This window comes from Panthera leo, chromosome C1, assembly GCF_018350215.1.
Source record: "Panthera leo isolate Ple1 chromosome C1, P.leo_Ple1_pat1.1, whole genome shotgun sequence".
Taxonomy (NCBI): domain Eukaryota; kingdom Metazoa; phylum Chordata; class Mammalia; order Carnivora; family Felidae; genus Panthera; species Panthera leo.
In genome coordinates this window covers 36,570,979-36,623,970 of record NC_056686.1, presented here as the reverse complement: position 1 = coordinate 36,623,970, position 52,992 = coordinate 36,570,979, and the positions used below count along the sequence as shown (strand labels likewise).

The following is a 52,992-nucleotide window of genomic DNA, read 5'->3' as shown; positions in this document are numbered from 1 at the left end:
AGGCCTGGATCTTGGAATAGAATGGGGTATGTGCTGACATTAAGGAAGGCACAGAGGCTGCAGAGGCCAGGAGTCAAAGAGTAGGAGTCCAGTAGGCAACGCATTTCCAGGGAGGGGAGCAGCTTGGGTGAGAGCCTGGGGGGCAGACAGGTTGGTTTCACCACCTCTCTCTCTCAATGCTGGGGCCGTCAGGCACCCCCACTTGGGGTTCTATCCTCACTTTGTCCCTGTTGCTGGCCCCTCCTCCCTCTTCTCCTGATCACACTGTCAGATTCACCTCCACACAGGACAATGCCATAGCCAGCTCCCCGTTTCCTGCCAGAACTGTGCTCCCCACTCTGTCACTCCCTGAGCCCCAGATCTTTCTCCACCCAACAGTCCAGCCTTCCCCAGCCCTGGAGGACTAGGGTCCCTACACAGACTGGGGGAGGGGAAACGGCCTTTGAGGTCCTGGGGCTCCCCCCCGACGCTCCTCTCCCACCTCTCCAAGTTGCCTTTGCCTCCTCTGAGTCTCTGCGTGTTTCTCTAGACCTGTCTCTCCTTCCTGTCCCAGTTTCTATCTCTCCCCGTGTCTGCGGGTCTCTGGCCGTCTCTTTCTCCCAGTCTCTCTCCCCGTGGCTCTCTCCCTCCCGGTCTCGGGCTCCATCTCTCCCCGTCTATCCCTCCCGAGGCCGGGCGGGGGAAATCGCTCCGTAAATAGGCGGATGGCCCCGGGCGCTCCGGGCGCAGACACTCGTTTTTAGAGCCGGTAATTGACTCCTTTCAGTTGATAATTCATGGCTTGCATATGCGCTTTAATGCGGGCGCCCGGGGAGGCGCGGCGGGCGGGGCGGCCAGAGCGCGCGCGGCGGGCGGCGCAGCGGCCGGGGAGGGAGCCGGACTCTGTCGGCCGGGGTGCGCCAGAGGAGGGGGTCTCCGCCGGGGTCTGTCCGCCCCGGCCACCCGAGACCGCGCGGATGACGGAACTGGAGTGCCATGGGTAAGGTGGAGAGGCCCGGGTCGCCCCTGGGCCGGTGAGACGACGCGGGGCTGACTGCCATAGCCTTGGAAATGAAAAGAGGGGGAGGGGTTGGGGACACGCGGACACCCTTCCCCCGTGCAGCCACAGTGCAAACGGAGGCCCGGAAAGGGGATAGCTCTTACCTGTATCCCACAGCGCAGAAACAAGACCAGAATTCAAGGCACCCCCTTCCCAGAGTGTCCTAGTCAGGGGCCTCAGTGCCAGCCTTTGTAGACACCCCCTCCCACCAGAATTCTCCTACATAGAAGGTAAATTCCTCCCCCCCCCCCCCCCCCCCCCCCCCCCCCCCCCCCCCCCCCGAGTGACCCACCACCCTGTTGCTCTCAGGCTTCCCTAGGAGGAGCTGGCTCTTCCTGGTGAATTCTGGACCCTGACACCAGACCTGAGGTGGCCTCTCACCCCAGCAGGGGCTCCCGGGCTGGGGAGGGGACCCCAAGTCCTCTCCCACCCGGCCTTCACCCACTGTGGATCGGTCTCATCCTGCAGCTGTAATCATTTCCAACTCACAAAAGAAACTGAGGCTCAGAGAAGCTGGGAGGCTTGCCCAAGGCTGCAGAGGAGGCAGAGAAGAAGTTGGGCACATGTGCACCCAGATCAAGGATTCCACAGTGGGTGTAACAGGAGAGGGAAGGGGAGAAGGAAGGCAAGGTCCTGTCCCTGGACATCCCATCCGCACCAGACACAGCCTCAGCTGCTATGGCAAAATGTGCCGAGGAAGCCAATGACCTGCCCACAGTCACACAGACCAGGCAGCTGAAAATGGTGCTGGCAGGTAGTGAGAGGCTACAGGTCAGTGCTGGAGCTGGAGCTGGAACTGGGGAGGAAGGCAGTTGTTGACCCAGTTATCAGCTCGGGAGAAACAAGAGAAAGCCCAGCCTGGAGGGAAATCTGGCCTTAGGATGGGCTTCCCATTTATTTGGCCCTTTGTCCAGGTATCTGCCACTCTCTTTCCCCAGGCTAATATCAGACAAAAGTAGAATTCTGCCCCCTATCTCTTATAATCTACTAATGTGTAAACCAACTGGCTTATTCCTATGTCCCCCTATCTCAGTCTCCCCATCTCTAGTTTTCCCATCTGTGCAGTGGAGTTTACACTGGGAAAGTCCTGTTGACAGTGGATCTGAAAGCTGAAGGCCAACTACTGTCTGGGCTGTGTGAAGCTCAATGCTGCCCCCTGGTGCCCAAACTGTTGCAGCCAGTGGGAGTGAGAGAGGAGGCAGGAGGCACTTGAGGTAGAAAACCTCTCTGCTCTTCCACCCCCATTTTCTCCCAGCCTCTTAGGCCTCCCATCTATGGGGGAGAGAGAACAAAGAAGGAGCCCTGCTAGCCTTGTCTGAGGAGAAACCATGAGGTTTCTTCTCCAGCAGAGGGCTCAGATTCTGATAGAGCCTGGAGAGAGGTAGAGGCCACAGTGAGGTCAGCAATAGCCCTGTCTCACCTGCACCTGGACATCCCAAATGGTTCCTTCTGTGATAGGTAGAGTCAGGGATTCCCTTCTAGTGTGGTTCCTTCTTTTCTTTAGTTTGTTTTAAAGTATTTATTTTGGGGAGGGAGCACACATGTGGGGTGCCGGGTGGTGGGGGAGAGGGAGAGAGAGAGAATCCCAAGAAGGCTCTGCACTGCCAGTGTAAAGCCCGGTGCAGGGCTCAAATTCAGGAACTGTGAGATCACGACCTGGGCCAAAATCAAGAGTCGGATGCTTAACCAACTGAACCACCCAAGTGCCCCTGGTGTGATTCCTTCTTAGTTAAACTCGGGTCTTTTTCTGCCTGAAATTCCATCATTTGTGTCCAGAGGAGGCACTCAACAAATGTAGGATGGATTGATATAGGCAGATGGGTGGATGGATGAAATCTATTCCTCTGCATTGAGGTATTATCTTCAGAAAGTCTGTGCTATCAAGCACAGGAAGGAATGTGTCCATTAGCTTGCCTGGCTGACTGGAAGTAGGACTGTAAAGTGGAGTGAGATACAGAAAGGGTAAGTCTTAATGCAGGAGGACCTCAAGAGAGTTCAGATGAATGGAAGGTCATGGAGGGAGTTGGAGGGATCAAAGAAGACTTCCTGAAGGAGGTGGCATTTGATGCAGGGTTTGAAGGACAGAGAAGACAGTGAACGTGTTTGGGTGGTGGGAACAGGATGACAGAGGCACAGACGCAGAAATGTAAAACATGCTTGTGGTGGCAAGAAGGCTCCAGGTTGAGGGAAGGGAGGGAGGCTGTGCTGTGGTGGAGCCCTGGCAGAAGAAGCTGTGGAGGGTCTTGGGAGCTGCTGGCTGTCAAGCCAAGAAATTGCAGCTTTGCAGGCTAAGCACTGGACTGTGAGCCTGGGTCTGGGTCCCAACCTTGGGTCTGTTCTGACTGGGTTTCACTCCCTTGGTCCTACTCTTTGGAACTTTCTCTAGACAGCAATGGGAGCCATGGCAAGTTCTAGATCAGGGAAGTGCCTAGAAGTCACAACTCACAGAATAGTCAAGTTGACAGGTATACCATGGACCTCATCACATCTAACCCCTTCAATTTGTAGATGAGAAAACTGAAGTCCAGAAAGGAGAAGCAACTTGCCCAGCATCACACGGCAAGCCAGTGGCAAAACCAGGACTTGAACCCAGGTCACCAGCCTCTCTGTTTGGAGCTCCTTCCCCTCTGCTGCAGTCTGGGATATCATCTGGGGGACTGAGCTGGAGGAGAATAGCTGGAGACAGAAGGCCACCAGGAGGCTAGAGCCCCACCTAGACCAGAGATCACAAGGTCAAGCAGTCAGAAATGTTTATTGGGCCCTTTCACCCTGTGCCCCATCTTGGGCCAATGTGAGGAGTCCGTGTATTGAGTACCCACACAGAGGAATGACAAAGAAAAGGAATGTGGTGGGCCTCAGGGAGGAGGAGACATGAGGCAGATATGGTATTCATGAAAAGGGGCATCAGGAGCAGACTTGGATGAGGATGAAGAAGGCCTCCGGGAGAAGGAGTGGCCAGTCACTTGGGTCCACTGTGGTTCTTGGCCAAGGTCTCCACCTCTTTCATGAACCGGAGACACAGCTCCTCTTCCCATGGAAGAGCAATGCACTGCACAGCCACAGGAAGTCCCACAGATCCTTGTACCGCCTGCTCAGAGAGAGGGTCAGTGGACTTAGAGCCTGCTTTCTGCTCACAGGTCCCTCGCCCAGCCTTCCTTACCACCCATATGCATTAGTCCAAACATCTCATCACCAGTCTATATTAAGGCAGAGATGCCCTGGAGCTCAGAGTTCCAGGCTTCCTCAACTCTCAGGGAAACCTGGAAAACCTATTCTGACTGTATCGGTCTATAGTTCGCCAGGGCTAAGATGTAAAACTTGCTCCCCATGCACAGAACTGACTATAATCATAAAATATAAAACTGTTAATTAAAAAAAAATTTTTTTAAAGGGGCCACCTGGGTGGCTCAGTTGCTTAAACATCCAACTTCAGCTCAGGTGATGATCTTGTGGTTAGTGAGTTCAAGCCCCGCATCAGGCTCTGTGCTGACAGTTCAGAGCCTGGAGCCTGCTTCAGATTCTGTGTCTCTCTCTCTCTCCACCCCTCTCCCACTTGAATTCTCTCTCTCTCTCTCTCTCTCTCTCTCAAAAATAAACATTAAGTTTTTTTTAATAAAAAGATTTAAAAATTTTAAAAAAATACAAAACTGAGTATCCACCTAATGTTCTCAGCAAAGGAAAGAAGAATGTGCAAATCCCTGATCTAGAGCCTAGTCATACTTCTGCAGTGAAGGGGGTACTTGGGCCTCAAACACAGACTTAGGAACATGGGGACTGAGCCTAAGTCCTGCCATGAAATTCAAACATAGGAATTCAAACGTGTTTTCATTGTTTTATGAAAGCCCTTATTTGCCTTTGCTCTGGAGCCAGGTCAACTGGCTTCAAGTCCTGGCTCCTCCACTTCAGCTGTGTGTGGCACTGGTCAAGTCTCTTAACCTGTGTGTGCCTGCATTTCCTCATTTGTAAAACCTCACGGGACAGTTACGGGATTTAATGGTTTACTATATATACAGCACTTTTTAAACAGCTCCTGGAACAGAGTAAGAGCTCAAGACACATTAGGTAGTATCCCTATTGTTATTTTCTCAGAATTCAGGTCAGCAGTTCCACTGGGTAACTCTAGCAATAAAATCAATTTCCAAAAAAGTAAGTTGCTTAATGTCTGACTCAGACACATGCATACCTTTCAGAGTCAGTCTCTCTCTCCCTCTTTCTCCCTGTCACCCAAGACAGGCTTGTCATTTTAGACCGTGCATTAAATAGGCCCATGGAAATATTTCCTTCTGTGAAGCTACCTCGGAATCAGTGATATAGTAGCATGTATTGTACACATCCTGTATACAAAGACTTATGCTAATTGCTTCACTGTTTTTCAGTGGAAACTTTAGGACAACCCTGCAAAGCAGATATTTTAATTCCTATTTTCCTGGCAAAGAAACTGAGGCTCAGAGAGGAGCAGTGTCCAATCCAGTTACATACTAAGCTCCTCACCAGGGACATTTGCCCCCCTCTTCCTGCCTCTGGGATTGACTTTTCCTAGGGAAGTGTCAAGAAGACCAGTGGTTTTGTTAAGTATTCTCCCACGACAAGGACAGAGGCGGACTTGGAGATAAAACGGTGTGTCCTCCAAGATGAGATAACACTGTAGCAGAAGTGATAAAGGATAAACACTAGGAATGACTGGCCCCAACCTGCCCCAATTTGCCCGACTGGGATTGAGGCAAGAATCAGTCCTGGCTTGTGCCACTGGGGGAGAGGCATGGGGAGGGAAACTGACCCTCTGGAAATTTTTGTCGGTACTATCTCCGTAGTATCCCGTGTAGAAGGCCAGTTCCTCCTCGTCCTGCGGCGTCACAGTGGTGACCGGCACAACACCAGCAGGGAAGTTCAGGACGTTGTACAGGCCCGTGTAGGAGGCAATATCTGTAGGAAGGTCCAGGCAAGCCCAGAAAATCATCAGCCAACAAGACTGAGGTGGGGAAGAATCCTGGGTGAGCGCCCCCTCAGGGTCTTCCTTGGAACTGTAGCACTCTGGGCTTGCGCGGCGCTGGGAGTGCACCTGACAACTGCCTCTCGCTCACCCAGCGGTGGAGGGAAAGAGAGGATGGACGCTGCGGAGGCCTTACTCAGTGCCAGGCCCCGTGCTGGCCTCTTTCCACTGCTGATTCCTTGAGTCCTCTCCACCCCTGGGAAGTGGAGAGTACTCTTTCCTGTGTTCAAATGTGGAACCCGAGGGGGTAGACAGGTTAGGTGGTTTTCCACAGGCCACACAGCTGGTGGGTGACAGAGGAGTCAGCTCATGCCTGCAGTACACTGGGCTCCAAGATGGCCCAGGTGTGCAGGGCCACCCTGAGTTAAAAGGCAGCTCCCCTCTGCAACAGCCACCTGCATGTAGGGAGTGACTGTCAAAGAGGCAGCGGTGACAACAGAGGACATCAGGGCAGGGCCAGGTATGGGATGTGCCTTTGGGCAGCCACTGTGGGGGGACCCGGGGCAGAGCAGTCCAGGCTTGAGGTGGGTTTTCATTCTGCACTGAGAACACCTCTGAGACCTGTACCTGTGCTGGGCAGGGGCCCCAGCAGTGTCTCAGACACTGCCCTGTGCTGAGGCTGCATCTCAGGGGGGCTAGGCCAAAGGCACCTTTTGAAGTGAGGCAGCAGAAAGCATGTTACGAGTGAATGGATATGCTAAGTGAAAGAAGCCAGACAGAAAAGCCTTATTCCTTCGGATTCCATTTATGTGAAATCCTAGAAAAGGCAAAATTATAGTGACAGCGGATCAGTGGTTGCAGGATGTAAGGGTAGAGTGAACTGCAAAGGGACATCAGGGAAATTTGGTGGGTGATGAAAACATTCTATTTTTTTTTATTTTTTTTAATGTTTATTTATTTTTGAGAGAGACAGAGCACGGGCAGGGGAGGGGCAGAGAAAGAGGGAGATACAGAATCCAAAGCAGGCTCCAGGCTCTGAGCTGTCAACACAGAGCCCGACGCAGGGCTCGAACTCCCAAATGGCAAGATCACAACCTGAGCTGAAGTCGGACACTTAACTGACTGAGCCACCCAGGCGCCCCAAAATATACTTTTATCATGGTGGTGGTCATACAGCTATATTTATTTGTTAAAATTTATCAAATTACACTCTGAAAATCGGTGAGTTTCATTGCATGTAAATTGTATTTCAGGGGCGCCCGGATGGCTCAGTCAGTTGAGCGTCCGACCCTTGATTTCGGCTCAGGACACGATTTCATGTTTCAGTTCCTGAGATTGAGCCCCGAGTCGGGCTGACAGCATGCAGCCGGCTTGGGATTCTTGCTCTCCCTCTCTCTCTGACCTTCCATTGCTTGCACTCTCTCTCTCAAAATAAATAGATAAACTAAAAAAAAAATGTTTAAAAAAAAGTGAATGGGAGGGGCACCTGGGTGGCTCAGTGGGTTAAGCATCTGAACTCTTGGTTTTGGCTCAGGTCATGATCTCATGGTTTGTTCCTTAGTTTGAGCCCTTGTGTCTGGCTCTGCATTTGGCTCTGTGCTGATAGCACAGATTTTTCTCTCTCCCTTTCTGCCCCTCCCCCACATGCATGTGCTCACGCGCGCTCTCTCTCTCTCTCTCTCAAAAGGTAAAATAAATAAACTTTAAAAAAATGAAAAATACAAATAAATAAAAGGTAATGGGAAAAATTGGGAGTGTCTGCTAACAGGTACAGGGTTTCCTTTCAGGGTAATGGAAATGGAATTAGATAGTGGTGGTGTTTGCACCACACACTAAATATACTAAAAACCACTGAATTGTACACTGTAAAATAGTGAATTTTTGTCATCTGAATTTTATCTCAATTTAAGACGTTGCTTTAAATACTGAATGGTGACAGAGGTCAAGGCCTCAGAGGCTGTGGCAGGACTCTGAAGTCCTGGACTCTGGGTCTCAACTTCACTAAGACCTGGTGTCTTCTCACCTGTTCCTATCTCAGAATAGCATATATGGAAGGTGGGGTCCATAGCTGGCAGCAGCAGCACATCCAGGTCCAGGGACCTCCACTTGGCTATGAACTTTTGCTGATATTCCTGCAGGGATAGTGGGGTATGGGAGGGGCAAGACCAGCAGAGGTCACTATTTGCAGGACAAGGTCAGGGGCTGCCAGGCCAAGTCCTGTTAAAGATCAGGAAGAATCCCCAGGCTGTAAGATACAGACTAAGCTATCTGGAGAGGGTCAGGGCCTTCCCAGGGGCCGAGGTAAAGGGATGGCAAGGGGAATCTCAAGCTGCAGTCATTTGGGAACAACATATCATCCTGGCCCCCAAGGAAATGGACTAAATTAACCTCCTGGGTCACCAAGCCTCCCCTTTTGAGTTTAGCCGGGCCTCCCCTGCAGGCTGGGACAGAGCTCTACTCCCTGTCTGGCTACTCCTGTCACATCCCAGGCCTCTGCTGCCCCTGTTCCATCAGTCCCTTGTCTCTTCAGGCACACATCACCTGCACTGCTGCGTGCTGCTCCCACAGTTTCTTGGGAGTCCTGGGGGAATAAGGAAGATTCAGAATTCCAAAGGTCAGCATGGGGGGACCCCCTTTTATACAAAATGGGGACATTACAGCCAAGAGCTAGAGCCTAGTCTCAGTGCAGGCTACAAATCAGCTGATGGGCTGGGATGACCCTTGTCTTATTTGCTGACCAAAATACCTTGCCTACCCAACGTTCCCAAGAGTACACACCCTCTGGTTGATGCCCTCCCCCCGCCACCGTCACCAGCCGCAGAGACTTACAGCCTCCCCCCCAGAACCACGGGTTCTTCCCCTAACCTGTGAGGCCCCCCAGTCAGCCCTCAGGCTGACCATTTCCAACCTTAACCCCAACCCCAACCCCAGCCCAAACCCAACCTCAGATTAGGCCCAACTTTTACCCTAAGCTAATTCTAACCAGAACTCAGAGCTTAACTCCAAATCAAACCTCAGGCCCAAAGTAGCCCCAATCCCAACCCCACTCAAAAGTCTAAATTTAACTAGTGTCAGACATGACCCAAAAACCTAATTAGATCCCAACGTCTAAATAGCCCTCACCCTCAGTGGATGCCAACTCTAGCCACATGACCCTCACTCAACTCCCCTACCCCATGGAAGATGCTTGTGACCTTGACCTGAGGAGACTAGCACTCACCCCACTCCACGAATCTCTTCACAAGTCTGGCTAGCTCGGGGTTCCTAGAGGAAGAAACCCATTCAGAAACCACAGGGCAACACCAGCCTGCCCAGGATGGGGGTCCAAGAAGAGCAACTCTGCTCAGCACACTGTCATGGAAGCTTCTACTCCTCCACAAGCCCTGAGCCCCCTCTTGGCCCCCACCCTTCCTCTTTTTGAGATGCACTCCTCTCTCTGAAAGCACCCTTCTCTTTTGGTCCCCATCAGCCCTTTTGGTTCCTTTTCTCTAAGCCCCCACTACTCTTTGGGCCCCATCCTCCTCTCTGAGTCCTTCTCCTCCCTGGGCTCCTCCCCTCCTGAATGCCTCCCCACCTTGGTCCCATACTCACTGTGTACTTCAGGATCCAGGCCAAGAAACACTTGAGTAGGTCTGGCAGGCGGAGCCAGTTGATCATTCCCTTTATGCAGGGGTCCACAATGTCCCCCTCACTGAGGAACCACAGACACATATCTAGTCAGTTACAGCCTTTCAGCCATTGACTGGCTCCCGTACCCACCCAACTCCCATTCCAGAGGCAGGCCATGGAAGGAGGTCAGACCCAAAGAAACTCTTCTGTTTCCACCACCACCACCCTGGAACCATGCATGGTGAAGATGGAGCCCAAACAGCTGACTTGCCATTTAAGGTCACACAATTAACCAGAGGCACCCCACCAACCCAGGCCTGCAGTCCCCTTCCTAAGGCACAGGTTGCTGCCAGCCCCACCCCCAACTCTGTTTTCACCATGCCCCATGTCAGAATCCTGACAAACATACAGCTTCTCCAGAAGGGTGGCCCCTCCATCAGCAAACAGACCCCCCTCGAACAGGTGTTTGACAGCATACTTTATATGGGGGATGGAGAAGGGGATGACCTGAGAGACAGAGGCTGAGTCAGGGCCTGGGGCTCCTCCCACCCAGCCTGGTATTCTCTTTGCATCCTTCAGGATTTAAAGAGAGGATGCCAAATCGCCGCTCATCTCCATCCACTCCAACCCCTCTGCTGCCATGCCCAGCCCTTCACCCTACACAGAGATGCCATGGCATTCAGGCAGCCGTGCCTGCTTCACTGGGATCCTGCCCCATGCTGAGTGCTTTACATATGTGAGCTCATTTAATCTGCACATCTGCCCTATGTGGTAGAAAACTGAGGCTCCAGGTGGTTAAGAGACTGGCCCAAGACCACATAGTACACATGTGGCCAACCAGCAGTTCTCAAAGGGGAGACAGGACCAGGATAAGACATTGGAGGGAGGCAGGGGCTGGGGAGGGAAATGATTTTGAGGACATAGTTCTCCTTACAGCCATTTGATGGAGAAACCAAATCTATAGGAATTACAGGAATGAATCCCTGGTCCCCACCACTGAAGGGGGAGGATGCAAAATCTTGATGCCTTCCTCACAGGGTGGGGCCCACCCTGCCCCCACCTGCACCCATCAGTCTTCTCCAGGAAGCCTAGGGGAAACACAGTGATGTTAGCAGCTCAAACTCAGATATAACTTCCTTTCTCTCCAAGAATGGCCCAGCCCAGTCTCCTCGCCAGTCTGGCTTCCCTCCCCATCCAGGGGTAAGCAAGCCTACCTGATGTCCCGCATCCTGGAGCAGCCTGGAGGTGAGCCTCACAGCCCTGGCCATGCTAGGAGATGGCTGGGTGAAGCCATCTGTTTCACAGAAGCCAATTCGAAGGCGCTGGTTACTGGAGTATACCTGGGGGCAACAGGGGCTGGGTGGGGCTCTCAGGAGAGACTACACCTCTTTAAGACTTAAGACTTGTAGGCTGGGACCTTGGAACACAGCTGTTTTCAACCCAGGGGAAATCTACAGAGGCTCCCCAAGAGCTCCCTGGAGACTCTCTACATACTTTGCAGGCTCTAGGTCCTCTGGAGAAACTCCTGGAAGAACAAATGGATGACGACATGATGATTGGGTGGATGGAGTGGATAGGTAGATAGATGGTAGATAGATTCATGAATGAGTGGGAGGGTGTATGTATGAGATGGTGAATGGGTGGGTGGGCAGAGGGTTGAATGGATAGATGGGTGGGTGGGAGAATGGATGATTGGAATTGAGTGGGTGGGCAGTTAAGTAAGTAGATGAATAGACACAAAGATCTTTAAGCTAAAAAAAACAGCCAGGAGACAATGGAGATGGAAAGATCACTAGAGACAAATAATAGATGACAGAAAATGATCACAGGTTAATTATACTAGGATGTGAGTAGGGAATCAGATGAGTAGACATTGAATGAATGGTAGACAGAGATTCTCCCTATGGAGAGGGTTCTGGAGCAGACAGGGCTGGGGTCAAAGCTTACCTCTTCCAGTTACTGTCTATGCGATCATAGGCAAGTTATTTCATTTCCCCTCAGTTTCCTCGCCCATAAATTGAGAAGCACAATGCTCATTCTATATAGTGAATATTAGGATGAACTACAAAGAGCCTGAACATAGTAGGTACCAATAAATTTTGTTGAATGAACTACTGAATAAATGAAGGCTGCCAGCCTGGAGAAATCTTCAGGTGCAACCTCTTTATTATACCACTGAGGAGACTGGGGCCCAGAGAAGAGATGTGACTTGGCTAAGGTTACCTAGGGGACTAACAGCCTTGTTTAACCAGATACCAGACTCTCTAAACCATATCTGCTGAGTGTATGTCTGTGTGTGTTGGGTATGTGATGATGAAGTCCCTCTCTGGGGGCAGTATTGGCTATGACTCCAAGTAGCTGAGAGGCCAAAGCAGCTGGTGTCGAGCAGGGGTAGGATGTAAACATGACTGAGCATAGAGGCTTCTTGGTCACTGTACCATGGGCTGGGAAAGGAGGTCTCCACAGAAGATGGTCAGATGGTAGACAGGTCAATGAGGAATGGGGGAGGGGAGAGGTGGCCTGTTCCCCAACCCAGCTCACCTCCTCCCTGAAGGGCATAAAAGGCACAGTAGGGTCCAGTCGGTGCATGTCTTCACTTAGCAGGGCTCGCAGACACAGGGCCAGGCTCTCCACATCCCGGGCCATGGGGCCAGCCACTGTAGTCACTGAACACAGAAGAGGCAGATTGCTCTCACCCTTTCTGCTCTGGGGACCCCCACTGCCTGGCCTCAGAGGGTGGAGCTCAGGACCGTGATCAGTGTTAAAGGGCCCTGGGGCCAACCTGGGCCAGGGGTTGAGGACAGGTAGCGTTGGCACACCAGCCAAAGTAGCTCTGATGCCTGAAAGAAGAATCTCATCTGGGGCCAAACATCTAAAGACCAGTAGGAGATATTAAAGCTAGATAGTAGGAAGCACTTCTCATTGGACTAGGGGAGGCCTGGTGGGATCCATTCTTTATCATTAAGTGGGGCTAATCTGTCTCAGATAGGGGCTGAGTGAAATGTCCTTGGGAGGAAGGCTGGCAAGTTTATCTTTGGGTATGGACACAAGCACAGACAGGAGCTTACCTGATTTCTTGCCTTTGACAGCACTGGAAACTCCAGAGAAGCTGCAAAACCCCCACCCAGAGCCCACCTCAGCACTTGAAGGGAAGGGCCTGAGTGCCCAGGCCTTAGCACCCAGCCAAGCACTCCCCCAGGGCCCAACACCCAGGAAGATGAGCTGCTTCAACCCTCCCATGACCCTGCTGCCCACAGCATTAAGTCTGATCTTTTTGACTGACTTCGAGGCTCTGGAGTATCAACTCACAGCTTCCCCATTCTTGCCCTTCGACAAACACATATTACTCCAGGCAAAGTAGGCTGTTCACAGTTTACAGCCTTCTAGGTTCTACACCATCCCTGCATGTCCATCCTTTAAAACCAAGCTCAGATTCTGCCTCCTCCAGGAAGCCTTCCTTTCCCTTGCCCTGCCTCTGAAAATTTAAAGTCTAGGCTTTCAATAAATCTCTGCTGAAGAAAATGTCAGCTTCATCTTGTGAGTTCTGACAAGCTTTGACACTCTCTTAGAGCTCCAATCACTTTCTGACTAATCCATCTGCATATTTAAGAGCACAGCAGTGGGAGGGGGGGGGGACAGGGACTGGGTCTGAGAGTGTTCTGTGTCCCCAGTACAGGGGCCACCACAGTGTAGGTTCTCATGGTGGGGCTGAGATACGTAGATGAATGAACAGAGGCAGATATGGATGGATAAACAGATAGCTAGATGAGTGGATAGATGGGGAGATAAATGGATGGATGGATGGATGGATGAACAAAGGGAAGGAAGGATGTATATATGATTTTCAAGGGCTGAGATAGGTGTCCTTTTGCTTACTGATATAGCCCAAATAATTAGTACAGTGTCAGTGACGGAAGAAACACTCAATATATTTGTTAGATAAATTAAATGGTGGGTGAATAGTGAAGTTGATTGATGGGATGATGACTGCATAGGTGGATGAATGGACAAAGGATGGATAGATGGAAAAACAGTTGGATCAATGAATGACTAAGGGAACAGGGAGGTAGATGGATAGATGTAAAGATGAATGAATTAATGAACAAATGAATTAATGAGTGAGTGGAAGGTCTATTCTGCCACCTGTACCAAACATGGTGTGTTTATCTGGGGCTGAAGCAGGAGTTATTTGAAGCCCTCCTGTCTTTAGCCACTTTCACTAGTACTGAGCTAAGTGAATAAGAGTGAGGGGCCTGCTTGGCACTACTCCCCCCACACCTCTGTTCCCCTACACTGAGCTGAGTCTACCCCTCCCCCCCCGCCCCCAGCACCAAGTACCTGAGGCGGTATCCTGTGGTCCTGAGGCCACAGATACCACAAAAGCTGGCTGGTATGCGGATGCTGCCAGCAGTGTCAGTACCCATGCCCAGGATGGAACCTCCTTTTGCCAGCAGGGCTCCCTCACCCCCTGAGGAGCCCCCTGGTGTCTTCTTTAAGTTCAGAGGGTTCAGAGTCTGTCCATAGATGGGGTTGCTGCAATAAAAACTGAGGGAAGCAGAAGAAAAGGGGCTGGGAGGTGAAAGTTTAACTGGGGAGACACCCCCCCCCCATGTAGAGACTGATCCCCCCAGGAATCAACCCCAGGGCTTCTTTGGCTCCCAAACTCCTCCCTGGGGCTGAGTCTCCCAGTCTCCCTTACAGCTGAGGTGAGGGCCTACTGCCACAGGAAAGACCAAGAGTGGACACCAACCACAACTCCTAACTTAAGGACAGGAGCCCACAGCCCTGCTGTCAGAATTGGGAGCAGGTTCCTCACAAAAGTAGGTACACTAAGTGCTGAGGGAGAGGAGAGAGAACAGGGAATAAGAAAAACAATTAGAGCGAGAAACGGGGATAAACACAGAGATGAAACTCTTCAGAACCGCAGAGTCTGAGGGCCTGTAGAGACTATGGAGTCCACCCAGACATTATAAGATGAGGAAGCTGAGGCTCAGAGGACAGAAAAGACTTGCCCAAGAACCTTGATCCTCGAGATCTGCTTGACTGGCCCCCACCTCACCTTCTTCTCTGAATTGGGATTTTGTGTTGCTGTCAGTCCTGAGCCCAGCCCCAAACCCAGCCCCTGCCTACACACTTCAGAGACCTGTACATTGTCTGGGGGATGTTGGTCTTAACAAAGGGAATAGCTCCTTGAGCCTTGAACACTTGCACAATGACCCCATCCTTGGCCGCTGGCTTCTCCAGGAACTGGGTCAGACCACATGTAGAATCATGGCCCTGCAAGAAAGTGACATTAACTCCGGCCCATAGGGGCCAGGATGAAACCATCCAATGGACAGATTCTCCTCCTTACTCTGCTCCCACTCACACACGTTGTCATGGCCTCAGACATGCACGCTGTACCCTTAGGGGAGCTCACAAGTGGCAGAAGAATATGGTGGGCAAGAGCTGGGTTCAGATCCTAACTGGCCACTTTCTAGTTCTGCATCCTTGATTAAGTAGCTTGCCCAATGTCACACAGTCAGATGCTCACAGGCTCAGTGGCATACAGGCACACACACAGACATGTACACATGTGAACGTACACCTCCCGGCTCACCTTGCAGTCATAGGGGTCCTTGAGGCTGACAGGGACCCCATAAAGAAGGCCTCTCTCAGTCTTCTTAAGCTTCTTCAATGCCTGTAGTTGCTCCTCACACTCACCCAGGAAATCCGTCAGGCAATTCACCTCCTGGTGTACCTTCAGTGCCTGAGCAACATTGAGGGAGACCAGACAAGGGGCTCAGGGTGAGGCCAGGGATGGGGCACTTAGTCACCCCAGCCCCTCCCACCACCCCAACTCAGAGCAGGATAGAAATGACAGATGACAGTGGCATGCACGCCTTCCCAAGCTAGCTGCAGCACCACGATGTTACACCGGACATCCACCTCCTCTGAGTAGGACAACAACAGGTGCTAGCCCCCACCCCACTCCTGACCCAGACCCCCACCTCCTCTAAGTAGCTACACAGGACGCTCTCCACACTGAGTTCTTCATCCTGCAGCTTCTGGACCAGTGTCTCCAGGGGCAGCTCCAGGATGGGCTTGGGGTCCAGGGATGGCTCCTGTGGAGATGGGAGGACAGAGGTCAATGACTGATCCACTCCAGTGCACTCCTACACACTCAGCATCACATCCCCACACTCCACTGGATACACAGTTGCACACACAGCCATGTGTTCAGCACATGATCCTGTGCTTCTCCTTTAGCATGAAGAACATTTCCTGATCTGTCTCCAGGTTGGCATGAAAGCCCTACAGGGCACAGATGTTTCCTCTGCCTCTGCCTCTCCAGTGCCCATCTTGAGGCCTGGCACAGAGGAGAGCCTGCCCCCTCATCTTGCTACCCAAAAAGGGCACAAGTGCAGTGAGAGTGACTCTATATGCACGTTTTGGAACTCAGGGGTTATGGAACTGAGGCTCATCTCTGTATGGTTTGCCTTCATGGGGCACCCTGGCATCCCACCTTTCCTTCCTATCCAGCCCTCCCACTTCTGGTGATCTGACCTGGGAAAGGGCAAGATCCAGCATGAGTGTCAGGAGATCTGGCACCCAGCCTTGACCACACACAGGACTGGTCATCTGGGTAACCCAGGGTTGATCCCTTCCCCTCCCACGACCCAGGTCTCTCCAAAAAAGAAAAGACTAGAAGCCAATCATGATTTACCCAGCTACTCCCCTCAGAGTATGAGGGGAGGAGTGACACCAGCCCCTCAGGACTCTTATCAGAGGCAAGTGTGATAAGACAAGGACCTAGAGCACAGCAGGCACTCAAGAAGGTGAAATAGTCTTCATTTGTCCTCCTGGCCCCCAGCTGAGACCCTGATGCCTACAAGCTGGAGTGGGGGCTGGGTGGGAAGACAGCACAGTGGGCCTTTCTTGGTCCTGGAGAGGGGAGGTGGCAGACAAGGGGATTTCCCCGGAGGTTAGTGCTCAAGTCTTCTTGGTTGTTAAATCTCTTGGTTTCTTCTTAGTCCCCATCTTACTCTCCTCAGTAGCATCTGACTCTTAGGCACTTGCCTTCTGGAAATTCTCTGTGCCCTCAACTCTCCTGGCTTCCTCCTGCCCCTGGGTGGCTCCTTCTCAGTCCCCTCTGCCCCTCTTCCCTCCTGTAAATAAATGTTGGTGCTCCTCAGGACTTGGCCTCCTCTCTCCCTACCTACCCACCCTCCCTGGGTGACTTCAGCAGCCAGATGTGTCCCAAGGATGCCCCGATTACCCTGTGACTACAGCCCAGTCCTATTTCCTGCCATGCCTCAGACCCATTTACTGATCCACATATCCATAGGCACCCCAGGATTCATTGTTTTAAGACCAAATCTGTTCATCATGAAATTCCCAAGTGATGATGCTCATGTCAGAGCAATAGTCCTCAGAATCATCCCGGGTCACTCCCTTACATCCCAGTTCTGATGATAGTCATAATAGCTAATTTCAATCACATGGAAGATGTGTTATTACACTTAATATGTTCTAGGCCAAATTCCAAGCATTTTACATATAATAGCTCATGTCGCTCCTTATAACAACCCAAGGAGGGAGGGCATATTATTTTTTCATTTTACAGTAGAAAAGACACTGAGGCACAGAGCTACTTGCCAAGGACACATAAGCCATAAGTGGCAGAGCCTGGATCCACACCAGTCTGGCCCCAGTGACCATTCTCTTACCCACAAGTACTGCCGATAGGTGGTTCTGCCTCCTTCATATCTTCCACCTCTGACTCACCAGACTCCTTGCTTAGAACTTTCTCTGTCTCTCAGTTTTCTCAACAGCCTCCTCACTGGCCTCCCTGACTCTAGTCTTTACCCCTGCAGCTCAACCACTTCACTACAGCCTAGGTGATCCTTTTCAGATGCTGTAACACCATATTTCCCAATTGCCCTCAGTATAAAGTTGTAAAACCATTCTCCTCAGTACGGTTTACAGGGCTTTCACCATAAATGTATAATGTGTGTTACAAACCAAGATTCACATGTACTGACTGCTTACTGTGTGGCTGGCAACCATGTTAAGCACTTTGCTTGCACCATTTCATTAAATCCTCACAAAATCCCTTGGATAGGTGCTTTCATTATCAATATTTCTACTTCACCAACAAGGGCAACACAGAGAGGTTAATTCTGTGGCCCAAAGTCATAAAAGTGGAGAGACTTAAGGTCTACACCACCCCTAATGGCTCCTGGGGAGGGAAGCTTTTATGATGAAGCACCTCCTGGGTGCCAGGCACTGTACGAGGCCCTTTCGCTGCCTGGATCCCTGTAGGCCCATTTCACCAGCCTCCTGTTTCCCTGCCCTACTTCTGTATTCTGCTGCTCTAGCCACACTGCCCATTCCCTCCACTCACTGTGCCATTTTGTCATCTTGTGCCTCAGCTTGGAATTCCCTGCCTGCATGCCACAAAGACCTTCAGAAGGGCCCAGACCTGGATGCCTCTAGAATAGGGTGGGCATTTGGCTAGAATGCACCTCTACAGCCGCACTGTGGCTGAAATACTGAAATCCTCCTGAGTCACTTAGCAAAAAGCCACTCCCATGAGTACTCCACCACTCCCAGCTGCCCTAGCCCCTGCCATGGGATTCTACCTTCTCTTCACAGTACAGCAGGTAAAAGGTTAATGCCCAGCCCAGCAGTGACCCTCTAGGCATAGTCTCTGATTCCCTCAAGGACTGTGCTCATCCCTTGCCCTGCGGCCCCCAGCCCTAAGGAGCCCCAGTAGGGCCCACCAAGGACCATCGCAGCACACACTGACCCACAGGCACCCACCAAAACTGCATGCCCATCCTGACTCCTACATATCTACCTGGAGAGGTGGCCCCCTTGGTGGCACCCTGGTCGGCAAGTGCCCGATGTCCATCTGGACCCATGAGGCTAGTGCTCCCCTGCAGTTGTCCCCACATGGCCACTTGTAAAAATGGCAGCCTCTCAGGGAGCTGGGGAGAGGTGCGAAGAGCAGGCAGAGGGCACTAATGGGGGCCACTGGAGGTGACTGCTGGGACTGCTCTTCTGCCAGTATGGCAGACGCTCCAATGACTTGGTGGGATGGGCGGGGCTCTCAAGGGTCCAGCAACATGTTCACCAACTTGGTTGAGTGCCACTTCCACCTAACAGAACAAATTCACTGAAACTCACTAAACGCCCACTCAGCAAGGACATTAGTTTTATTATTACTCAAGTGAGAGCTTTCATTTATATGGTGCTTGTTAGGGGTGCCTGAGTGGCTCAGTCGGTTAAGCCTCCAGCTTCAGCTCAGGTCATGATCTCACAGTTCGTAAGTTCAAGCCCCACATCAGGCTCTCTGCTGTCAGCTCAGACCCCCCTTCGGATCCTCTCCCTCTTTCTCTGCCCCTCCTGGGCTCTTGTGTGAGTTTTCTCTCTCTAAAAACCTGTGTGCCAGGTGCCACTGTAAACACTTATGAACTTGCTTGAGTACTATAACTATAATCATCACCCCATTGTGGAGATGAGTATGTTAAGGCACAGAGGAATTATTTGAAGTGTACACATCGGGGGCACCTGGGTGGCTAAGTCTGACTATGGCCCAGGTCATGATCACACAGCTTGTGAGTTCGAGCCATGTGTTGGGCTCTGTGCTGACAGTTCAGAGCCTGGAGCCTACTTCGGATTGTGTCTCCCTCTCTCTCTGCCCCTCCCCTGCTTGTGCTCTGTCTCTCTCTCTCCCAAAACTGAATAAACATTAAAATTGTTTTTTTAATGTACGCGTCAAAGTCAGGATTCAAACACAGACTGTCCGCCCTCTCTTAACTACCACACTCCTAATTATACTGTTACACAACTTTTCATGAGGCCTGTGAGATTAGTCATTGAAGTTTATTATGACATTCTAATAACAATATTTACAACTTAGTTGGCAACAGAAATGCTTGATTTTAAAGAATCTCAGAATTAGAACAGCTAGACAACAGGCACCTGGGTGGCTCAGTCAGTCGAGCATCCTACTCTTGATTTTGGCCTCAGGTCATGATCCCAGGCTCATGGGATAGAGCCACACATTGGGCTCTGAGCTAGACAATTTTGAGTGTAATTGCTACTGGTTTGGCAGAAGCTGAGCAAGGACTCAACCCAAGGAACATTGTTGATGTTGATGGATAGTCTCTGCTTAAGGAGACTACAAATCACCTAACGACTCTCAGTTTATTGGGAGAGCTTTGAAAGATAGGGACATCTTCCAAAGATGATAGCTACATCAAAAGATCCCCACAAGTTCTCTAAAAATTAATAATTTACTTGGAAATTATTAGGATAATTTGATGAAAGAACTGAGTCTTAACTTATATCATTTTCAAGTTGTTATAACATATGCTTTAGTTTAGAACAAATCCCCCTCTTGTCAGGTCACACAGCTCCATGGACATCTGGCCTTCTCCACACTTAACTGCTGCTGCCTCCTATTGTGGTTTGAAAATCAAAGAAAATATAAAGTTGTTAGTAAATTGATATAGTATTAATATTTCCAAATGGTTGTTAAGTATGTTTAATATCATAAAAACCCTCAGCCCTTAGGGTGGCTAATTTCCCCCTGAGGTGACCAGAACTTCCTAGCCAGCAGCCAGCAGCCATGGGCAGCTTGTCTACTCCAGCTGACTAGGAGTATTTTTTCTCTGTGGTCTACACGAACACTGTCTTCTCTCAGGCTTTTCTCTCTCCGGTACTGCCTTTTCTCGTCCTTCCTGCTTTTGGAAAACTCCTACACATTCTGTAAGGCTCAGCTCCAACACCACCTCTCTGGGAAGCCTTCCCCACCCAGCCGTGTCCAGATGGTGCAAAGCCCTTCCTGCCGAGTCCCACAGCTCCACAGGCATCTGGCCTTCACCACACTCAGACCAGGAGCATCCTTAAGGCAAGTCTAAGTCAGATGTCAAATTCATCTTTGTTATGAATCTGTCCCCAGGGTCCAGCAAAAGGCAAGACCCAGAGGAGCCCTCTGTAAAATTTTGCTAAGCTGAACTGAATTGCATTAGTTTGAACCCCGCCAGGGTGCGACCTATTATGTTTCAGCCTCCCACCTCCCTGGGACATAAAGCTGGATGCCTGAGGCCTTGAGGGTATCCCTGGGTTTGCTTTGCTGGGGAGAGAATAAGGTACTGTGAGCCAAGAGGCCTGTAGCCTTGGGGGGAAGCTGGAGACACCATGGGTGATCTCACCCCACACCCCTTCCACTCCTCCAGCCAACCAGACACACACACCCCCGGGTACCTGGCCCAGTAGCCCCATATCCCAGATGCCCACCTGTATACCAACCAGATGCCCAGACGCACACAGAACCAGGTGTCCTCACACATCATACACCCATGTACATGCCCAACCAAACATTCAAAACCAAACCAGCCACACATATCTAGATGTATATGCTCCAACCAGTAACACGACTCATACACACCAAGCCAGGCACATACAGCACAACCAAACACAAGGAGCAACACAGCCAAGCATACACTTGACCAGTACACAATAAAACCACAGCAGGAGACACACATAAGCAGGCTCTGGTATGTGCAATAAAGGAACCCAAACCCACCACCACACACTGATGGTACACGCACACACACACACACACACACACACACACAGGAATCCTCTCCATCATGCTGATTCACCACAGCAACCCCATTAGCCCAGATTTCCTCCTCATCAACCAGGGAGGGGCAGCTGCTCTCTGGGGGCAGATTGATTTATCCAACTAATTAGCCCCAATTAATATTAATACACATTCTCAGGAACTGCAGCAGCTCGGGCAGAGAAGCTGCCCCTTGGGGCCATCAATCACCATCTAGGGGACGGCAGAGGACACTCAGGAACTCCAGAGCATGGGGACGGCACCTCAGGCACTATCCACAACCCCCACTCCCGGGGATCCCAGAGAGTCAGCCACCATCAACCAAAGTTGAGGACCCTAAGATACCACCCCTTGTAGGGCAGTTGGGGAGCCCAGAAAGGGGCTGTCACATCCTCCAGGCCCCACAGCAGAGCCCAGGAACAGTGCAAGGTCAGCAGCCTCTCCTTCCCACCCTGCTCTCTTCTGCCCTAGGCAGGTTCTGCTGCAACACCCATAGCTCAGTCCCTTCACCTAGCCGCAACGACTGCACCAGTGCCTTGAAATGTCACCACCTAAGCTGTCAAAAGCCCCTTTTAAGACACATAGCTTTGGGGCAACTGGGTGGCTCAGTTAGGCATCCAACTCTTGGTTTCAGCTCAGGTCATGATCTCACAGTTCTGTGAGTTCGAGCCCTGCACCAGGCTCTGTGCTGGCAGTGCGGAGCCTGCTTGGGATTCTCTCTCTTTCCCTTGCTCTCTGCCCCTCCCCCACTCATGCTGTCTGTCTCTTTCTCAAAAAAAACAAACAAAGAAATAGACTGTAAAAAAAAAAAAAAAAAGACACATGGCTTCCTGGGAGGATCCCATCTCCAATGACCACCTTGCGCTTTGCATCTATCAGGTGCTCTCAAACATCTGCAGAACTCAGTGGGGTGGGGATGGGAGAGAGACTATGTAGACCAGGGTTCCTGTGTCAGTGGGGCTTGGGGGTACTCAGGGGCTGGAAGAGACCTGAAGGAGACCTCCTGCCTCCAACTGCTTCCATCAGTTTATCTTATTTCAACAAATAGCTCAAGAGAACACCCACCATGTTACTGAGTCTTGTGTGGGCACTGGGAGAACAATGAAAACACACTGTCCCCAACCTCAGTGGGCTCAAAGGACATGGATAGAGTAGGAACTGACAGCAGTACAAAAAGCCAGCATGGGAAGAGCTAGGGGTGGGGGACTGTCCTCCCTCCCCCATTGCCCCAGGCTCCTTGTCTTCTGAAAGAGACAGAGTAAGGGTCCGGAGGTGGAATCCACCTATTGGGATGGAGGGCTGGGGGCCTCATGTATAGATATCCACCCACCTGCTGCCGGAGACGCTTTGCCAGTGCTTCCATCTGCTGCAAAGCTACCACTCTACGCCTCTGTGCCCTGGGGATCTTGTTCCTTGCTGGAGTATGCTGCCAGAAGAACAGAGCAGCCCCCAGCAGGGCCAGCAGGAGCAGCACCAGCATGGAGTATAACAGCCAAGCTACCCCGGGCATCGTGGAACCTGTGTGGATACAGCAACTGCCTCCTCAAGAACACCAGCTGCTTATTCTCCAGCTAAATGCTAGAGCGCCCTCCCACATCTGAGGCCACAGGGGGCAGGGGGCAGGGGCCACACCAGGCCCTACAGGTGGTAGAATCCAAACTCCTCCCACCTAGTTCTTACACCACCTTTTGTCCTGGGGACAAGAGCCCTTGTGCCTCAGGCAACGCAGAGGAATAGGCCTTGGTAGAGACAAGCCTGGAGAGGAGCCCAAGCCTGCAGGTCGGCAGGTGACCAGACTCTGGTCAGATGTCCTCACATCCTTCTCCCCCATCCCACCTCTCAAACATGGCACCAAAACCATCGTCTAACCCAGGCCAGTTCTTAATGGAGTTGCCCCTGAGATTTCCTGCTGCTTCCAGGATAACCGCCAACCCCCCTTAAAGTGGTTTACAGGCTACATAGAAGTGGACTGAGCAGGTTCACTCTGGAGGGTGTCTGGGGAGCAGGCGGAGAAGAAAGGAGGAACCCTGGGGGAGCAGGCAGGGCTCCAAAGGCATCAGCCTGAGGGGAGATGGTGCAAGGAAGTGAGGACAGAGGCAGGCAGGTGTAGCCTCACCTCTGCCTCTGTTCCCCTAGCTGGGCTCTTACTGCTGACTCCAACACAAGGCCACATTCCTTGTGATTCCAGCCTCCCCAGGCAAATGGTTCTCCCTCCTGGACTCATCTCCCATCTTCTCTTTGTTCCAGGAGCTCCCTACAGGCAAAGGAAGCAGTGGAGAGGAGGACTGAGAGGCAAGGAGGTGCAAACGATGGGAAGATATGGGGCCCCAGAGCAGGAAGGATTGGTTTGGGAGCCCTTTGGCTCTTCTTGGATGTTTTGGCCCAGTCTTGTCTCAGAGGGGAGACAGGAGCAATCCATCACAACTGAGGCTGCCAGTCCTTGGGATTAGGAGAATGATAGCTCCACCCACAAGACCAGGAAGTTAGAAGCAGAATTGGCAGTGGGGGGGGGGGGGGTAGGGGGAGAGCAGAGGGGGTGCATGGGTGGCTCAGTATGTTGAGCAACCAACTTTGGCTCAGGTCCTGATCCCCAGCCCCATGTGAGGCTCCCTCCAACACCAGGCATCACACTTGCTCTGCTGTGATGTGTCAGGCTCGCTGCTGTCTGCGTGGAGCCCGCTTCAGGATCCTCTGTCCCCCTTCTCTGCCCCTCTCTCTCAAAAATAAACATTAAAAAAACAAAAAAGGATTGGCAGGAAGGAGATGGGTTTGTGGTTAGTAATGTTGAGTCTGAGCACCTGGGGGCTGCCCAGAGCCAGATGTGCAGTTTGCAACTGACCTGTCACAACCCAAAAGGTAACCCCAAGGTCATCTGCCCTCTGACACTCTGCGTCTGCTCCAACAGGTCTCTGGAACTAGCCCCGCTCATTGGCAAACTCCCCGTGTCCTTCCTCCTTTTTTCTGACCATTTCCTTCCCCCATAACCAGGCCTCCCTCACTGAACCCTGGCTCTGCAGATGGCTCAGCTCCCCCAGGCCATCTGACACCTGCACCCCTTTACAGCACCCTGAACCTTGCTACATCACACTTTCTAAACTTGTACCCCTTCATTAGCATATCACCCCATTTTATTTCTTCATTGCACTTACCATTAGCTGAAATTATCTTGTTTACTTATTCCTTGCCTTCCTCCATAGAAAGTAAGTTCCATGAAAGCAAGGACCTTGTCAGCCCTTTTCAAAGTGCCTGGCACAGGGTAGGTGCTTTGTAATACTTCTTAAATGGACAAATGATGGCCAGGTTGAGCCCTCCATTCCCACCTTTATCTCTATGTGTCTCTGCTGGCTCCTTCCTAGCAGAATTTAACATGCTTAAGTCTCTCCCATCTTTAAAAAAAAAAAGATTCTCTCTGATTTATAGCCTTCACAGCTGCTGCTCTTATGTCTTTCCTCCCCTTCCCACCTAAGCTTCTCAAGTCCTCTGCACCTTGCTGCCTTTACTTCACCATTTGTTCTCCTGTGCCCAACCCATCTTGGCTTATGCCCAAATCATCTTAACCATCTCTTTGATGTTGAATCAGCAGCATTTGAAGTCCTCAGCCCCATACTTCTTGAAATACGGTCATTCTTTGGCTTGTGTGACAATGCAGTTCTTGGCTTAAATGTCAATTCCTGCAGGAAGCATTCATACAGGTGCGTGTGCACACACACACACACAGGCCAGAGCAGGTCCCACTTGGTTTACTCTCATAAAATAAATAATAAGAGGGGCACCTGGGTGGCTCAGCCCGTTAAGCGTCTGACTTCAGCTCAAGTCATGATCTCACGGTTTGTGAGTTCGAGCCCTGTGTTGAGCTCTGTGCTGACAGCCTGGGGCCTGCCTCAGATTCTGTGTCTCCCACTCTCTCCCTCAAAAATAAACATTAAAATGGGGCGCCTGGGTGGCTTAGCCAGTTAAGTGTCCAACTTCAGCTCAGGTCATGGTCGCAGTTCATGAGTTCAAGCCCCGTGTTGAGCTCTGTGCTAACAGCTCGGAGCCTGGGGCCTCCTTCAGATTCTGTGTCTCCCTCTCTCTCTGCCCCTCCCCTGCTCATGCTCTCTCTCTCTCTCTCTCTCTCTCTCTCTCAAATAAACATTTTTTTAAATAAACACTAAAAAGTTTCTAAATAAATAATAAAGCATTGATTCTGCATTATTGCACTTCTAACAAGAGTTTTTGTGTAATTATGCATTTGATGTCTCTTTGCTGGTAGAACAAAAGCTCCATGCAGGCAGTGACCATTTCTGATTGTTTACCCAGAGTATACTGTGGGAAGCATCCAAAATGTTTAGTGGGTGGAGGGAAGGATGAAGGGGTAGGCCGATGGGGGAAGTGAATGGAGGAGGATTTGCAGAAAGCCACATGTGGAATATAGACTGGGAGTTATTTGTCTTAATGAGCACTAATGAAGGTCATGGTGGTGGATAAGATGAACGTGAAGGGAGAAAGCCTGAGGGCAGGGACTGGCTGGGAGGTTTCCTGTTGGGGACAAGAGAAGGAAGTAGTCAGGTGGGCAAAATGGGTTCACTAACAATGAGTCATCCAAACCTCCATTCAACAAGCCTTTACCAGGTACCTGCTGAGTACCAGGCACCATGGTGGGTGCTGGACACACAAGAGCAAACCCCACATGCCCTGACCCCGAGCGACCTAAGACACACAGGTCACCACTCCCAAACTTATGTGTGGGAAACTGGGGGAAGGAGCAGGGGGCAGTCCAGGCTGGCTGGAAGGCTCAGGACTTGATTATGTGGCTGTCTCTTAAGGGTGCAGCAGGTCGGATTGCCCTGGCAAGTGGCCTGCAGTGATATACCCCAGAGTCCTTCCTCAGCCCTGATCTGATCAATATATTTATTGGTGACTTAGAAGTCAAGGAGGTCTTGTGCTCAGACTTGTGGATGGGCAAGTTGAGAGAGCAGAAGGAGTGACCAACAGAATCCCAAAGGCTCTCAGGGCACCTGGGTGGCTCAGCTGGTTAAGCTTCTGACTCTTGATTTCATCTCAGGTCATGATCTCGCAGTTCCTGCGTTCAAGCCCCATGCCAGTGCAGAGCCTCTCTCCCCCACACTCTGACCTTTCCCCCGCCTCAAAATAAATAAACTTAAAAAAAGAAAATCCCAAAGGCTCTCAATAGGCTGGAGCCCTGGGATGACCTAAAAGATGATGCCTTAACAGGGACAAATAGCAGGTATACTAAGTGTTCTAAACTCCAATATCACAACCCCAGGGAGAGGAAGGGAAGGTGGAAAGGGACATGACAGACCTCCTGTCAATCTACCTTAGCAGAGGAGCACAGCGCATGGACCTTGCTTCTGTCTCCAGTGTTTGTGGTCACCTAGCCCAGAACTTGCCACCCTGAGGGTGTGTTGTCCATGTTCTTGGAATTGTGTTACAAAAGCAGAAAGTACATGAAGTTTGGAGTTGGCATGTGGCTTCAAGTCTCTCTAAGTCTTTGGCCCTGGACAAAGTAGCAACCCTTTCTAAACTTGTTACTCCACCTATAAAATGGAAGTAAGAATTCCCATCTTTTTCCAATGGGATAATGGGTTATCAACTCCACAGCCTAACAGATGTTGGAATCTATTAAGACATGGAGTGCTTCGGAGTATGAACAGGAGCACAAAGAAGCCCTTCCCACTCAGCCTGCCAGTTGTAAAGTCTACCCTCACCTCAGATAAGTGGGAGACCTGTAGGTGGAAATGTGAAGTAGAGCATTCCAGGAACAGCAAGTACAGTGAGCAAAAGGGGTGGAGGTGGAGGTGTGCACAGTGTCCCAAGCACCACCTGAGGCCTACATGGTTAGGATGTGGATGGGAAGGAGACTTGCCAGGTCAGGCAAGACCATATAGGTCACGGCCAGAAGTCTGACTGAACACAAGTGATACTAAAGGTTTCAGACATAATAAGATTTGTGTTTAGAAAGGTCACCCAGGAGCATCTGGGTGGCACAGTTGGTTAAGCGTCCAACTCTTGATCTCGGCTCAGGTCATGATCTCCCTGTTCATGAGTTCGAGCCCCATATTGGGCTCTGCACTGATGGTGTGGAGCCTGCTTGGGATTCTGTCTCTCCTCTCTGACCATCCCCTGCCTTTGTTCTCTCTTTCTTTCTCTCTAAAGAAATAAACTTAAAAAAAAAGTTTTTTAAAAAGAAAGAAAGAAAGAAAGAAAGAAAGAAAGAAAGAAAGAAAGAAAGGTCACCCAACTGCCATATGAAGGACAATTGGAGAAGACCAGTCTGAGGCAGGGAGCACCAGGCAAGAAGCATAGTAGTGGACCTGGGGAGAGGGGAGAAGGCTGAGAACAGACAGTAGCCATGTGGTGCCCAGGGTCTTGAGGCTGCTGGACTGGTGGTCAGATAGGAAGGAGGAGGTGGCTGGCTTATGCTGTCACTCCTCCATGCCTCAGCATCATGGGGCATCAGAAAGAGCTCTCTGCCAAGGCTCTGACACAGAGTAACCCAGGTTTTGATGCTAATTCCCTTACTTCTAGCTGTAGACCTTTCTGTAAAAGGGGACAAAGATGCCCACCACAGGGTTAATAGGAAGATTAAATGACATGATGACTATAAAGTGCCCAGAAAGTAGATGGTTCATAGTAGGTATATGGTAAGTATCATTCAGACTGCCCTTCTCTCTTTTTCCTGATCAAAAGTCACCATAGCACTCCATGCATTAAATATTCAGGGTCTTCACCACCACACCCATCTGCCTCTCTTCCTCCCTTCTTTCAACAAACACCCTCCAGAATGTGAGCTCTAGGAGGACAAGAATCTAGTCTGTCTCACTAGTCCCTGCAGTGCCAGCACCCAGTACACTGCTCGGTCCCTAGGAGACGCTCACTTGATAGTCACTGAATTAAGCACCTTATAAGTGCCACTCCACATGCCAAGAAGATAATGGTGAGCAAGACAACGTGCAGCTCTCAGGAAGCTTGTTTGAGTGGAGGAGACAAAAAACCACCATATAATTCCAGATAGCATCAGTGCTACAAAGTACAAAGGGTAACACATTAGACAGGGTCAGACAAGCTGTTTTACAAGTGGGTGATCAGGGAAGTGACCCTGGAGCTGAGTGTTCCAAGCAGGGGAAACTAGTCAGCATAACACAGAGGCTCTGCAACAGGAACCAGCTGGAGATGATCAAGAAACAGAAAGGTGCTCGTGACTGGAGCACAATGGATGAGAGAAAGAGCCACCGGAGATGAGGCTAGAGAGGTAAGCAAGGGCCCTATCCCACAGAGCCTTGTAAGACAAAACGAGGAGACTGGATTTCATTCTGATTCTGGGTGTGATGGGAAGCCATGAGAAGGCTTGAAGCAAGTGACTCAATCGGATTTACACTTTCAAAGCATTCCCGCTGGTGATTGCATGGAAAGTGGACTGGGGACCAGGTGCAGATGGAAGCAGGGAAGCCCCATTCGGTTACTGCACTGCCAGATGGGAGGCAGGTGGCATGGACTAGAGAGCTAGTGTAGCAGTGAAGATGGAACACAGTGGCTACTCACTGGCCCCGGGCACCACCTTCCCCACTCCTTGGCAGCATTTACCCCTTGTCTAACCTTTCTCTGAGCCCTAATCACCCAGGAGCGGATGTTTGAGTTAATGTCCAACCCCCAGAGTTAATGTCCAACCCCCAGAGTTAATGTCCCACAAGCCCGGGAGCCTCTTGAGGATGGAAGTCAAGCTTGGTAGAGCTCCAACACCACTGAGCACAGGCTGGGAAGGTCCACACTGGGGCTCAAAGGGTGAATCAACGAAGCAGTGAAGGATAGAAGGACAGGTGCCTCCTCCCTGCAGCCTCAGGTCTAAAAGCACAAGGATATCAGTAACCAAAGAGAAAAGTGGGGCAAGAGGAGAAAAGTGGAGGCAGGTGGTTTTATGGAACGATATGAGACAAACTGACACTGCAGTTACACGGAATTGGGGGGAAATGCAGCACTACCTAACTGTCTCGACCTAGCTGTCTATGTGGGTTGGGACCTCTGGACATTCACTGGCTGCGGTGACCACCTCCCCCACCCCTCAGCAGCATTTGACCCTTGTCTAACCTTTCCCCAGGCAGTGATCACCCAGGTTGCTGATGTGTTTGTGTTAATGTCCAACCACCCCCAGAAGCCCTGGAGCCTCTGGAGGATGGGAGTCAAGCTTGAACTGAGCACAGGGCTAGGCAGGGCCACCCACACTGGCCTCCAAGGGCAAATCAATGAAGCAGTGAAGGCAAGGACAGGCACCCTCGCCCTGTGGCCTTGTGTCTAAAAGCACAAGTTTATCAGTAACCAAAGAGAAATGGGGCAGGAAGAAGCCAAGGGAGGGGTACAGGCCAGGGCACAGATGATTCTATGGAATGATATGAGGCAAAATGACACAGCAGTTACAAGGAATCTGGGCAAAGTGCAGCAAGTATCTGGCTGTCCCAATCTGGATGTCCATGTGATTTTGGTCTTGAAGTGTGAGGCCTCAGGCGGAGCAGGGATACCACTGTCAGACAGTGGAGGTGCCCCTGGCCATGTAACCTGGAAGGCAAAGTCCCTCCAAAGAAGTAGGAAAATCAGGGTGGAGAAGGAAGCCTTGGGAAGGCAGCTTACCCTGAAAAGAATCTGAAGTGGGCCAGATAGGGTTAGGACCCGCCTGGCCTGAGGGCTTAGGCTCAGAAACATCTTCTGCAGTAAGTAGGGGAGTTAGAGCTGGGGCCAGGGAAGAGTGAGCTCTGCTTAGCGGGGCCAGGAAGTCCCCAGACTAGTCATAGACTAGTTGCCCACCCGCCAGGCAACGCAGTCCTGTAAAAGGTGGGCTGGCAGATTGGGCAGAGGTGAGACTGAGCTGAGACAGCTCACTTCTAACCCAACTGTCAATTCCCAAACCACATCTCTGCCTACCCCTAGGCCACAGCCCTAGCTCAGGCCTCAGGCTCCCTTCCTCAGATTAGGATCATGAAGCAGCCTCCTTATCCCTCTCTAGGCTCTGTCCCCCAAGTCTGTGCTCTTTGCTGCATCTGTGTGATCCTTTAAGAGCTCCCCATTGCCCTTGAGACAGAAGTCAAATTCCTGAACTAACCCCCAAAGTCCACCTTGATCTGGCCCCCACCTGTATCTCTGCTGCCTCTCCTGTACCCATTCAATACCTCCATCTACCAAACTCATCGTGGTCTTTTGGGTGTGTGGCTCCTTATCCCTCGGATGTCCTCATCCCCATCTCAGCTTCTGGAAACCTTCTACACTCAATACATGTCTTCCTCCTTCAGGAAGCCTTCCTAGAACAATCCAGTCCTTGGCCAGCCCTGTGAGTGCTACCAGATCGCCTTGTCTCATGCTCTCTTCTCGAGGCCTATGGGCCCCCTCCCCACAACAGAGCCAGCTCAGGGCCAGCCCTCCAGACTCCCTGCTGCCCTATGCCCAGCCCTTTGCTGGCCGCCGAGGACAAAGATACAGCATTAGGGTCCCTCCTGTCAAGGAGAACCAGCGTACTAAGGGAAGCAAACCCACCCACAGATGCTCACCACAGAGAACAGACTGGGAAGAAACAGTCCACCTAGTCCAGGGCTCAGAAGAAGGAGGGAAGGCCTTCTTGGGAAAGAGGGATCTGAGCTAGGCCTCGAAGGATTTAATGGTAGAGGAGCAGAAAGGGCATCCTTGGAGAGGGAAGGAGCAAAGGAAAGAAGAAGAGAAGGGCAATGCTTAGCAAAGTAGGGCTTTGTCTAAGTGAGGGGACAGGGGGATGGGTGAGGTGAGAAGGCTGTGTCCCTCCTGTGGGGGATGGGAACCATGAGATTGCTGAGGCTGGAGTAGGGCTCAACCCCCAATGCCCTGACAATGATGGCCAGAGAGCATACAGACTAGAAACATTTCTTGACTGTTAGTGGGCTTTTGCCCATGTCACACCCACTGCCTGCCATGTGGTGGGCATGTCAGGGCAGAGGGAGGGATCAGAAGGCAGGGCAAGGTCCAGACTCAGGGCATCTGTGCTTCTTGTAGAAGATCAGGGGAGGGGTACATGGAAGCCTCTGGCCCAGGCTGAACATTTCCTCACAGGGTGGCAGCTGTGCCCAGACTAGGCTGGGCACAGATCGAGTGGATCTCAGGTCCCCAGAGCCCAGTGGGTGGCAGTCAGGATGGCTGCTTTTCAGGGGTCATCAGTCGCTCCACCTCCCGCATGAACCGCAGACACAACTCTTCTTGCCAGGGCAGAGCCACACACTGCACGGCCACGGGCAGCCCCACGCTCTTCTTCACGGCCTGTGAGGGACACAGGTATCAGGATGGGAGGTAGAGGAGGCAAGACCCCGCGAGGGACCAGAAAGCACCCCAGCTGGAGAGGAGGGGCAGCATGGCAGGGCCGGGCTGCTGTCCTTCAGGTTCTCTCATGAAGAAAGGTGAGCGAGGGGGTGCCTGGCTGGCTCAGTCAGTAGAGTATGTGACTCTTGATCCTGGGGTCATGAGTTCGAGCCCCAGATTGGATGTAGAGCTTACTTAAAAAAGAAAAGGAAAAAAAAATGCAGGCAAGGACTACATGCACTTATGCTGCTTCCTTCACAGCAGCCAGCATTGGGGTGCGGGTGGGAGTCCAGGGGAAGGGGGACCCTGGGGGCCAAGCCAGGCCCTGTGGCCTCACCTTCTGTAGCGCCTTGTCCCAGATATCTCCAAAGTAGCCCTTGTAATGTTCCATCTGAGCCTCGTCCTCAGCGGTCACTGTGGTGACAGGCACCACCCCCGCTGGGAAGTCCAGGCAGTTGTAGAGCAGAGTGTAGCTGACAGCCGCTGAAACACAACACAAGTGGCTACAGCAGGCCAGGCGACCTTCAATGCCAACTGTCTTCTCTGTACCCCAGCCTTTCATCCCGGGAAATGGCACCCTGCCTCCACAGACAGAGAGGGGCTCTCTCCCAGGGCCACAGAGATTCAGGTGAGTGACAAAGCTCAGGAATCCAGATTCAAGGTAGGCTGGAGAGCCTGCTGGGGCTTGCCCTGTGCCCTTGCCCATGAAGCTTCCCCACCTGGAATGTTGTCCCTATTTTCTTGGCTTATCTAAATCCCACCTGGACTTTAAACGCCACCTCCCCAAACCATAGACTCTGTAACTCAAGATCACCAACTTCAGTAGTGCTGTGAACAGGGAGCTCATTCCCACCCAGGACATCCCACATGACTCCCATCTCTCCAGCCAGACTGTGAGCTCCCCAAGGGCAGGGCCCTCCCCAAGGGGTATAGCCCTCCCCCAAGGCTCCTCTTCTACTTCCCAGCAGCCTTCTGGACACTGGGCCGAACTTCCAGAGGAGGAAAGGCAGGTGGGAGTGTCAGGGGTGTGGTGGGGCAGCAGGCCTCACCTGTGGCCCTGCCGGGAGCATTCAGGTTCAGAGCAGGGCCCAGCATGGGGGTGAGCAACACATCCAGGTCCAGTGCTCTCCACTGGGCAATCACAGAGTTGCGGTACACCTGGGGAGGATGCCAGCAGGAGCCCTTGGACCCAGCCCATCACAGAGACTCTCTAATGAAGGGACTGTGGCCAGGGTGGCTCGGGCCCCAGCACCTGCCCCTGGATCTGGACTAAGCCTGGAAGGGATGGAGGTCCTTGGGGCACACAGGCATGGCCACTCTCAGGCAGCATCAGTTGCTCCACCTCCCACACGAATCATAAACATCATTTTTCCTGCCAGGGTGGGGCCACGTAGTGCCAGACAGCACCAGTGGGGGCAAAGAGGCAGCCAGGACAGGAGCTGACTGACCCAGTCCCTAAGGATGAGCACCTAGGCAAGTGAGGATCACAGACCAGTACAGGGAGCAAAAGGGGGAATGACAGGCTACTCCAGGGGACCAGAGGGATCAGTGGCCAAGAGAGTCCACTGGTAGGTGTCCTGTCCAACTCCACCCCATCCCCCACCCTACTCCACTCTAGGGGCTCTGACCTCACCTCAATCTCGTACTGCAGTTCCCAGAGCTTTCCAGCCGACCTAGGCAGAGGGAATGAGGTCACTGGCCATGGGGATTTGCAACATCAGACTCCTACTCCTAACACCCCCCCCCCCCCCCGCCCCAGATCTCAATCCTCCATGGGCGCTTCTCAACTATGGGAGCTCTGAGGCAGATGCAATACAAGGGAGAATTTCAAATCCCTAAGTTCATGCCCTGCTGAGAAAATCAGGCCCCAAGAGGGACTTAGGCTATGCCACTTAGTGACTTCACAGCACAGCCAGGACCATATCAGGCCTGATTCCCAACTACCCTTAGTACACAAGAGAGGCCAGAGCTGCCGAAGGTCCTAAATGCCTGGCAGTGAGAGAAGGGGCAAGTCCAGAGGATGTCAGGGCCTAAAAATAAGGCCATTTATGCCCTTTTCCCACCCGAGGCACTAAGGGGCAGGCAGGACCCAGTGAAGCTCAGTTCATGTCAGACCTCCAAGAGCAGCGTCTCTCACAGGTTCCCAAGTAGCCCCCTCTCCCCTGTGCCTCTACATGCTTCCTTTCCTGGTCCTTTCTACCCATGCATAGCCAGGTCTTCTCCTCTCCAACCCATCCTTCCGTGATCCCTTTCAGGCTCCTCCTCTCTAGCCAGACCTGGACCCTGAGAAGGCAAACTTCAAGGTCCCATCTGAAAGCCACAGAGGTTGCCACCCTGGCTGGGCCACTTCCACCTCAGAAGCTACTTCCCTCATCTCTTCCTGTCAGAAACCACTTAACCCCAGGTCAGGGGAAGAGGGGGGTGGGATCTAGGCATAGGAAATGTCCTTACCGGGACTTCATACTGCCAAGAAAGGCTGCCATCCTCGGGAACTGCCAAAGGACAAACACAGTGTTAGTGACTCAGCTTTGGGCTGAGTGCAGCCAAGCCACCTGTGCCTCTTTTCCTTCTGTCCCTTCCCCCAGGTCCCAGGTCAGCACCTCTTTTAGCACACAGGCTGGCTGAAGATTGCAGGGCATGGGGTGAGGAGTATGGGTGGGGGTTGGAGAGAAGAGGAAGCCATGCTCACCCAAACCAAGAGAGGCTAAGGCGAGAGGGGAAGAGCCCCAGAGGTCCCCTGCCAGCCCACCCCAACCCTCCACTCCTTGTGCCCTCACCAGAGGCTTTAGCAGGAAAGCCAGCAGTCCTTTCAAACACCTGGGTATCTTCAGAACTGAGATCAGGTCTCCCAAGCAGGGGTCCACAAAATCACCTTTGCTGGGAGACAAAGGGTCCAGTTCAGCATTTCCTCCCCAGGCCTCCCTCCTGGCTTGGGTCCAGTCCAGCACTCCCTACTCAGTGTCATCTCTTCGGTGATACCCTCTAGACTCCCTCTTCAACAGACTCTGGTAACCACTGGTCTCCAACCCCTTCACCTGCCTCCTTTTATTTATTTTTTAAAAGATTTTTCTTTTGGGGCGCCTGGGTGGCGCAGTCAGTTAAGCGTCCGACTTCAGCCAGGTCACGATCTCGCGGTCCGTGAGTTCGAGCCCCGCGTCAGGCTCTGGGCTGATGGCTCGGAGCCTGTTTCCGATTCAGTGTCTCCCTCTCTATCTGCCCCTCCCCCGTTCATGCTCTGTCTCTCTCTGTCCCAAAAATAAATAAAAAACGTTGAAAAAAAAAAATTAGAAAAAAAAAAAAGATTTTTCTTTCTTTTTTTTTTTTCTTTAATCTCTACACTCAACATGGGGCTCAGAACCACAACCCTGAGATCAGGCAACCCCGAGATGCTCTACAGACTGAGCCAGCCAGACACCCTTATCTGCCTCCTTTTAAACACGTGACTTGTTTCTGCTGATCACTGGGATGCCTGGACTCCACTCCACACTGGAGTTCCCCAAGGCAGGACTCTGTGTCTCCCTCCCTGGCAAACTCAGCTTAAAGCAATAAGGACTCAATCAGGGCAATAGCTCCCTGGCCAGGGCTTGGCACTGAGAGTATCCCCTGTAAATGCTGATGCCAGCCTAGAGGTACAAGCGGAGCCGCCATGACTCTTGTTTCTGAGGCTGTCTCTAGCTCTAGAGTTCAGGGAAAGGTCTCAGGAGGCTGATCCTAAGGGTTCATTCCCAGGGCCAGAGTGAGGGGCAGCCCCTTCTGCTGAAGACTGGACCATACTCAGCTACGAGAGGAAGTCAAGTCAGCCCAGGCACATGACCAGGAGGCACCTTCACAGATCTATCTTCCACTCCTATCAACCCTTAAGGACCAAAGGCTTCTCTAAACATGAGCTCTTTAAAGTCCCTTAAAGTAGTGGGGTGCCTGGGTGGCTCAGTCAGTTAAGCGTCCGACTTCAGCTCAGGTCATGATCTCATGGTTCATGACTTCGAGCCCCAAGTCGGGCTCTGTGCTAACAGCCCAGAGCCTGGAGCCTGCTTCGGATTCTATGTCTCCCTCTCTCTCTGACCCTCCCCCATTCATGCTCTGTCTCTGTCTCAAAAATAAATAAAAAATAAAAAATAAAGTCCCTTAAAGTAGGCCTGGCCCAACCCACCCACTCCTACTCTACAGAAGAGAAAACTACTGAAAAGGCAGACTTGGCTCAAGTCAGAAGAGCCTGGAGTCACAGCATGATGTCTAGATGTCTCTCTTCCTGTTTCATCCTGCCCTTGTCTCCCAATCTTCCCCAAATAGACAAGCAACTCCCCTGACCACCTCCTACCTCCCAATGAGCTCCCATCAATTAAGCTCTGCTCAATCCAGCCTCTCCTTGAGCCGGTACCTTTCTAAAGTCTCCCTGGCAAAGGATCTCCAGGCTCAGTCTGCACAATTAGAGGGGCAGAGAGGTCCCTGCCCAGAATTCTCAGAGCTTCTTTGTGTTCAGCTGAGGCCTGTCTCCCATTTTCTGCCAGATTGGCCCACACTGGGAGTAACAGAACCCATTGCTCTCTCTGGGTCTAATGTCCCCACCCCAGACCCCAAAGTCCACATCACTCACAAGTTCTGTAGGAAGCTGTGGCCACCATCACTGAACAGCCCACCTGTTGAGAGGATCTCCAGAGCATGGGGTATATTGCTTGGCAGGAAGGGGATCAGCTGCAAGATTAAGGAGTATAAGGCCCCCACACCTAAAAACCCTTGACTGCCACAACCCCCATGCTTCCCAGGCGGCCCTGAGGATGGACTGGACCAATCCTGCCTGCATGGTAGCACCCCCTGGAGCCACAAAGGCAGCCTTACTGACCCATGAAAACTCCCTTAAAATGCATTACCATGAGAGAAGTCAAGCCAAGCCATACATGAACTAACTTGTCTCAGATAAGCAGAGTAGAGCCCATTGGCTCACCACCCTGGGATGGTGGGAATCTCTGGACAGTTGTGCACCACTGTTTGTAGTTGATGAGAGCCTCCCATATAGCACTCACATATCCCCAGCACAGGGCTGAGTTCATCACCAATCACTTAACCTAATTAATATGATCAGCCCTCTATCTATGGTCCCGCAGTTCCCATCCCAACCACAGAATAATCAGGGTGAGAGGATGCCAGGGACAGGCGGCAGCCATGGGTACCAGGAACGTTTCCCGAAGGAGGGGCCACACCAGGACTTCCAGGTTCCCACAGCCATACCGTGTGGCCAGCAGCCTCCAGGCTCTGCTTCGTCTCCAGCAGGGCCCGCTTCATGGCCGGGGTTGGTGTGGTATAGTTGTCGGTCTCATAATACCCCACACGCAGGGGCTGAGAGCTTGTGTAGACCTGGGGGCAAACACAGGAGTCAGAATCAGGTCAAGAGAGGGCAGCCCAAAGTAGGGCTCCCAGGGATCTTAGAAGCTACTCAGCCCCAAACACAGCTGAGAAGCTGCAGCCTGGATCCCCGGAAAATGACTGTCTGAGAGGCCAGCCCTTTCTGCCTCTGACCCTTTCACAAAACACCTTCACAATGACTCTGCAGGAGGGGCCCAGCAAGGATGAGGGTTCCCATTGGTCATATGATGAAACTGAGGCTTTAGGTGTTGATAGGAAGACGGGCAAACAGGCCCAGTACATACTGACAACACTAGGTCCAGAACCCAGGCATCCTGAGCCAAGGCCCTCCACTGCCTGTTTCAAGAATGCAAGTCCTGGCTCCCATGATAATTTGTTCCAGACCTCATGAAAGGGACCTCACCTCCTCCTTTCCTCCCTTTCAGAAAGGGGTTCATGAACCACTGGGTTGTTAGAATATCTTCTGCCAAGGAGCAGGAACTCACCCCACCAAGTCCAGATATTCTGCCTACCAAGAAACACCCAAGTTCTCCCTCAAGTTGTTCTCTGAGATGCGTCTCCTGTTTCTCGATGACTGCAGAAGAGGCTGGGGTCAGAAGGGGGGGCCTTTCCTCAGCAGAGGCCCCACCCCACCAGGCCAGTTTGGAAGCTTCAGGGTCTCCACATGCAGGCAAGAGCTCCATCTGGTGGCTGACTGCAGAGAAGTTGACCCTGGCTGCAGACCCTTGAGGGTGGGTTTCAGGAAACAGAACCTCCAAGCCCTATCCACAATGCCAAGGGGCTGCTCTCCGGGCTCAGGAGCACCAGTGATAACCAAATTCAACCCCATGCCCCCCAACCCTGCTCACCTCCTCCTTGAAGGGCAGCGGGGGCACGGCAGCGTCCAAGCGGAACATGTCCTCACACAGTAGCGCTCGCAGGCACAGTGCTAGGCTTTCCACATCCCGGGCCATGGGGCCAACTGACATTTGCACTGTGGGGCAGGGAGGGGAAGGAAAAAGATCACCCTACCCTAATGGGCTCTGGGGCACAAGCAAGGGCTGGGACATGGCCTAGGAGTGTGAGCAGAGACATGGAAGTAGGAACTCCCACCTAGACCAGGCTGGGAGCCAAACACTGCCCCCAGGAGATGCAGGGTAGAACTGGATCAGGCAGACCCCCCTCCACCAGGGCACTGAGGGAACCCCAGACCTCACCTGCTACCTGTCCATAGACACAGCCCTTCAGGCCACTCTTGCTGGATAAGAAACACAAAATGTTGGAAACAGGAAATGGTCACCCTCTGCCCAACCTCAAACCCATACAGCAGCTTAGAACTCTCACCACTTTAGAAAGTAGGAACCAACACCAATGGTGCTGTGACATTCCCTCCCAGGAAAACCCCAGAGTGAGGAAATCCTTGCCTGGGGCCTAGAGAGGTTGAGAGCTAGGCCAAGATCATAGAGCAAGAGATCCAGGAGCTCCCTCCACCCACCACCCACACCATACCTGATGCGGTTTCCCGTGGGCTTGAGGCCACAGATGCCACAGAAGGAGGAGGGAAAGCGGATACTGCCTCCGATGTCAGTACCTAAGCCCAGGGGGGAGCCTCCACCCGCAATGAGGGCCCCTTCACCCCCAGAGGAGCCACCTGGGCTCTTAGAGGACTTCAGTGGGTTCAAGGTCTGGCCAAAGAGGGGATTACTGCAGTCATAGCTGGGGGAAGCAAGAAAGGGTCAGCTCAGGTCACACTGGTGCCAATGCCCCTGCCCCCACCCGGCACCCAATCCAACCTGAACATGGACTGAGGGATGTTGGTGTGCACGAAGGGCACAGCGCCCTGTAGCTTCAGCACCTGCACCACCACACTGTCACACTCTGCAGGCATGCTCTCGTTCAGGCTCAAGCCCAGTGTTGAATCCTGGCCCTAGAGGGAAGGATAGGCGCCAAGAGGTGTACAGCTGATGGATCAGGGGCCCTTCAGCAGAGGGTCCACTCTTACTGCCATCTCACAGGCCAAGGCAGAGCACACCCATGGTCCCTCTCAAGGCCTCTGGACCTGATACTTCCTCTGAGGGCCCAGGGTAACCCAGGATGCAGACATGGCTGGCAGGGGCAGGGGTGGGGATTGAAGCCTGATGTGAGGCAAGAGCATACCTTGTAGCTGAAGCACTCCTTGAGGCTCACAGGGACTCCATAGAGCAGGCCCCGCTTTGGGGCCTGGGACAGCTGAGTCTCACAGTCTGCCAGGTAGGTGGTCACACAGTTGGTCTCTTTGTTTACTTCCCAGGCCTGGAAGAGGGAGAAATGGACACAAGGCAAAGTGAGATTGGCCTTTTTAAAAAAAAAAAAAAGAAAAATTGTGGTAGAATATACATAACATGAAATTGGCCTTTCAAAGTATACCCAGGGAAAAACCAGCAACATGGCCCGGAGCCAGGAGGGCAGAGAATAACTTAGGGCCCACCACCCATCTCACTGGGGACCTCTAGTCCCAACCTCACCCTGGCAGTCTCTGGCCTCAACCCAAAGACAGAGAGAGTAACTCCAGGGCCAGGGCACAAACAAGGCACGCAAAGGAGCAAGACACTGGCCTCAGATGCTCCCCAGAGGGGATGAGCTGGGAGGAAGATGACCTCTGGCCGCTCCACCTCCTCCCCTAAGGTACATCTCTGCCTGTGAAGCAGTCAGGAGGAACCAGATAGGGGCAGATCCCCATCTCAGCCCACACCGGGAGTCAGCACAGAGCGAGACTAGAGCCAGGTTCCAGCCTCCCAGAGGCCAGCATGTTCTCTCCTGCCCCAGGCCTGGCCCACACCTGCCCCAGCTAACCCTCCCCTTTCCCAGAAACTCTTGAATCTGATCATGAAGTCACATAGAGGAGTGACTGACTAATACCAATCACTTAAAGGGATGGAAGCCTGCCTAAAAGGAACAATGCACTAACAGTGGCCATCTGCCATGGGGTCTTTCCATAGCCCTCAAACCACATTCCACAAGGCCCTATGGGAGGGATAGACCAGGGCAAAATGATACACAGCTTTCAGTAAATACTCCTGTCCCTGTGAAACATCTGAGGAAAATGGGTGTGGGTCCCATTGCCACAACTTGGCACATGAAATCGGTCTCCAGGCTACCCAAGGCAGGCAGGGAAGAGGCCAACCTGTGACGAGAATGCTCACTTGTGGGTGATTACGAAGGGCAGCAACTTTTCAGGGGCATTGACAGAGGAGACGCAGCACAGTCTGTCAAGACTGCCTGTGTCCCCCCGGCACAGCCAGTGCGGGGGTCTGCATACAGTCCTCTCTCCCCATACAGCCAATCTCCCTCACTCTCTGCTGCAGTCACTCACACCACTGTCACACACCCATCAGTCACCCGGCATGCATGTCCACCTGCCTAGTGGTCATACCCACTGTCACACACTCTGTTTCAAGAAATTACACACAAGTCAACTCACAAAGCACAATTCTTTTTCTTTCATTTCATTTCAAACACATTCCTTGAACACTTACTGTATGAAAGCCAGTAAGTATTCAGCACCAAGTACAAAGACAAATGAGACAAGCTCTGCCCACAAGGAGCCACAGGGGAAAGCAAAGGATAAGACAAGCCCTAGGATGCCATGAGAAAATGTGTTAGAATGTTAGAAAGAGAGGCACCCGGGTGGCTCAGTCGGTTAAGTATCCAACTCTTGATTTCAGCTCAGGTCATGATCTCACAGTCATGGGATCAAACCCCACATCAAGCTCCGTGCTGAGCATGGAGCCTGCTTGGGATTCTCTCTCCCTCTCTCTCTGCCCCTCTTCCCTCCCTCCTCCTCCTCCTCCTCCTCCTCCTCTTCCTCCTCCTCCTCCTCCTCCTCCTCCTCCTCCTCCTCCTTCTTCTTCTTCTTCTTCTTCTTTTTCTTCTTCTCCTCCTCCTCCTCCTCCTCCTCCTCCTCCTTCTTTCTCTCTCTCTCAAAATAAATAAATAAACATTTTAAAAAAGAAAAGAAAGAAAGACCACTGAAGAGGGAACCCTAACTCAGGCTGGGGAGGGTCAGGAGAGGCTCCCTGGAAGACAGCCTCTTTCTCTGAGCCCTGAAGGTTCAGCCAGCAGTGCCTGTTGCCCCAAGAGGGGCAAAGAAGAGGGAGAAGAGAAGAGGGAGAAGAGGCTTCCAGGTAAAGGGAATCCCACAGTGCACAGTGTGGCAGGCTCTGGGTGCCAGGGAACCGTAGGCAGCTGAGCTATTGATGCCCACACTCCGGAAGGCCTTGACCAGACAGGATGCCAGAGACTGAAAAGGAGCAGAAGAGCAGAATCTAAAGAACTGGAGACCTGAGAGGGAATCTGGCCAGGAGGCTGGGGCCCCACCCTGGAGGGAGATGGTGGTGGCAGACCAGGGTGGCTGTGGGGGACGGGAGAATGGGGACAAGGGGATGGGCCAGAGAGAGCTATAGAAAGAGAACAGACCACACTTGGTGACGGATGGGGTGGAGGCGGGAGCGAGAGGGAAGTCTGGGCTGAAAGCCAGGCTTTTAGCTAAGACAAGATGCTCAGTGTTGCCCTCTCACCAACACACACACAAAGTCAGCCTGCCTCTCCCTCTCTCTCAATCTCTCTCTCTCTCTCTTTTTCTCATGCACACAGCTCCTGGCAGCCCCTGGCACTGTGGCCCCACCCTGGTCCCCAGAGAGAGTAACTCCAGGCCAGGTTTTCCCCCCAGCCTTTGCAGAGAGAGGGAGGATCCAGGCAATCCCCAGCCTAGGGCCTTACCTTTCCTACGTAGGTGAAGAGTGCAGCCTCCGGGGACAGCTCCGCTCGCTGTAACTTCTGCACCAGCTGAGTCAGGGGCATGGCCAGCAGTGCCTCTGAGTCCAGGTCGGGGTTCTGGGGAGACACCTCAAATAAGTACCCCCTTACCCCACAGGCCTCAAGTGCCTACAGCTGACACTTGCGGCCCATGCCCCTAAGTCCCCACACCTGCCAAAGCAGATGCTAACTGTCACATGCCAATCCACGACAGACATGCCCACCTGCAGCTCTGAGACCAGAAACTGTGGCCCAGCCTAGGCAGGCACTTGTCACCTATGGACAGGACAGATATACCTCTTCTAGGAGGTTATCAGACGGGGTGCCCTGGGAGAGGCCATGCCCAGTATGATTATTAAACCATTACGAACTACCACCACTGACAGCTGCCAACTGCACCATGCTGCTGCACTCTGTTCTGACTAAATCTTGCTACCATTCCCATCGCACAGATAAAGAAACTGAGGCACCGGAGCGCCTAAGTGGCTCAGTCAGTATAAGCGTCTGACTCTTGGTTTCGGCTCAGGTCCTGATCTCATGGTTTTGTGAGTTCCATGAGTTCCAGCCCTGTGTCAGGCTCCATGCTGGCAGGGTGGAGCCTACTTGGGATTCTCTGTCTCCCTCCCTCTCTGTCCCTCCCTCACTCTGTCTCTGTCTCTCCCAAAATAAATAATAAATAAACTTAAAAAAAAAAAAGGAAGGAAGGAAGGAAGGAAGGAAGGAAGGAAGGAATTAAGGCACCAAGTGGCTAAGTGCATCACCTAGGACCATACAGGTAAACTATAGTTCTCCGCCCACTCAGCATAGGCTGTCCACTGGCTGTCCACCTGCACCTAACCACTCAATCCCTGGCAAGGGAGATGAGAAAAAGAAGACACTATCCTGGGTGGTTGGGGCTGTAGCTAGAGGCTCACACCTAAAAGAGAGGAGTTTTTCATTCATTCCAGATACATATTACCAAGCACCATACTAGGCCCGGGGATCCAACAGTGAACAAAAAAGGCACGTCCATGCTTTGGGAAGCAAGCATGTAATTAATAAGTAAACAAGAATTTGAGATAGTAAGAAATAACTTGAAGAAAATAAAACCTGGTGTGGTGAGTGGGTGGCACACAGGTAGGTAGAGGGTGGTCAGAGAAGAGCTCTCTGAAGGAGGAGGGACATTTGATCGCACACCTGACTGCCAGACCTTGAAGGCTCCCAGTCTCTGGGGTCAGCCTTTGCCTGAAAACCCAGCTTGCTCCCTCCTCAAAGGTATTGAGGCAATTAGTAAACACGGTCAGAGAGAGGGTCTCTGAATCACAGCCACCACTTTCCACCCCCACTCTCCTCTGCTCTTGCCAAGGTCACCAGGGACCTCCTGGTGACAAATCCAAGAGACACTCCACTCTGATATTTGCTCCATGTCTCACTGAGGTATTCCAAGCTATTGAGACCACATACCAGCTCTCTTCAATTGCCTCCTGGGCACGGAGATACTACCCTCCCTGGTTTTTCTCCCGTTTCTCTGCTACTTGTCATCCATTTATTCAGTTAGTCAACAAACATGTTCTGAGTACCTACTATGTGCCAGGGACTACGTTAAGGGCTATGAATTTAGACTTAACCAAGATAGACAAGTCCCTGCTTTCAGAGCCTACATTCAAGAAAACAAACAAGTTAACAAATAATGGACAGATCATGGGAAGTATGAGAACACAAGAACAGCTGCTGTGATGGAAATAAGAGATGACTGACTCAGATGGGATGGTCAGGCCTCTCTGAGGAGGTGACATTTCTTTGTGTGATTTGAAGGATGAGAAGGAGCCAGATGTGGGAAGAGACACGTTCTTCTGGGTACCTCTTCTTCCCTCCCTGATGCTGGGAGAAGTGAATCCATCTCGTGGCTTCCACTCCAGGTTCTCCACCTAACCCACGGCCTCCTGACCCTCCACCCAGCCTGACCCAACTGAGCTCTGGTGCTCAGGAGCTATTCCCATTGCCGCCCACCCTTGTGTCCTTCTCCCTGAGCTCGCTGCTCCCCCACTTTCCACCATCTCCTGTTCCACGTACCCTTCTGCAAGGAAGCGCTGAGTCCATCCAGGTGTTAGAGTGCAAGAACAGGCCAGGGCCCTGCCCTCCCCCTCTCCCCCGCATCCAGATCCAATTAGTCATCCTGTCCATCCTTTCTTTCCTGGATCACACAGGGCCACCTTAGCGGTTATCAAGCCCAAGCCATCTACCCACCCTTCCTGCCAGGCCAGCCAGTGCAAAGCAGGACTGGCTGCTCCTTAAGGTCTCTGTCACACCACAAGCTCCAGAGGTGTTCCAGGAAGTGCTTCCAGGCTGTGTTCCTGTCAGACTCCTCCACATCCTTCCATGAGATACCACCTACTCACACCCTCCACACACACCCACCACAGAGCCTTTGTACCCCGGAGTTAACAGCAGGAACACTCTACCCCCTTCTCTTTTTCTTAATTTATTTTTTATTAAAAAAATTTTTTTTAACGTTTATTCATTTTTGAGAATCAGAGAGAGACAGAGCATGAGCAGGGGAGGGGCAGAGAGAGAGGGAGACACAGAATCCGAAGCAGGCTCCAGGCTCTGAGCTGTCAGCACAGAGACCAATGAGGGGCTTGAACCCACAAAGCGTGAGATCATGACCTGAGCTGAAGTCAGATGCTTAACTGACTGAGCCACCCAGGCACTGCTCTACCCACTTCTCTTAATTTGTTAAACAGATATAATACTCACTTGGGATTTTATATATATTTATATATATATATATATATAATTATATATATTATATAATGTAAATATATATATAGTATATATATACATAAATATAATGTATATATAATATATATATTGTATATATACATAAATATAATGTTTATATAATATATATATTGTATATATACATAAATATAATGTATATATAAAACATGTAGTGTGTGTGTGTGTGTGTGTGTGTGTGTGTATATATATATATATATATATACATATATATATATATATATAATACAGGGAGCCACAAAGCAGAAAAAAATAGCAGAAAGAAAGGCCACCTGACCCTGTCTTGGGGGATTGGGAAGGCTTTATTGAAAAGTGATACTCAGGTGAAAGGTAGAGTATAGTTGGCCTGGCAAAGAGGGGTGAGGACAAAGAATGCTCCAGACAGTAAGAACAGCATGTGCAAACTGCTGTGATCTCTCCCCACATACACTAGATAATCCCTGGTGATACATGTTTTAAAAACATATACAAAATGAAAGCGCTCTCTCTCTTCCAGCCATCCAAGATACCAAAAGGAAAAAAGGCCAAGGGGAAGAAGGTGGCCCCAGCCCCTACTGTTCTGAAGAAGCAGGAGGCCGAGAAGGTGGTCAATCCCGTTTGAGAAAAAGCCCAAGAATTTTGGGATCAGACAGGACATCCAGTCCAAAAGGGACCTCACCTGCTTTGTCAAATGGCCCCACTACATCCAGCTGTAGTGGCAAAAGACTACTCTACAAGCGTCTAAAATTGCCCCCTGCAATTAACCAGTTCACCCAGGCCTTAGACTGCCAAACAGCTCCTCAGATGCTCAAGCTGGCCCACAGGTACAGACCAGAGACAAAGCAAGAAAAGAAGCAGAGATTGTTGGTCCAGGCTGAGAAGAAAGCTGCCGGCAAAGGGGATGTCCCCACTAAGAGGCCGCCTGTCCTTCGAGCAGGGGTTCATGTGTCACCATCTTGGCGGAAAACAAGAAGACTCAGCTGGTAGTGATGGCACATGATGTGGATCCCATTCAGCTGGTTGTCTTCCTGCCTGCCCTGTGTTGTAAGATGGGAGTTCCCCACTGCATCATCAAGGGGAAGGCCAGGTGGGGCATCTGGTCCACAGGAAGACCTGCACCACTGTCACCCTCACACAGGTTAACTTGGAAGACAGAGGAGCTCTGACTAAGCTGGTGGAAGCCATCGGGACCAATTACAATGACAGATATGATGAGATCCACTGCCACTTGGGAGGCAACGTCCTGGGTCCAGAGTCGGTGGCTCGCATTGCCAGGCTAGAAAAGACAAAGGCTAAAGCACTGGCCACCAAACTGGGCTAAGTAGACGCTGTAGTTTTCTGTACATTTAAAAGTAACAAAAAGTTCTCTTTCAGCCAGAAAAAAAATATATATATATATATATACATACATACACAAAATGAAAATGAACATTCACCCTACCCCTGGGACCACCCTGCCCAGTCCCTCTCTGAAAAGGAAACCATAGTTAATGGTTTCTAATGAAAACTCACAGGGAAAAAAAAGTTTATGAAAAGCTCACCATGTATGTAATTGTTTTCATATATTCTATTTTTGTACAAAAGGACTATGCTATATACACAGTACTTACTACACCTTGCCTTTCTCGCTTCGAGTTGAAAATAGCAAGATTGCTTTATTTTTTTTTTTCTGATTACATAAGTGTGCTCATTATAGAAAAAAAAAAATGCCTAAGAGTATGGGGAAGAAAGTAAAAATTAGCTGAGAGCCCACCACACTAGAAGACTTGCCACTGAGAGTGTGGTCACCACCATTTCCCACCTTGCTACAAGGTGCCACGAAGTCCCTGTGAGCCTCAGCTTGAAGCTATCAGCAGGTTCTCTCCATTTTTAAAAAAATTAGCACAAATTTTAATTCTGTCCTATGTTCTTCCATGTTGACAGCTGATGACAGCACCGCTAACAGCTATTTTTAAATCTTCAACTAGTTATCAGGCAGCTGAGACATTTTTTCTTTCACAAGACACCAAAGAAAGTCTGCACCTCCAGGAGGCCAGTCTACAAACACAGGGGAAATTAAATTTGTACGGAGAATGCAGGGAAGTGTACAAATAAGTTGTAACTAAGCATTCGGCCACCTAGTAGCATATTCTTTCTCAAGGGAGGGATACTATAGCTATCATTGAATCACTGCCCCTCCTCCAGCTGTCTCTCCTTGAGTCCCCGACTGTCCTAATTTCAGCTGTCCTACATTATCCTCCATGTCTTTTTTAGTTTCCCTCATGGTTTTTATCACCTTTGTTTTATTTCAAGATATCTTTTCCATTTGGTCACACAGGCCACCGATAGTGGTCTCAACAAAAACTACATTCACCCTCAACTCATCTACTGAATCATTTTGTTTTAAAGTCAGGTTTCAAGCTGGGCTTGGAGAAGGCCAGGAGATGGAACCACACATCAGATCCAGTTGAAGGAAGTGGCATTTGTTAAGACCAGTGGAATTCTGGCAAAAGGGGTTGTTAAGAAATTTGTTTTGGGGTAAGACCACAAGTGCAAAGGCACAGAGGCATGAGCAGGTGTTCTGGCTTATCTTTTCCAGCCATGAGATTCTATTGATGGTAGTTCTTCTATTCAGTCTAGAAAGGATATTGACACTCATTCAGGGGGCAGGGTGGGAAAAAAGTGGGCAAAGAGTCGTTACAGGTTAAGCCTCACGTGGTCAACAGAGAGTTACCAGAAACAGGCCTCCCTCCCCAGTTGCTCTATAGTCGAGAGAGGTGAACCATTTTGTGATGATTCTGGAGGTGATTAGGATTCCCCCTCCTCCAGCAATGCCTGGGAACACTGGTGGTATCTAGGCTCCCAGCTAGCTTTGTCAGGAGTCTATCAGGCTGGAGCTGTACTACCTGCTGCTGTATTCCCCTGGGGCCTGCCCAGGGCCCTGCTTACCTCACTGCCCCTTACTATTCGGGGCAGGCCTGAAAAAGCCCCAGAAGAAAGGCTGCTTATACAGCCTCAAAACCCACATTCCCATCATCCAGAGACTCCAGAGCCAAGCAGAAAGGCACCTTAGGGGCAGGAGAGAGGAAGGAGCTCGTCCCAAGGTTCCAAGGGATTGAGTTCAGCTAAACCACCTACTTCTTAACTGCCCCCAAGGCCTTTCAGAGTTACTGTTATCAAGACCCTTACTGACTGCTCAAATGAGACTCCTGAGATACTTCTCCTTTTCCCCTCCACAGTCACTGGAAAATCATAGAGTACATTTTGCTGTTTACCCACCTGGAAGAGCCAGGCTTTGGTGTTCTGACACCAGGCTCTCTTGCCCCGGCGAGGGTATGTAAATAGCTTTTTGTATTTCAGGCCCATAATCTCTACCCTGGAAATTTTGGTTATTCTCTTTTTTTTAAAATGTTTATTTATTTATTTCGAGAGACAGAGAACAAGCAGGGGAGGAGCATAGAGAGAAGGAGAGAATCCCAAGCAGGCTCCGCACTATCAGCACAGAGGCCGATGCGGGGCTCAATCCCACAAACCAGGAGATCATGACCTGAGCTGAAATCAAGAGTCTGACCCTTAACTGACTGAGCCACCCAGGTGCCCCTGGAAGATCTGGTTCTAAAAAAATAATGAGGGGCGCCTGGGTGGCTCAGTCGGTTAAGCGGCCAACTTCGGCTCAGGTCATGATCTCACGGTCCGTGAGTTCGAGCCCCGCATCGGGCTCTGTGCTGACAGCGTGGAGCCCGGAGCCTGTTTCAGATTCTGTGTGTCCCTCTCTCTCTGACCCTCCCCCATTCATGCTCTGTCTCTCTCTGTCTCAAAAATAAATAAGCGTTAAAAAAAAATTTTTTTTTTTAAATAATAATGAAAGGTGGTTGCTCCAGAGGGGACCTGTATAGATGCTGGTGTTTGGAGCTGAAGTGAGGAAGACCTACCCTTCTACCACGTCGCACCCCTGCCAGCAGGTGGGTGTCTTGTGACTGGGAGGGGAGTTCAATAGGCAGGAACAGTGGGCAGACTGCTGAAGCTGCCCCTGCACAGTTCTTGCTGGCTGGCTGCAGTTCGGGCTATTGCTAAAGAACTCGGGCCTCAGGAGCAGTTGAGGGTCTCCAGGGTGAGCCGGGTGTCACTGCAAGGATCCCTGAGTGGGGCACCTTGGAACTCATCCAGAGAAGGAGGACTTAGGCAGTGAAGAACTTGTGCTCAGGTAGTAGGGTCAGTGGCCAGTGTGGACTGAACATCTAAAAACTGACTGACAGTGGGCTTTTCAGCAAGGTTGATGAATAGAGGCTGGAACCAGATACATATTTATTTCAACAAATAAATAAATATGATATATCCTGGCCCAGAAATGGTGTGGAGTAAATCCATACCGGCTAAAAGACACCGTGATCAAGGCTGCACCCTGGGCCTGGCATCCTAAGGCCTGGTCTCCCTACCTAATATCCCCTCCCTGCTCTCCTCCACTGGAATGAGGCTGGAGAGTACCACTGGGTGTGTAGGTTCTAGTTCCAGCTCTGCACCCAACTCTAAAATCACAGCATCTGCTAAAAGCAATTTTCTGTGACTCCCTCCCTGACTCCCACCTAGGCACATCCTCCTGACACCTGCTGTGTCCCCAGTCACCTGGAATGCTTTCCCACCTGCCAGATCTGAATCCTATCAAACACAAAGCCTCACAAACAATCGTGGCAAGTTTTTCCTCTCACAGTACATAAGAACTTCTCCCAGAATTTATCATTTTGACTTCTAACTGGGTCCAGCGTCTCAAACACCTTGAGCGAAAGCCTCGTCTTCTAGGCCCCTCCCCAGCACCTATGCACACACTGAGCTGAACCAGAATGAGAAAACCTTGTTGACAGATCACCCAGGGAAGGGCTGGAATTACACTTGCTTAAGGAAAGGGGCCTGTAAGGGGTTAGAGCAGGAGCTGGGGAGACTTCTATTCCAGCCCAGCCCCCTTTGCACTTGGGCAAGTCCTTTTCTGGCTCTCTCTTAGTATCATCACACACAAATCAATGACTTTAAACTATGAGCTTTCCGGATTCCCTTGGCCATGACTCTGTGATTACAAAGTCTTAACCTGAGCATCATATTGGTTCTCATGCTTGCATTTTAGCTTTCTAAAAGTCTTGAGGGGCACCTGGGTGGTTCAGTCGGTTGGGCGTCCGACTTGGGCTCAGTTTGTGAGTTCAAACCCCGCTTGGGGCTCTGTGCTGACAGCTCAGAGCCTGGAGCCTGCTTCAGATTCGGTGTCTCCCCCTCTCTCTGCCCCTCCCATGTTCATGCTCTGTCTCTCGGTCTCTTAATAATAAACATTTTTTAAAAAATAAATAAATGAAAGTCTTGAAATTCTTTGGCACCGAGCAAAGTTCCTCTCTCTTTGACCCAGTGCGGCGATGGCCTTTGGTCTCCCAGCCTCCCCTCGGCTCTACCTCAGAAAGAGTATGGAATGTATTAGGGCAAAGAGAGGTTCCGAACGTAAAACCTGCGCGGCCCGCCACCTGCCCCTCCGCGCGCCAGTGCGGCTGAAAATGCTGCTAGGGATACCCCACCCTGTGCCTCCCCACACACACCACGGGACCCCAGCGGTCACCTGGAGGCGGAAGCGCTGCGCCGACTTATCCATGGTCTCCAGAGCCGCCCGCTGTTTGCGTCGTGCCCTGGCCCCCGCGTCCCGCGCCAGCCGACGACTTGACCAGCGCAGGGCCACGGCCGCTGCAACGAAGCAGCAGGCCAGGGCAGCCACAGAGGCGCCAGGGAACTCGGCCCACAGTTCGTCCAGCACCATGATCTCCCGCCGCCAACTGTGCGGAGAACGGCAGACGAGGGATCAGCACACGCGCATGCCGCCGCAAAACCCGGCCTGGATCGGCCTAGGATCCCGCGCCCCCTCTGCGGGAAAGGGGGTTGGAGGACGCGCGGCCGCTGGCCCACGGGCCAGAGGCGGATGGTGCGCAACCGTCAAGGTGAAGCCCGGCGACAGGTTTAGGGTCACTCCTCGCGTTCTCCCGCACCCGGCCGGGAAGGGCGCGAGCGGCAACCGTGTTCCGCGCGCGCCCTCGGTAAGCCTACGCCCAGCGCACCTCACAGCCCCAGCTTCCCGGAAGACGCGGCCGGCAAGAGCCCTCTGCGGGGAAAAGCCGGCCAAGAGGACGAGAGCAGCGACCGATTGGACTCGAGGACCTGATAACCCCACCCCCCCCACCCCCCCCACACCCCCCCGCAAACAGTTCAGTTGCATCTTTCTTGGAGACCCTCCCAGGATGCTCACTTCTCCCACCCTCAGAGCTTCCAGGGGCACAGGAAGTTTCCCTGGGGAGCCCACCTGCCGCCCCCTCCCTTTCCCCAAATCAGGGACCACATGTCTCTCACTCAAGGCTCTTCATGGCCAGATCATTGATCACTTGTCCTTTTGCTCGACCACCTCCCCTTCTCCAGTCATGGGCCCTCCTGGATTTTACATCCAGAGAGCAGAAGGAACACCTGACCAGGAGTCTGGGGACCTGGCACTCTTCCAAAGAGGGGATGGGGTGGGGGGTTAGATACACAAACAAAATACTCCCACCCAGGCCTCTATCATAGGACTTTCTGTTTATGTGTTTTATGTCATTTGTCCTCCCAACAGACCTATGAGGAAGGCATTTTTATTAACCTTATTTTCTAGGTCAGGTAACTGAGGACAAGAGGGGTTAAGTGACTTCTGTGGTCACACACATGGCTGAGTGGGGACTCAAACTCAGCTCTAATCTCAAACCATTGCTCTTAACCATCAAGCAGTACTACCATTACTGCCCCTGGAAGTGAAACTCTGTGGGATGTGGTGTGGGAAAGTGCTTTGTGGCTGGAAATGGCGCCTGCTGAAACACTCCGCTGTTACTCGGGTTCTGTGTTTACTTCTCTGAACCTGTGCCTTAACCTGTAAAAGGGGGGGTGGGGGGTGGGGGGTGGGGGTGGTTATAATGCCTACCTCACATAATTGTGAGCAGTGTGTGAGGTCCTTTATGATTGGTGCCTAGCACGTAGTAGGCCCTGTGGAAATGTCTGACTGAATGAAAGGCCCACCTGTAAAAAGCCTAGATGTGTTAACCTTAAAATGAAAACTATCAGTTATTTTAACAGCAAAGTGGTGTATTCTGGAATAGCAGAGAGTTGCAACTCCTGACAACTAAGCCTGGCAAAAACCACAGGCAAGTCTAGGAAACAAAGGAGAGGAAGTTCTTTTACAGAGGAAAGGAGGAAGTTAGGAGGGGCTATTAGAAACAAAAAGTCCATTGAAGAAAACTGAGAGTTTGAAGTATAGTGGCTTTTCATTGGCTGAATTGTGGCATTGTCTCATTGGCTGGGCAGCTGCTAGGGAGAAAAAAACCCTTTTTCCTCCAGCTGGGTAATAAAATTTTATAAGGTGTGTCCCTTCCTGTTGGGTCTGCAGTTGGGGAGTGATAGGGCATGAGAACTCTTCCTTCTGACTCCACTTTTTTTTTTTTTTAAGTTTATTCATTTATTTTGAGAGCAACAGAGAGCATGAGTGGGGGGAGGGGCAGAGAGAATCCCAAGCAGTGGCACCACCACCCCCTTTGCACTGTCAGCATGGAGCCCAACTTAGGGCTCAATCTCATGAACCATGAGATCATGACCTGAGCTGAAATCAAGAGTCAGATGCTTAATGAACTGAGCCACCCAGCCACCCCTTTGACTCCACTTTAAATGAGGTTTCCTAGGCCACCTAGCTGGCTCAGTTGCTACAGCGTGTGACTCTTGATCTTAGGGGTTGTGAATTTGAGCCCTTATTTGGTGTAGAGTTTATTTAAAAATTAAATAATAAATGAAGTTTCCTTTTATTAGTTCTCACAAATGATATTGGAAGAATCCGGACCTGAGGGTCTTGTAAGTCACTGTCAGGCTCTTGAGCATATTCTGGAGGCATTTAAAGCCTTGTGTTTCTAAGTCTTCAATCCCAGTCGAGTGCTGCTGAGTTCTTACTTAGCACTCATGGCCCTTTTTGTAAGTTTTCCTGGACCTCAGTTTCCCTAGGAGAGCTGACAATGCAGGATGATGGAAACCCCAATCTGAAATAGGTCTTGCAAGGTCATCTCACCCCATCTCCTGATGGAATAAAGGGATTCTATTCCTTGACTCAACCCTTTGCTTTCTGGGTGATCTCAGGTAACTCAACTTTCTTTCCCTTTTGTAAGGTAAAAAGCATTCTTTCTGACACACACTCCCTCTCACAAAGGAGAAATTAAGATTATAGTTATGGCAGGAGGGCGACTGGGTGGCTCAGTTGGTTGAGTGTCAGACTTCAGCTCAGGTTATGATCTCATGGTTCATTGGTTGGAGCCCCAAGTCTGGCTGTCTGCTGTCAGTGAATGGCCCGCTTTGGATCCTCTGTTCCCCTCACTTTCTGCCCTCCCCCGCTCACGTTCACGCTCTCTCTCTCAAAAATAACTGAATATTAAAATTTTTTTTAATTATAAAAAAAGATTATAGTTATGGGGAAACTAAGGCCATTCTGAGGTTTAATCACCAAGTTTATAACCTGCTGTGAGTTGGACCAAAATTTGCAGGGCTTCTTTGTTTCATTTTTTAAGTTATTTGTGAGAGAGAGAGAGAGAGAGAAAA

At 51.3% G+C, this 52,992-nt stretch overlaps 2 protein-coding genes and 1 pseudogene across 3 annotated transcripts; 1 reads left to right on the top strand and 2 right to left on the bottom strand.

Moving 5' to 3' along the window:
* Window positions 1-3,785: 3,785 nt before the first annotated feature.
* On the bottom strand, window positions 3,786-16,199 carry LOC122225872 (fatty-acid amide hydrolase 1-like). The gene is made up of 15 exons (XM_042948595.1): window positions 16,125-16,199; window positions 15,569-15,733; window positions 15,178-15,327; window positions 14,722-14,855; window positions 13,917-14,123; window positions 12,647-12,687; window positions 12,120-12,244; window positions 10,793-10,918; window positions 9,988-10,085; window positions 9,561-9,660; window positions 9,190-9,233; window positions 8,511-8,550; window positions 7,993-8,101; window positions 5,817-5,962; window positions 3,786-4,127 (listed from the first exon to the last, which is right to left on the bottom strand). Exons 1-15 carry the CDS (start codon window positions 16,197-16,199, stop codon window positions 3,999-4,001), a joined length of 1,689 nt encoding a protein of 562 aa, XP_042804529.1. The 3' UTR covers window positions 3,786-3,998.
* A 12,162-nt stretch (window positions 16,200-28,361) lies between these two features.
* On the top strand, window positions 28,362-45,715 carry LOC122227651 (annotated as a pseudogene).
* On the bottom strand, window positions 31,059-50,370 carry FAAH (fatty acid amide hydrolase). 2 transcript variants are annotated; one of them, XM_042952278.1, is made up of 15 exons: window positions 49,967-50,370; window positions 41,602-41,715; window positions 39,001-39,135; window positions 38,637-38,770; window positions 38,353-38,559; window positions 38,061-38,101; window positions 37,713-37,837; window positions 36,730-36,855; window positions 36,098-36,195; window positions 34,281-34,380; window positions 33,955-33,995; window positions 33,137-33,176; window positions 32,553-32,661; window positions 31,841-31,986; window positions 31,059-31,464 (listed from the first exon to the last, which is right to left on the bottom strand). In XM_042952278.1, the coding sequence occupies exons 1-15, from the start codon at window positions 50,159-50,161 to the stop codon at window positions 31,336-31,338; spliced, it is 1,740 nt and encodes a 579-aa protein (XP_042808212.1). In that variant the 5' UTR covers window positions 50,162-50,370; the 3' UTR covers window positions 31,059-31,335. The 2 variants fall into 2 exon arrangements, with proteins under 2 accessions (XP_042808212.1, XP_042808213.1); XM_042952279.1 differs by lacking the exon at window positions 38,353-38,559.
* Between the last annotated feature and the right edge of the window lie 2,622 nt (window positions 50,371-52,992).

Bases quoted from the DNA above. Each gene is read 5' to 3' on its own strand.
- LOC122225872 (XM_042948595.1), bottom strand. From the start codon at position 16,199: ATGACCAGTCCTGTGTGTGGTCAAGGCTGGGTGCCAGATCTCCTGACA. The intron at 14,124-14,721 runs GTCTCTGAAGTG...TGCTTCCCTCAG, and splicing joins ATCCCCCAGACAATGTACAG to TTTTTATTGCAGCAACCCCA. The intron at 5,963-7,992 runs GTGAGAAGACAC...ACCTTCCTACAG, and splicing joins CTATTCTGAGATAGGAACAG to ATATTGCCTCCTACACGGGC.
- FAAH (XM_042952278.1), bottom strand. From the start codon at position 50,161: ATGGTGCTGGACGAACTGTGGGCCGAGTTCCCTGGCGCCTCTGTGGCT. The intron at 38,771-39,000 runs GTATGCTCTTGC...CCTTCCCTCTAG, and splicing joins AGGAGTGCTTCAGCTACAAG to GGCCAGGATTCAACACTGGG. The intron at 34,381-36,097 runs GTGAGTGATGTG...TTTGTCTCCCAG, and splicing joins CACAGCTTCCTACAGAACTT to CAAAGGTGATTTTGTGGACC.